We start from the raw sequence: 67,152 nt of genomic DNA, 5'->3' as shown, positions 1-67,152 counted from the left end.
CACACCCATGTACTTGTTTCTCAGCAACTTGTCCTTCTCTGACCTCTGCTTCTCCTCTGTCACAATGCCTAAATTGCTACAAAACATGGAAAGCCAGGACCCATCCATCTCTTATGCAGGTTGTCTGACACAAATGTACTTTTTAATGGTTTTTGGAGACATGGAGAGCTTCCTTCTTGTGGTCATGGCCTATGACCGCTTTGTGGCTATCTGTTACCCCCTTCGGTACAACAGTATAATGAACACCAAGCTCTGTGTAACTCTGGTAGCACTGTCCTGGGTCCTTACCGTGCTATATTCCATGTTACACACCCTACTTCTTGCTAGACTGTCATTCTGTGATGACAGTGTGATCCCCCAATTTTTCTGTGACATATCTGCTGTGCTCAAGTTGGCCTGCTCTGACATTTTTATTAATGAACTAATGATATTTATCTTGGGAGGGCTCGTTATTGTCATCCCATTCTTAATTATTGTTGTTTCCTACGTACAAATTGTCTCCTCCATTCTAAAAGTTTCTTCTGCTCATGTTTTCTACAAGGTCTTTTCCACCTGTGGCTCCCACCTGTCTGTGGTATCACTGTTCTATGGGACAATCATTGGTCTCTACCTATGTCCATCAGCTAATAACTCCAGTGTGAAGGAGACAGTCATGGCCATGATGTACACAGTGGTGACTCCCATGTTGAATCCCTTCATCTACAGCCTGAGGAACAGAGATATGAAAGAGGCCCTGATAAGAGTCCTTTGCAAGAAGAAAATCTCCTTATAGTGGCAATAGTAGGATTTAAATTTATCTTGCTAATATATTTAAATTAATATCACAAAATATATCCCTACAATTGCGCCAACATACAAGAACAAACTATGTAATATTTTCATTTACCAGCAGGAATTTTACAAAGTTGTTCACGAAGATGACTTTAATGACTCAGTAATACCATCCTATGTCTTTCATGTGTGATCCTAAAAAAAATCATTAGGGAAAAGCCATTGTATTATCAGGTTTATTTTCCTTGCATTATTTTTATTGAAAAGAGATTCTTCTGTCATACAATATATCCGGACCACAGTTTTCTCCTGCTCCACTCCTCCCAGCTCTTCCCATCTCCCTACTCCCTCAGACCCACTACCCTCAGTTTCTTCTTTAGAAAAGGACAGGCCTCCAGGAGATGATAACCCAAACACGACCAACAAAAGATACAATAACACAGGTGAAAGTCCTATATGGAAGCTGGACATGGCAACCCAGTAGGAAGAAAGGAGTCTCAAAACTAATCAAAAGAGTCATAAACACACCATACCTGATGTTAGGAATCACACAACAGAAAGATAACAGTCCTAACATATATGCAGAGGACATGGTACATACTTATGCATCTCCCATGCTTGCAGTTTCAGTCTCCATGAGCCCATATTAGCAATAATTAATTTATGTGGTGGTCAATGTTCTCTTTGTGTCCTGCATACCCTCTGACTCATACAGTCTTTCCTGGACCTCCTCCCTTGGACTTCTTAATCTTGAAGGAGAGAGACCTGATGGAGACTTCCAATTTAGATTCTCTCTTTGCATAATTTCTTACTAGGTCTCTTCACTCATTCCCATCTGCTGCAGGAGAAAGTCTCTATGATGACAACTGCACACGGCACAAAACTAGAAGAACAGCAGATTAGTATTACAGATCATTTCATTGATTTTTTTTTTTTTTTGCCAGTTTGGTTCTACCTAAATCCCCAGCCTATCCAATCCCTGGTTCCTGACCATGCAGGGCATGGGCTCACTCTGGTGGGTTGGGTCTGAAGTTAAATCAACCAGGGGATGGCCACTCTAACATATTTTGCACCACCATTGCACCAGAACTTCTTGCAGGCAGGACAGATTGTAGGTATGGGGTTTGTTGCTGGGTTAGTGTCCAGGTTTCTCTTTTGTCGTCTTCAAAAGTTCTTTCACTTTTGTTTTTGTTGTTGTTGTTTTGTTTTGTTTTGTTTTTTTGGCACAATGATTTATTATTACTTTGTACTTTTAAAACATACAGACATGCATAATAAATTTGTTTAATCATAAACTGGTACTTCTTTTTTTTCTTTTTTTTAATTTTATTTTATTCTTTTTTAATTAAAATTTCTGCCTCCTCCTGCCTGCATTCAGTTTAGTTTTCCTGCCAACTTATATTGTGTCCTGTCATAGGCCAAAGTAGTTTATTAAACAATGATAATAAGACATATTCATAGTACAGAGGGGGAAACCCACATCACACATACGTTTATTTATTTTGTTTGTTGTTGTTCTTTAAATTCTGCCTTCCCCTTAGTGTAGGAAGGAGTGATCAGTAACTATAATTGGTCACCACTAGAGATCTCTGAGGTAAATTTGTCCTAGGGAGGAAGTGGATAATTACTGTCTTTAATGAGTTATACAGTATCTGGTCTCCTAAGGGGTGCAGGGCCCTTAAGGCCCAGGGATGGTCACCGAGGAATGTGAGGAGGGATGAGCAGATAGGTGATGAGTAGAGAGGCCTCTAGTTCCTGTGAATGCAAATAAAATAGAGGTGAGCAGGATCCTGAACCTGAAACTGTCACTCGGCCTCAGCAGAGCTGAGTACATTCAGAAAAATCAACTGTTGTCTTGTTGCAAATCCACACGAATTTCGAGCGCCATGCAGGACAGCTTTCCAGGTACAGTAGCTTTCTTCTTTTCACTGTCTTCCAAGAATTTATTACACTGTGAATGTTTCATGGTTATGACAGCTTCTGTATTGATGGCTTCATTACAATTACTCATTATATAATTTTCTCTCAAATTCATAACATTTCAATCCAAGAATAGTACTGGGAGATGGACTTCACTGTTCTAGTGCTGAATGTTTTACTATAGTTTCCACTGTAGGGTCTTAGCAAACTCTAAACAGTGTCATACCCAAGATGATGATCCATTTTATCTGTAAAAGTTCACAAATCTGTGCTTTAATGATTACATCTGTGTTCCTAAGTGCAGTCCATCAAGGAAGATATAATATATAGAGGTGCTCACATAAAAGGATATCTCTATAACGAAAACCAGTTCTTCTACATAGTTCTAAATAACATTCAGGTGAGCCAACTATTAGAAATATATCCTTTGGGTGGCTGGAGAGATGGCTCAGAGGAATAGAGCACTGGCTGCTCTTCCAGAGGTCCTGAGTTCAATTCCCAGCAACCACATGGTGGCTCACAACCATCTGTAATAAGATCTGGTGTCCTCTTCTGTACTGCAGGATACATGAAGGAAGAAACCTATATACATAATAAATAAAAATCTTTAATAAAAAAAAGAAATATATCCTTTGTTATTTCTAGGTGCTGTTTAATTTGAGAATGGTTGGATTAGCATCTAAATAATATATGTACTCCCTTAGCCCATCATTGGTAACAGCTGATGGTGATTCTCTGGATTGTGATCTATGTACACATGCCTCCACAACACAAAGGTACTATCCACTTCTAGGTAAAGCAGAAATAGATTGGTAGCACATACCTGTAATCCTAGTGTTTAAGAAAAATCAGGGGTACTGCATGTTTGAGGCAAGTCTTGTGTGTGTGTGTGTGTGTGTGTGTGTGTGTGTGTGTGTGCGCGCGCACACATGCATGAGATTTAGGATACTGGCTGAATAGATTAACGACTGATAAGGTGACATTTGAAAACTGTCTAGAATATTGGGGACTCTGAGAAGAGTAAAGGTTATAGACTTCTATCTAAGGTAAAAATGAAAAAAAATTTTCTATAGTGTATTTTTCTCTTGTCCTAATAATTTCATCTGACTGAATGAAACTCATGAAGTGTTAGTTTTTTACACAAATTCTGCAAATTTTAATGACATTTATAGAATATATTTTTACCATCTATAATATTTCCAAAATTGGTATTGGGCTCAACACACTTGATTTGTAAAGCAACCATCACAAAGAGGATAGTCAATTGAGGAATAGCTTAGGTGACGTTTTCAAAGTAATTTTATTCCTTCTTTTTTATAATTGATAAATTTTATTCATCTTCTTTGTTTTCTGTACCAAAATTAATGACATTTTGTGGATTAGAGCATAAATATATGACTTGGAGTTATCAGTATTATGGAAGCATAATACAAACAATTAGTCCTAACATTGCACATATACTACATTAAATCTCTGATGCTCATTATAGCATGTAAAATTTAATGCTAACTAATCAATTTTTCCATTGAAATGGGAATTTTCTACCATTGAGGTTGAAGAAATATATATATATATATATATATATATATATATATATATATATATATAAGTTTTTAGCACCAGGCAAAAATTTTCACTAGAAAAGTCATACATCATGACAGGTACTGACCCTAGTTAGAGATTGTGAAAGATTTTAAATGACCAAACAGAATGAAGCCACATAAGACCTCTAGTGCATGTAGATTACAATTGATGTGAAGGTAGCTTAAAGCAGAGATTAAGACAATAAGAGCATTGGATACATATAGAATGGTGTGGTACATAGATAAGTGTCCTACTTAGTATGGGGAGATGGTAAATTTAGCTGTGTATGTGATAACTAATACCCTTTACATATGAATGTGGATGAACAAAATGAAAAGGGAGAAAATGGAAGGAAGAGATAATATACTAGATGAGCAACTCTAAAAAGGGGAAGGGAAAAAATTTAACCCCACCATAGATGAAAAGAGAAATTCAAGTGTCACTGTGATACCCTAGGAGGATATACCACTGGCATATGTGAGACAATTAAACAATGTTTCTGTCCCTGATAAGAACTTTTTATCCATCCTTAGAGCAACAGTGGTAATGAGAAGAATAAATCAGACAAGAGTTGATGGAACTCCTCTATTAAATGTGTAAATGAAGCATGTTGAAGGAGAACAGAAAGGTCAAGAGACATAAGAATATAGACATGAATTGAAATTACTTCTGTGTTCTAGTAAAGACAAGATGTGACTCTAATATATGAATATAATCTCAGAGAAAGAAGTGGATAAAATAGCAGGAGAATGAAGGGAGGACTCTGTATAATGTGTGACAGTCATTCAAGGTAAGAAAAAAAATAAATGGATCAAATTTAGAAATTTCTGAGGCAAACTGGAATTTCTTTTACTATCCAATGAGAGACTGGAGAGGGAGGAAATGGGGAATGTTTTGGAAGACAAGACAGCAAAACCATAAATTTCTCTTGTAGCTTTTGATCTCCTGATGCCTGTCACACATGGAGTGGAAAGATTGTTAGTAAATAGTGAAGATATCTGTACATTACAGAGACATACACATCTGAGTTTGAAATGATAATCTAAGGCACTGGAGTATGAATGTTTAACTTGAAACTTATATAAAATTATGATGACAAAGTTTATCAGATTTTGCAATAACATCAGTATACAAAACAGCATATAGTAAATTACAAATAAACAACTGTTGAGCAGGCAGCAGGAGAGAGAAACATTAGTACATCTGACTCGCAGTACAAAATGCATAAATTTCTATTGGAAAAGATAAGGAATGGAAAGGTTGAGAAAAATTCATTGATGTTTATAATGATTACAGGCATTTGGAGTTTGAGGATAAGTCACTGTAATCATTGTCATATCTGTTTTTGTAGAAATATATCCATAATATGTGTTCCCTGTTTTTTAAATTTAAAAGTGTCCTAATATTTTATCCTTAGGATAGTGGATGATAAGAATGATAATGAAAAACCAAACTGTCATCTCTTCTTTCATCCTCCGGGGCCTGCCCATACCCCCAGAACATCAGCACCTGTTCTATGTCCTGTTCCTGGCCATGTACCTCACCACTGTCCTGGGGAACCTCATCATCATCATCCTCATTCTACTGGACTCCCATCTGCACACACCCATGTACTTATTTCTCAGCAATTTGTCCTTCTCTGACCTCTGCTTTTCCTCTGTCACAATGCCAAACATGCTAAGGAATATGCAGAGCCAAGTTCCATCCATCTCCTATGTAAGTTGTCTGACACAAACGTACTTTTTCATGTTTTTTGCAAACATGGAAAACTTTCTCCTTGTCATCATGGCCTATGACCGCTATGTGGCCATCTGCTTCCCCCTTCATTACACCAGCATCATGAGCCCCAAGCTCTGTGTGTGTCTGGCACTGCTATCCTGGATACTTACCATGCTGCATTCCATGTTGCACACATTACTCCTGGCTAGAGTGTCATTCTGTGAGGACAACATGATTCCCCACTTTTTCTGTGACATATCTGCTCTGCTCAAGTTGGCTTGCTCTGACATTTTTATTAATGAATTAATGATATTTGTCTTGGCAGGGCCTGTTATTGTCATCCCATTCTTACTGATAATTGTGTCCTATGTACAAATTGTCTGTTCTATCCTAAGAATTTCATCTACTCGGGTTATCCACAAGGTCTTCTCCACCTGTGGCTCCCACCTGTCTGTGGTCTCACTGTTCTATGGGACAGTCATTGGCGTATACTTATGTCCATCAACTAATAACTCTACTGTGAAAGAGACTGTGATAGCCTTGATGTACACAGAGGTAACTCCCATGCTGAACCCCTTTATCTACAGCCTGAGGAACAGAGATATGAAAAAGGCCCTGATAAGTGTCCTTTGCAAGAAGAAAATCTTTTCATAATGGCAATACTGTGAGTTTTACTTAATTTCATCCAGAAAATATATTGATACTAATATTGCAATATGTGTCCCTACAATTGAACCCACATCATAGACCATACTCCATAATAATTTCATTTGTAAAACCGAGTTTTGCAAAGTAGTTCAGTTAGGGAAGTGGACCTTTGTTACTCACTGATATCATCCACTGTCTTCCAAGTGTGATTCTAGAAAGCATTGGATAAGAGTCACTGTTATATTAATATTTCATCCCTTATATTCCTTTTTTAATTGAAAACAGATTTTTTTCTCTACACTCTCCCTAATGTTTAGGTGTGGGTCTCTGCATCTATTCATATCAGTTGTTTGATGGAGTCTAACCGACACATTAGGCATCATTTTATTTATATTTTTCTGACCTGTTTGGTTCTCTCATAGGCCTTCAGGCCATTTGGCTTCTGGTGTTCCTTCCTCCTGAATGTCAAAGGTGTGTTTCCTGTCATAACATGGGTCTTAGACTGGACTACTTACTGGTTAGTCACTCCTGTTTATTTACCGTGGCACATCTTGTTGGCAGGAAAAATTATAGGTGAAAAATTTTGCACTTAGGTTAGTGTCGGAATCCTGCTACTATAAGTCTTAGGAGAAGGCTGGTTCAGACTCCATATCCTCTATTACTAGGAATCTTAGCTAGCATCACCCTAATTGATTCCAAGGAGTTCCCATTGCACTGTATTTCTACCATGCCACCGAAGTGTCCCTAGTTCCAATTGTTGCTCCCAGTACTCTCTCCCTCCATACTCCTCCCACCTTTTGCCATCCTTACCTGCACTCAATTCATCCTTAATATCTATTATATTTCCCTTTCCAAGGGATATTCATGAATCTGCTTTTGAAACATCCTTGTCACTTGGCCTCCCTGGATCTGTGGGTTGTAGCATGATTGTTCATTACTTGACATTCTGTGCTGGTTTGAAAGAAAATGAGCCCTAGTGGGAATGGCACTATTAGGGTGTATGGGCTTGTTGGAGTAGGGCCACGTTGGAAGAAGTGTGGCACTGTTGGGTCTCCTGTTTTCAAGCTGTGCCCAATGTTACAGTTCACATCCTGATGCCTGCTCATTAAGATGTAGATATCTCACCTCCTTCTCCAGAAGCATGTCTGCCTGTGAGCTGCCCTGTTCCACCATGAGCTTAATGGACTAAAACCCTGAAAGTGTAAGCTACTCCAATTAAATGTTTTCCTTTGTAATGGTTGCTATGGTCATGGTGTTTCGTCACAGCAATAGAAACACTAAGACACAGTTAATAAATACTTACAAATGAGTACATACCTTGTTTGTCTTTCTGGGTCTTAGTTACCTTGGCCAAGTTTGTTTTTTTCTAGTTTCACCCATTTTTCTGTGGTGATATTTTGTTTGTAATCTAACAAATAAAACATGCCATAAGATCAGAGTGTAAGCTTCCCTCTTCTGTTTCTTCAGCGTGCACACACGTTTTCTCTGGTTCTCTTTCTCCCTCTCCCTCTCCCTCTCCCTCTCCCTCTCCCTCTCCCTCTCCCTCTCCCTCTCCCTCTCCCTCTCTCTCTCTCTCTCTCTCTCCCTCTCTTCCTCTCTCTCTCTCTCTCTCTCTCTCTCTCCCTCTCTTCCTCCCTCTCTTCCTCTCTCTCTCTCTCTCTCTCTCTCTCTCTCTCTCTCTCTCTCTCTCTCCCTCTCTCTCTTCCTCTCTCTCTCTCTCTCTCTCTCTCCCTCCCTCTCTCTCTTCCTCTCTCTCTCTCTCTCTCTCTCTCTCTCTCTCTCTCTCTCTCTCTCCTTTCTCCCCTTTAATAAATGCTTTTATGGCAAAAAAAAAAAAAAGATCAGAGTGTAACCTAAGCTACTAGCTAGCTTTAGAGGCCAGGCAGTGATGGCAAGCACCTTTAGTCCCAGCACTCTGGAGGCAGAGGCAAATGGATCTTTGTGAGTTAAAGGCTACCCTGAGCTTCACTTGATTGATCCAGTCTCAAAAAGAAACAGTGCCAGGTGATTCACACCTTTGATACCAAATACTTAGGAGTCACATGTTTTTAATCCCAGCACTAAGGAGGTGGAGACAGAAAGGGATATGGAAAAGCAGAGTGTTGGAGAAAGAGGACTGCTTGTTTGTCCCAGCCGCCCAAAACCAAAATAATCACACAAAATCCATATTAATTAAATCACAAATTGGCCCATTAGCTCTAGATTCTTATTGTCTAACTCTTTTTTTTTTTTTTTTTTTTTTTTTGGTTTTTCGAGACAGGGTTTCTCTGTGGTTTTGGAGCCTGTCCTGGAACTAGCTCTTGTAGACCAGGCTGGTCTCGAACTCACGGAGATCCGCCTGCCTCTGCCTCCCGAGTGCTGGGATTAAAGGCGTGCGCCACCACCGCCCGGCTTATTGTCTAACTCTTACATATTAATTTAACCCATTTCTATTAATCTGTATATCGCCATGTGGCTGTTTCGGTATGTCTGACTCTGGTGGCTCCTTGGCTTTTCTCTGACTCCACCTCCTTTCTCCGAGCATTCTGTTTAGTTTTCCCTGCCTAACTCTGCTCCCCTAGAGTTCTGCTATAGGCCCAAATCAGTTTCTTTATTAACCAATGATATTCACAGCATACATGCCACATCACCTCCCCTTTTCTGTTTAAATAAAAAAGGGAAGTTTGAACTTTAACATAGTAAAATTACATATGATAAAACAGGTATCAAGCAAGAATTACAATTACAATATTTATATCTACTTTATCTTTTATCATAATTAAGGAAAACTATAAATATAACTATAAATTCTTTAATTCCATCGAAGACTCCAGAAGGATATAATATTACCTAAGTAACAGGAAGTACATTGTTAGCAACTTTCAAAACTCTAGAATTGACAGAGACATCTCACTGTCTGGACAGTCACCCAAAGTTTTTGGGCATACATCTTCAGCCTACAGGTCCATAGTATCTAACAGACTCTTTGACAAAGCAGGAAATTTCAAAGACAGTTCTGCCTATATTGGCAGTTTTTCAGTCACTTTCTTCTGTGTCCTGCAGAATATCTAGCAGACTCTTTCATGAAGCAGAAACCCCAAAGGACCAACTCACCTTCTATAAGCAAGTTCAGCAGTCATTTCTCTGTGGGTCCTGCATGTCCAGTTAAGCAGTCCAGGCAAGAGCAGTTTCTTGCCCAAATGGTTAGCAAATGCCGTAAGGAGCCTCTTTGATACCCATCTTCCTCTTGAAGTAGGTTAGTGCTGCCAGGAGCATATGCATTTCATTGTTATGAAGGTCCTAATTTGTTACAACATTTAAATGCCATATTCTGAAGGTCTCTGAAAGATTTGAAGAATACCTAACTAACTGAAATATATCTCTATATATCTAGAAAATCTAATTAACATGACTACAAGCTTGACTATTATAGATGATTATTTATTAACCTAAATTTCTTACTTATACATTAAATTGTTAAATGAATTACACAAACAAAATACCTTAATCAAGGGCAGAAATATACATATACAGTACAACAAAATTTACCTTAAACTTGTGTCAATAAACCAAGATCTATACCAATGCAAATTATTCATATCTATATCAGCAGAGAGAAGAATATGAGGCAGGAGGAGACAGGAGTGTATTGAATTCAGTTGAGGATTTGTGGAGACTGTATCTTGCGTATTTTGGTCTGAGGATTCAGGAAAGATGAAAGTTCTCTCTAGTGGCTGGCTCCATTACTTCTCTAATCTTTCACCATTCACCCTGATGCCAGACTCTGGGTTATTATTATTAAAACCCATTATAGTCCATGAGACATCTGCCTACAAATTTCATAATAGTATTTTTTACTGCTAAGTAATACTACATTATGTAAATGTCCCTCTTTTTAATTCATTTTTTTGCTGAGGGTTGAATCCTGTGGAAGAAGTGGAGGAGAAATTGTGGAAGCCATAAGGTTCAAAGACACAAGAAAACCCACAGAATCAACAAACCTGGGCCCATAGTGTCTCACTGTAACTAAATCACAACCAGGGAGGCTGCATGGGTGTAACCTAGGCCCTCTACATATATGTTATATTGGTATAACTTTGTGTTTTATGGGACTCCTAATGGAGGGAGTGGGGGCTGTTGCTTCTGATACTTTTGACTACTTCGGAACCCTTATCCTCCTACTGTCTTGCCTCATCCAGTCTTAATTTGAGGGGAGTTTTCTAGTCTTATTGAAACATATTTGGTTGATATCTGTGGAAGACCTACAATTTTACGAAGGGAAAAATAAGAGAGATAGATTGAAATTGGGGAGGGAGAAGAGTCTGGGTGGGGATGAAGGAGGAAAATTTATTGTCAGGATTTAATATATTAAAAATAGATTAATAAAAAATTAAAGAGAAATAAATATAGATTTTCTCCTAAGATACCTTCAAACCACAGTTTCCTTTCTTCCACCACCCTTAGCTCACCCATTCCTCCCCAGATGCACTGCCCTTTCATTTCCTCTTTAGAAAGGTGCAGGTCTCCAAGAGACAGCAACCAGATGTGACAAAAGAAGATACAGTAAGGCAAGGTGAAAGCGCTCATATTGAGGCTGGGCAAGGCAATCCCAATAGAAGGAAAGTCATCCACAAGCAGGGAAAATACTTAGATATAAACCATCTCTCACTGTTTGAAGTCCCAAAAAATATCAAGCCAACAGCCCCTAATATATGTGCAGAGGACCTAGTACCAACCCATGCAGGCGGCCTGTGCTTGCAAATTCAGCCTCTTTGAGCCCTGCTTAGTTGATTTAGTATGTCCTCTTCTTCTAGTATCCACCATCCCCTTTGACCCCTCCAATCTTTCCTCACCCCATCCCAACACAGTATGCCCTAATATCCAAGGAGAGAAAACTGATGGAGACCTGTAGTGGCATTTCAATTGTATTTTAATAAGTAAAGACTCCCTGAGGAGCTGAGAGTAAAACTGTCCCACTGGTCAACCTTACAGAGCAGATTATGGTAGAACACACCTTTAATTTCAGTAGCCATAATGACATGCACCCTTAATCCCAGTAGCCACACTACTTGCCATATAAATCAGGTGGTAAATGCCTTTAATCCCAATGGTGTATGTCTTTAATCCCAGTCCTAGAGAGGAATATAAGCTGGGGAAAATTAGCTCTCCTACAGTATCCTGAGATTCCTGGAAGCAGGATCGCCGTTACAGACTGAGGTTGAGGTGAGAGTCAGTGGCTGGTTGTTTGTTGTTTTTGTGTTTGGGATCTTCAGGTTGAACCCCCTGAGTTTTTATTAACTGCACTTCAGAGACCTCCAATTTAGACTCTCTACAGAATGTCTGGCTTTCAATTTCTACAACTGCTCTAATCTGCTGCCCAGTGAAACTTCTTTAATGACAACTGGACATAGCGTTTATCTATAAGTATAGTGGAGTATCATTAGAAATCATTTAATTGATGTTAGCCATGGTGATTGGTTTTTCTGGGCTATTCAGTCCCTGGTTTCTTGTCATCCAGGTGTGCAGGATATTGGCTTTTTGTTGTGGAGTTGGCCTCAAGTTAAACCAAACTTTGGTTGGCTTGAACTCCCGCAAGTTCTAGACCACCATTGCCAGCACACCTTACAGACAGAACAGATTGTAGGTGAGGGTTTTGTGGTTGGGTTGGTATCCAGGTTTCACTTTCTAAAGCCTGAAGAGTACCTTCCTTTTTCAAAGAGATTGAAATGTAGGGGTGAAGGCTCCAAGCCCCTACTAGCTCAACCTCTCTATGTTTAATTATCTATATGTGTGTTGTCTCCTGCAATTAGGCCCCTGCCATAAGTTATCAGAGAGATAAATCTGTCCTAGCCTCAGCCTGAGTTATTTGGGATTTTCTATGGGGATTCTTAGGTTAACAACTCAAACAAATGTAATAAAATCTCACCACTGTGAACATTGTCTGACTAGAAAAAGTGACCTGTTCAGACTCTGTATTCCCCGTTACTAGGATTCCTCACTAGGGTCATCCTCACAGATTCCAGGAAGTTTCCACTGCACTAGGATTCCACATTGTCTTCTAACTGCATACAATTTCCAACTCTCTATCCCTGCACTGTCTCTCTCTATCCCTCCTCCCACACCTGATCCCCAGTCTACCCCCATAATCTATTGCGTTTTCCCTTCCCAGAGAGATCCTAGCTTTGCTCCTGTAGCGATAATCTCCCCATAATATTTCTGGGTCTGTAGATTGTGACTTGATTATCATTTACTTAACAGCTAATATCCACTTATAAATGAATATATATCCCATTTGATTTCTGGATCTAAGTTACCTCACTCAAGATAAATTTTTCTTGTTGTTACCATTTGCATGCAAATTTGATAATGCCATTTTTCAACAACTGAGTAATACCCCATTGTGTAAATGTACTGCATTTTTTCCTTCTCCATTCCTCAATTGCAGGGCATCTAGGTTATTTCCATTTTCTGGCTATAATGAATAAACCCACAATGAACATAGTTGAGTAATTGTCTTTGATGTAGGATAGAGAGATCTTTGGGTATATTTCTGAGAATGGTATAATTGAGTCTTGAAGTAGATTGACTCCCAATTTTATCTAGATTTTATTATTTTATCCAAATTTCTATATTGAACACAATATAATATTTAAATATGAATGAACAATGTTTCATGATCCTAGGATGCCCCAGAGCTTTCAAATATTTCAAACACAACATTTTTCTAATGTGTCCTTTTACTTTTAACCTCCATTTCACTTTTCTTTATTTCCAATTCTTTCGAAAAAATTTAAGCAGTTTTCTCTATGTAGACCTGGCTGTTCTAGGACACACTTGAGGGTGGGTTCAAACTCACAAGAATTCACATGCCTCCACCTTTCACAATCTGGGATTAAAAGCATGTGCCACCACTGCCCAGCCTTCTTCTTATATCTGTGTTGTCCATTGTGACTTGTCCAAACCATGACAAAAATTTGAGATCCTCTTATATAATGGTATTGTTTGTGCCATTTTTCTTTCCCTGAAATTATTAGCCACCATCCGTTTAAAAGTTGCCTACCCAAAATGATAAAAAAAGAAGCTGAAAATAGATCAATATTCAGTATTTAACGTTCCTTTAATTTTCTTTTCATTTTGCCTGCAAAATTTCTTATGAAGATATTTCATAGTATTTGAAATATATGCTGTTCAACTACATTCATGTCACATGAATGATTTAATGCTTTAATATGCTACAAACTAGATCCCTTACCTTGATCCATTCATTCCCTTATTTGTCCTTGTACATATGATGTAAAATATGTTCCTCCATTTTAGACACCTTTGGCTTCCTCATCTTTCAAGTTCAGTTTCTCCATAGCTCTCTGCTGTGCTGCAATTCTGTCCAGTGCACAACTCCACGTAAGGCTCTATGAGCATTTCTATTTTAACATACACAAACTTGAATGCTAATTTCCATTGCATCTTCTCTTTGTCCTTTTGTTAAATGACTTCATACCCAGTTACCTGAGCACAAAATTGTCTGTGTGCAAAGCTATCTATAAACATACATGATTTATACATCATTTATATTGATCCTTCTCCATTGAATATCCTTCATGCAATATTATTCTCTATGTGGTTGTCAAGGTCATTCCAGTTCTTATCATCAACAAACTGAAATCCCAGTGGTGTAGAATGTTCAATGAAAAAGGATAATATTAACATATAAGTTAAATCCCTTTCTTCTACATGAGAAAAATTAATATTTTAACATGTAGTAGATCATATAATCAGTAATAATAAAAACTAGAACAGACCTAAAATTCACACTAGAGAAAGACAATCTTTTCATCAAATAGAGTCTGGAACATAGGATATCCACATGCAGAAGAGTGAGACAGTATCATTATTTCTTACTGTGTGGGAAATCAATGTGTGCATAAAAACAGCTGTGTTTATCAATAGAATCATTCTGAACACTCAGACAAAAATCTAGGGACTTAAGTTCACAGGAATTCTTACACAGAAACAAAAAATCACACCACTGAAAAGACAGCATCTTTAATAGTCCTCTTAAATATGAGTGAACTACTTAGAAGAGTGGGTGGGGAGATTCTAAGGGCCACAGGGTTACTCCAAGGAAACAATGTTTTTCAGTAACAAGTATGAAACATGTATCAACTCACAAAGACTGTGGCATTATACACAGGTGCTGTCCAAGTTCAAGCCAGATTGTGTGTCAGCCCTGAGAGAAGGAACATACTCCCACCCCCTAACTAAGAAGCTATCTAAAATTGACACCTGATAGCAAAAGAAAAACCAATTTTCTTCAGTGGTATATTAACCATATTTCAGTGTAGGCCCTATGCTCATGAGAAGTAGGGCAACACCAAAAGAAATCAGTATATTTGTAGATTTTTTAGCACATCATGATTTGGTGGGACGTTTTTGTCTTATTGGTCATTTGCGTTATTGTTTTATAGTCCATTTTTATGGTTTTTGTGGTATGTGTGAATTGGTTTGCTTTTTAAAGAAAGAGAGGAGAGGCACAGAGTGAGGTGGGTAGAGAGAGGTAGGGAGGGTTTGGAAGGAGTTGAAGGAGAAGAGAACATGATTAAAATGTGTCGTACAAATTGTTATTTCAATTAAAGAACAAAGAAAAAACATGAATCTCAAATGGCCAAAAGACACTTAAAGAAATTTTCAACATCCTTTGATAGCAGATCAAGGACTTCAACATGAAAAGCTTACATGATATCAGAAAAATAGAAAATGAAATCAAGGACTTCAACATGAAATGCTTACATGATGTCAGAAAAAATAGGAAATATTTCAACATCCTTTGATGGCAGATCAAGGACTTCAACGTGAAGTGCTTACATGATGTCAGAAAGATAGGAAATATACCTCAAGATATAGGCATGAGTGCAAGCATTGTAAATGGGGTGCTGGAAGGTCATTTAACTGACAAATGAAACTTAAACTTCATCTTCATGAAATTAAAATGTTTCTGTACCTCGGTTATCTCACTCAGGATTTTTTTTCTAATTCCATCCATTTGAATGTAAATTTCAAGATGGCATTGTTTTTTACGACTGAGTAGTACTCTAATGTGTAAATGTGCCATATTTTCTTTATGCATTCTTTGGTTAGGGGGCATGTAGGTTGTTTCCAGTTTCTGGCTGTTACTAATAATGGTGCTATGAATATAGTTGAACAAATGCCCTTATAGTATGATTGAGCACCTTTTGGGTATTTGCCCAAGAGTGGTATTGCTAGATTCTGAGGTAGGTTTTTTCCTAGTTTTCTGATAAACTGCCAAACTGATCTCCAGAATGATTATACAAGTTTGCATTCCCACCAAATTTTGAGGTATGTTCATATTTATTTCTGATGCAGCACTTTTCATTCCCAACAATATCAAATAGGGCTTCCCCTTTTTTCATTTCATCACCAGCCTTTTTATTATTCATTTTCTTAATCTTAGCATCCTGCCAGGCTCAAGATGAAATCTCTGAGTCATTTTGATTTTCATTTCTCTGATTACTTAAGATGTCGAACAGTTCTTTTTTTTTTTTATTCTTTTTTAATTAAAATTTCCACCTGCTCCCCGTTCCTCATTTCCCTCCCCTCCTCCCAAATACTGCCCCCTCCCCCCACTTCCCTCCCCCTATCCCCACTCCTCTTCTCTTCCCCCCACCCCATTCCCCCTCCTTCTCGATACTGAAGAGCAGTCCAAATACTCTGCCCTGCGGGAAGATGAAGGTCTTCTATCTATGTCCAGGAAGGTGAGCGTCTAAACAGGTTAAGCTCCCACAAAGCCAGTTCATGTATTAGGATCGAAACCTAAAAAACTGGGAACTTGCGGGTGAGGTAGCATGGGGCAAAGGGGAAATGGGATGAGAAACATGAGAAGGGGAGGATGGGAGGAGCTCGGGGGATTGGGATGGTTGGGATATAGGAAGGGAGGATATGGGAGCAGCGAAGTATATATCCTATCTAAGGGAGCCATCTTAGGGTTGGCAAGAAACTTGACTCTAGAGGGGTTCGCAGGTGTCCAGGGAGATGTCCCCAGCTGGTACCTTGGGCAACTGAGGAGAGGAAACCTGAAATGACCCTATCCTATACTGATGAATATCTTACATATCACCTTAGAACCTTCATCTGGCGGTGGATCGAGGTAGAGACAGAGTCTCAATTTGGAGCAACGGTCTGAGCTCTTAAGGTCCAAATGAGGAGCAGAAGGAGGGAGAACATGAGCAAGGAAATCAGGACCACGAGGGATGCACCCACCCACTGTGACAGTGGAACTGATTTATTAGGAGCCCACCAAGGCCAGCTGGTCTGGGACTGAATAAGCAGGGGTTGAAACTGGACTCTCTGAGCATGGCGGACAATGAAGGCTGATGAGAAGCCAAGGACAATGGCACTAGGTTTCGAACAGTTCTTAAAAGCTGTCTGATGACTTATTTTAAGCAGTTTCTGCTCAGATATACAGACTATTTTGATTAGATTTTTTTTGTTTCATTGTTTTCTTTTAAAGTTGTGTGTATTATAGATAAGATGTTTTCTAATTTGTGGCCTTCCATTTTACTAAGCTGACTATTTTCTTGGTTGTACAAGAAACTCTTTTAATTTCATGAGGCCTCATTTGTCAGCATTAAACCTGAGTTAATGCAGTCCTATTCAGACAATTTTTACATGTACTTATATGCTGTTATAAATAAAAATAAAATCTCCAGATGAACGGATAGGATTGGAAAAATTATAGCAAGGTAAATCATACTTAGAAAATAAACACCATATGTGTTCTCTTATATAGAGCACCTACATTAAAATCTTTAGATTTATATGTTTAACTTGTATTACCTGTAAAATAGCAGAAAGTAGAAAATGAACACAGGGTAGGGAAACAAAACCTTAATAAAGGTGACTAGGAGAACACAAGTGGTATAAAGAAGGAAAGAAAAATAACGGGGGGAGCATTAAGTACAGATGGGGATGGGAGCTATAAGCTACAATTATGGGAGGAGAGAGGGATAACTAACACTAAGGATTATAGAAAATAAGGAAAGCTATTATTTTTAAACTTCCATACATAATTTATATTATATGTATGAGATAGCCATAATAACTTGAATTACCCAACACAAAAGGATAATCCTACATGAGGATATTACCAGAAACCATAAACTATTAGGCATAAATTTCACATGGGATACCTTCATTCTAGTTGTCAGAAAACACAGCTTGCTCCAATACTGAGGGGATTTAGGAGGTGAGTGAACAACCACACAGTGGGACATCCCACTCTCTAGGACCTCACAATGGGACAAATCTCCAGGCCCCTGCCCCAACTCCCTTGGCTTTTCTAGCCAGCCAGTGGGGAGTTTCCTGCATGTAGGCTCCCATAAAACTCAAACCCATCCATCGGCCCCTACAAACTACTAGCCTCACCCTGCCCCATACCCACCTATCCTTCTGTAAGCTCAGTGGAACTCTGAAACACAGCTTGCTCCAATACTGAGGGGACTTAAGAGGTGAGTAAACAGCCATGCAGCAGGACACCCCACTCTCTAGGACCTCCACAGTGGGACAAAACCCCAGACTCCTCCCCCAACTCCCTTGGCTTTTCTAGGGAGTCTCCTGCTGGTAGGCTCCCCCTAAACCCAACCCCATCTACTGGACCTCCAAAGCTACTAGGGACACCACCACCTAAGACATGAGAGCTTGCTGAAATACTGAGGGGATTAAGAGAGCACCAAGAGAGCAAAACAGGAGAGAACATCAAGAGAGCAGGCTTATAGAGACCTCAGAGACTTTCTTGACAGTACAGAGCATACCAAGAAAAATTCCCAGACACTAAGACAGCCACTACAAGGATTGGACACAGACACAAAGACACTGCTGGCCTCATTTGAAAGAAGAGATGGATAGGCACCAATGCAAGAAATCCTCCAATAACCTAAAAAGCATCATGGTAACACCAAAACCCAGTGGTCCCACAACAGGAAGGCTTAATCATCCTAACCCAGATGAAGCAGAAGATAATGACTTTACATGTAACTTTAGGAAAACCTCTATTAAAGGAACCATGGCATTAAGCCATGCTTGACTCTTCTTTTATGTCTAGAATTCCTTTTTTTAAGCTTTGCCAGGTTTTCAGTGGATTTAATTAGCACACGTTGGAATGCCAATTTGTAGTAGGAGGCTGCTTGTTTGTTACTGGTTGCTTATCCCCAAAATAACCACACAGAAACTGTATTAATTAAATTACTGTTTGGCCCATAAGCTCTAGCTTCTTTTTGACTAACCCTCACATATTAATTTAACCCATTTCTATTGATCTGTGTATCACCACAAGGCTGTGGCTTACTGGGTAAAGTTCTGGCATCTGTCTCTGTCGGGGCTACACGGCTTTTCTCTGACTCTGCCTTCTTTATCCCAGCATTTAGTTTAGTTTTCCCAACCGAGCTCTACTCTGCCCTGTCAGGCAAAGCCAGTTTATTTACTAACCAATGGCATTCACAGCATACAGAAGGGAATCCCACATTAAATTCTTAAAATAAAATTGAGACTTTGTCTATTAACAGGAGTAGGCATATCAGAAATTGTCATACCATACACCAATGATGAAATTTACAAATTATAGGCAGCCCATACAATGAAATGTCTCTCTGTACTTAACTTATTCACAGTCAAAAAATTCGAAGAAAACACAATAATATACATAATCCAGACTCTGTGAATTTTCCATTTTACGTGACTTACTTTTCTTTACTCTTTTTAGTCTATGACTATCTGTACTCTGTCTCTTTAAAGACTTTATCCTTTTTTCTAAGCATTAACTTTATTTTATGGCTCTCTATACTCTTTTCCTTCTCTCTCCCAAGCCTACGTACATTTATCCTACACTGTGACCAATTTAGAGGTCGTTTATTTCTGAATCTGTCTATTGTGAATCTGTTAATTCTTTACTGTCCAGGAGCACTTCTTAAAATGCTAAGCACTTCTTAAAAACTTAAGTCAGGAGGGGAGCGGGGGGAGTGGGCAATATATGGGAGGAGGGGGAGGGAAATGGGAAACGGGGAGCAGTTGGAAATTTTAATTAAAAAAGAATAAAAAAAAAAAAAAGAAAAAAAAACTTAAGTCAGAGTCAGTCACCAGCCAGATGCAGAGGAAGTAAAATGAGAACTCCTCACCGATAAAAAGTACCAAACCACATGGCTAAACATAGACAAGAATTATGGGTTAATTTAAGTTGTAAGAACTAGTTAATAATAAGCCTGAAATAATAGGCCAAACAGTTTAATATAAGCCACTGTGTGTTTCTCTGGGACTGAATGGCTCCAGGACCAGGAAGGACAGAAACTTCTGTTTAAGATGCTGTCCTAATTCAATGAGCAGGACACAAAAGAGAATGACTGCCAAATCCTGTCAAGAAAATGCAGGACAGCCCTTCAAAAATCATGCTTCATAGAAAAGTCTGTCAAATATTCTCAGCGTTTAGGCTAAAGATGTATGTACCAATGTTGCATAGGAATTTGGGTGACTATTCAGGCAGCCAGCTGTTTCTGAAATTTCTAATATTTTTTGAAGTTGCTTGCTTGTAGTTCCTGCTTACTTAGTTAATATTGTTTCCTTCTCAGGTCTCTGAAGTAGCTGAAGAGTAGATAGTTATAGTTACAGTTTTTCTTTTCTTTTATGAGACTCAAGAAAAGAAATTCACTAAAAAGAGTAAAGTGTATAAGATTGAGAGATATCAAAAGATAGTTTTGTAATGTAATACAAGTTATGATAGAAAGCAAAATAAGTACAGTACTTTGGACTCACCCAGATAGGATAGATAATGGAGTGTTTTCTCTGAATTGGTCAAATGTAAATGCAATGATATTGTTGATGTACTTATTGCCCTATATATTGAATATAGCTATTGGCTTTATTGTATACAGTTTTCTGATATTAGTTTGAGCCTTGCATTTTATTTTAGACAAAAGGGAAAATATAGTGATTTTTGTCTTAATAAATAACAATTGCCAGAAGACCAGAGTGCAGAGCTAAACCACTAGAGGCCAAGGAGTGTTAGCACACACCTTTAATCCCAGGACTCAAGACCACCCTGGGCTACACGATATAGAATCTGTCTGAAAAGAGAAACATAACTCATTATAATGTTGTTCCAGCACTCAAGAGTCATATGCTTTTAATACTGGCAGGGAGGTGAAGACAGGAATGATATGGCTGGACAGAGAGGAGACAAAAGCACCTTGCAGTCTGTTAGGTGGAGAGTATTGCAGTATGCAGTCACAATGAGGACAGGATCACTCCTTTGTTTGTCTGAGCCTTAGCAGAGGTAAGAATCTCCAGTGGCTTTGCTGATTTATTTTTCTGATCTTCAGCTTGAACCCCAAGAACTGTTTCTGAGTTTTTGTTATTCATGCTATAAGCATTATCCTCATGTGTTAGTTAATTCCAATAAAGTTTTCTATCCCATACATAAAATATACTCATAAATACATATATGTATATAAATTATGTATATGGAAGCTTAAAATAATAGCTTTTCATATTTATCATACATCCTTAGTATTAGCTATCTTTCTCTCTATCCATTTCCCTAATTTATTCTCTCATCCCCTTCTACCCTTAATACCTCCATTATTCCTTTTCTCTCGTTATACTATCTGTGTTCTACTATTACCCTCCATCAACTTCCCTCCAACCAAATGTACATTTTCTACATTTCTGGCTTCTGTATGTCATCATTATTATTATCATGTATGCCCTGGCAATGCTTAAGGATGCATGGGCAGCCCATTTATGGTGGTTCTCCAGTTTTTCCTATCCTGGGCAGCCCTAGATGTTTGTTATTGTTATACCCAAAGTTCCATAGTCTTCTTTTATGCTGTCTATCCAGCATTTTGGACCTTCCTTTTTGCCTTATCCTATGCATTCTGTCAAGCAGTGCTATCTTTGGGTATCTGACATCATTTATTCTCATAATATGACTAAAGTATCTCAGGCACCATTGCCATATCCTGTAATTTACTTCCTTCTGTAGATGGTGATATTTCTTAATATCATTATTGCACAGCTTATATTTTTGTGTGATGCCTAGAATCCTCCTGAGACATGCCATATCAAACACATTCACCTACTGTTCTGAGGAGCTTTTTGTTGTCCAGGTTTTGGAGTTGTAAATAAGGAAGCAGTGATTAACTCTGTTCTTTTGTGTCTAGGATTCCTTTCTGTGTTTTTCAGGTTCTACATGGATGTAGTCAGCCCCACATTGGTACATTAATGTTTAGGCAGAGGCTGTTTGTTCAATTCCTGGCCATCAAGACTTAAAATAACAACATGTAGTAATAAAAGCGGTGGGGCTGCGTTCCCAGAGCCCAGCCACCTGCACTGTTAGCTTTACCTGAAATAATTACACAGAAACTGTATTCTTTTAAACACTGCTTGGCCCATTAGTTTTAACCTCTTATTGGCTAGCTCTTACATATTGATCTAACCCATTTCTAATATTCTGTGTAGCACCACGACCTGGCTTACCAGGAAAGATCTTAACCTGCGTCTGTCTGGAGTGGGAGAATCATGGCGACTGCCTGAATCTGCTTCTTTCTCCCAGCATTCTGTTCTGTCTACTCCGCCTACCTAATTTTTTGTCCTATTAAAGGGGCCAAGGAAGTTTCTTTATTAACCATGACCTTCCTCCATCAACAACACAGAAAATATATTAATTAAAACACTGCTTGGCCTATTAACTCATGCTTTGGTGACATAAGTCACAAAACAATCCCATACCAGTTCAGAATTATTGATTATAAAATGGTTATTTATTTAAGGGGAAAACTTACAGATCACTCTCCAAGACAACAGTCCTCTGTGTGAACAGGAACAGAGTCTAACAGCCAAAAATAGGAGCTGAAAACAAGATAGGGCACACATTTACCACTGCTTTTACATTATAAGAGACCATGCCCAAGTGGGCTTGTATCTTAATGGCTATAGGCTGAAGGAACAAAAAGTGCTCCCACAGCACCTCCCCCTTTTGTTTAAATAAGAGAGTTTCAAACCCAATACAAAACTATATATACTAGAAACAGATATCAAGTATAATTAGGATTACAACCAGCATAAAAAAATATTAAGCAAGGAACATATGCTAAATGTTTTAATAAACATTCTATCCTATGGAGTATAAGTATACATTCTATCCTATGGAGTATAGGAAATAGCTTGGTTAGATGGTAAGAGTACAGTAACTATGACTATCTAATCTTCAACCCCATCAAAGGCCTGAGAAGGGATATAATATAACTAGAGCAGGCAAGAAGTAAAATCAAGTAGCTTCCAAAGTGAGCAATATATGACGGAAGCAATTAGCTACCTGAGCAATCACCCAAAGTCTCATTTTGAAACATTGAAGCAACCAACATTGGTTAAGGTCTAGCATAACTGACAGATCATTTTCAGAGGCAGAAAATTTTTTTAAAATCATTTTACCCTGTCATGGCAAGATTTGACAGTTCTGCTGATCCACTTCTGTATATCATGTAACTTGTCAGTGGTTGAGGCATTGTCAGTTCCTTTCCCAAGAAGGAACCAAGCTCCAAGTGGAGTGTCTTCAGTGCTCAACATTCTCTCGGGAATAGATTGGTTTTGTCAGAAGCAATCATGTCTCATGTCAACAGAACCCTAAGTTATTTAAATGCCATGTTCCCCAGATCCTTGAAGTGGTTGAAGATTACCTATCTAGACAGAATATAATCTCTATGTATCTAAAGAGCCTAATTGATCTGACTGTATGCACAATAAACATGAACAACTATTGACCTATAATAAATATCTGTACAATTCAAACAGTAAAACTTCATGTAAGAATATTAAATAATCTGTAAACAAATGAAGACAATAAACTTAAAATGTAAATAATCTATAAGTATCTTGATCATAGGTAGGAGTTATATTAATGATATATGAAAATATATCCTAAAAGTTGTATCAATATACAAAACGTCCTAAACAGAGGTAAAAACATGCATATATACAATCTGACAGAATAACTTTGCATAGGTGTACAAATAATGTAAACAAAAATAACAACTATAATTTGAAATTGTACAAATATATAAAACTATACCAATGTAAATTATCCATAAATAATAGCTCACAAGTATTCATTCTATTACCAAATATTACTATTCCCACTGTTTATTTGAACAAACATAGTTTTCACCCAAACCCTCTATCTAGTACAAGATAATAATCAATAACCTCTAAACAGTGTTCCCAATGATGGACAACTTTTTTGGCATAAGGGTGTCACCTTCTAGAATTGCTTCACACTGTCATGGGGGCAATGTTCTCTTAATGGGATCCTACAAAAGTAAAATGATGGTTAAGTTTCAAAATTGCTGTTTAGTATAGTTGTAAATAATTTCCGAGCAGTCAATAGGGTTTTTTGCTTTTTGGTTTTGTTGTTGTTGTTTGTGTATTTTTGTTTTTTATTTTTTATTTTTATTTTTTAAAATTTATTTATTTAACATTTCCACCTCCTCCCATCCTTCCTTTTCCCTCCCACTCTTCTCACTCACCCTCCTGCTTGCTCTCCATTCCTAAGAGAAGTCAGGGTGCCCTGCCTTGTGGGAAGTTCAAAGCCCCACCTCCATCTAGGTCTATAAAGGTGTGCATCCAAACAGACTAGGCCCCCAAAAAGCCAGTACATGCAGTAGAATCAAAATCCAGTGTCATTATCATTGGCTTCTCAGTCCACCCTCATTGTTAGCCACATTCAGAGAGTCCCGTTTGATCATATGCTCATTCAGACCCAGTCCAGCTGGCCTTGGTGAGCTCCCATTAGATCTGTCCCACTGTCTCCATGGGTGGACGCACCCCTCGCGGTCCTGAATTCGTTGCTCATGTTCTCCCTACTTCTGCTCTTCATCTGGGCTTTGGGAGCTTAGTCCAGTGCTCCAATGTGAGTCTCTGTCTCTATCTCCATCCCTTGCCAGATGAAGGATCTATGGTGATATGCAAGATATTCATCAGTGTGTCTATGGGAGAAGGCCAGTTTCAGGACCCTCTCCTCTGCTGTCCATGGACCTAGTTGGGCAAATCCCCTTGGACACCTGGGAACCCCTCTAGAGCCAAGACTCTAGCCAACCCTAAAACAGCTCCCTTGGTTAGGATAACTTCTTCCCTGCTCCCATAATTAGAAGTTCTGGCCAGAATGTCAAGAGAAGGTGCACAATTTCAGCAGCTAGTACCCAAAAAAGTGATCTTATAGTAGTGCTGTCTACATCATGATGTCATCTCAACTAGGTGGAGTTGTTGCTGTGGGGCCACATCTTCTTCCTGGAAACTTCTAAGATTACTGCAGTAAAAGTGTCTGAAGGAAAACATATTGCTCATCATAGAAAACTTAAACATCATCCATATAACATACATTCAATGAAGAATACAATATAAACAAAATAGGTAAGGAGAAAGTAAAATTTTTCCTAAAGTCTCCCTTCTGTCCCATACCAGAAGGCTCCCAATATGAGAAGAAACTCTGAATGTTCCTTTTAACAACAAGCTTGGGTTTGGAGAAGTACAGAGCCATTGTCCAACTCCAAAACCAGCTGAATACATTAACACATATGTATGTGTGTACGTGTGTGTATGTGTGTGTATAAATATAAGTGTAACCAGTATCTGAATTCATAAACCATATTCAATTTTGTAGATGCTCCTAAGTGGATAGTTATTTTTCTTTCTGTTAGCATTCAAACATCCAGTGTCTTTTGAATTTTTGATGTGTATTTTCTTGCAAAGATAAGAGCAGAACCATGCCCAAACTCTTATGCGCTTTTCTTACCACCTTTATTATTGTCGCCATTGTGGATGAGCTGTCATTTCTCTTTTCAAAAGGTTTCTCCTTTTCAAAGAAAATTTTTATTAATTTTTAATTTTAATAATTTTTTTCTCCTGTGGAAACAAGAGCAAAACCCCTTCCCCAACATAGTACATCTCCTGGTTTCCATTGTGAGGTCAACACATCCTTTAAACATACTGGTTGTTCCAATTCAGAAATTTTTTCCATTATCCAATGTCTCTCTGTTGCTTTTGTTCCTTTCTCATTACCATTAAGAAACTTTATGATTAAAGAAGATTTATGCAATTGATTTCTGGGGATATTTTCCATCCCTTTCTATTTGTGCAGCATATCCTTTATAGTATGATTTGAGCTTTTAAGAACTATTCAACATCCTTAGAAATCAGAGAAATGAAAATCAAAATGTCTCTGATATTTCATCTTACCCCAGGCAGAATTGCTAAGATTTAGAAAGTGAATGAAACAAATGCTGGTGAAATGTAAGAAAAGGAGAACCCTTATATGATGTTGGTGGGAATGAAAACTGGTGCAACCACTATAGATATTAGTAGAAAACCTATCTAATATCTAAACATATACCCAAAGAATTCTACATCTTACTAGACTGGTGTGTGGCTATCCATGTTTATTGATGTTCTATTCACAATAGCTAGGAAATGGGAACAGTCAAGATCTCTATCAAATGATGGATGAACAAAGTAAAAGTGGTACATATGGAAGAGGTTCAGACCCCGTGTGTGCTGCCATAGTTTCTGTGGGTTCATTCATGCATCAGAGCTATTTTGTCTGAAGAACACTGTTTCCTTGGAGTCATTCATCTCCTGGGCTTTCATAATCTTTTCACCCCCTTTTTCAAATGATGCCTGAGTCTTGAGAATTGTTGAAAATTTTATCTTTCTTCCAGTGTGTATTTTGGGTTCCCGGTAAGAAATAAGGTGTCCATGAGTAAAGACTTGAATGTAGTTCTTCAATTTGATTTTATTGATCAATAGATTTTTATGAAGTATATTGACTTCATGCATGATGAGAAAAAATGTTCTAGTCCTCTCTCTTCTACTGGGATTATCCAACGTTCTAGCACCATTTGTTGAAGAGATTATCTTTTTCTCTAATGTGAACAGAATATTCAGGGGAAAGGGCTACAATGTAAATGTTTTTTGGATCATTATCTACTTTTATGGATAGTTATATACATTTTGGGAAGTAGATTCTTAGGTAATTTGGTAGGAGGTAACATCATAAAACATTTAAGGACAAAGATGAGATGTGATGGAACTTAGCATTCAAAGTTGTGTGTGTTTACTCTGAATGGCTCACAGAGCCTTACATGAAGATATGTACTGGACATACATGTAGAATATCAGCAAGCTATGCAGGAGCTGATCTTGAAGATGAAAAAGTCAATGGATGCTAAAATACAGGAAGATATTTTTATATCATAACTTACAGGGGAAGGTAAGGGAATGAATTGAAGAAGACAAGAGAACTAATTCTTGGTACATTAGAGAATATTACAATTCATGTGATAAGAGAGAAACTATATAGCATATTTTTCAAGTACTATAACATGTCTGCATAAGGAATTTTGCAAGACAAATGAAAGACATTCTTAAAGACTTGCATGTTCTCCTTCTAGCTTCTTTCTGTGGGTGTGGTGGAAATAAGATTAAGGGCTGCTGGCTGATAATTTCAGGAACAAATATTACAAATACCATTGTTATATAAGAGGACCAGAAAAATTAGTTCAGGATCACACCAAACCAGAAAAGACAACAAAGAAATGAAAAAGGAAGAAAATCTTGAAAGATGAAATGATTCAAAAATCAATGTAGGAAGAACAGGAGAAAACATTAGAAGGTTATTGACTGGAATAGAAAAGAAAATCCCTACAATACATAATAAGGAAAACACTAAAATTACATTACAAAGAAAGAATTATAAATGCTTCCATGGGAAAAGGCTAAGTAATATATAAAGGCAGTCCTATTACAACTGAACACAACTTCTCCGTGAAAACTCTATAAGTCAGAAGGGCATGACTGAATGTATTCCAGACTCTGAGAGACCATGGCTAACAGCCTAGACTACTACACCTAGGCAAATTTTCAATCAATATTTATCTACAAATTCAGTCCTTCAGAAGATACTAGAAAGAAAATTCCAACCCAAGGAGGTTAACTACAACCATGAAAACACAGGAAATAAATAATCTCACACCATGAAAACCAAAAAAGGAATACATAGTCACACACATAAACACTACCACTTCCATCACCAACAAGAAAGTAATGGAATTAAAATTATTTGTCATTGATAACTCTTATTATCAATGGATTCAATTGTCTGATAAAATAAACAGTCTAACAGAATGAATGCAAAAAAAGGATCTATTCTTATTCTGCATACAAGAAAGACAGATCAGCATCAAATATAGATAGACATTATATCACAATAAAGGATTGGAGATAGTTTTCATGCAAATGGACCTATGAAGCAAGCTAATATCAGCAGTCTAATATCTATCAAAATAGATTAAACCAAAATCAATGAAAAGAGATAGGGAAGGATACTTCATATTTATCAAAATATGAATCAAATGAGATGACATTTCAATTCTTAGCATCTATGCCCTAAAGGCAAGGGCATCCATGTTTGTAAAGGAAACATTACTAGACCTTGAACCATAGATTGGCCCTCACACATTGATAGTGGGAAACTTCAATACCCTCCTTTAGTACCAATATAGAGGTCATCTAGACAAAAACCAGAGAAAAATTGGAGCTCACAGGCATTAAAACCAAACATACCTAATATATACCTACAGAACATTTCACCCAAACACAAAAGAATATACCTTCTTCTCAGCCCCTCACAGAACTTTCCCCTAAATTGACCACATAATCAGTGACAACGTAAGTGTCAAAAAATACAAAATTGAAATAACCTCAGAATCCAGTCAGACCACCACTAATTAAAGCAACACCCTTCACAATAACCACAAACAATATAAAAAAAATCATGGTCTATCCCTAACCAAGCAAGCTCAAGAATTGTATGACAAAATCTTCAAAGAATGAAATTGAAGAAGATATTTTAAAAAACTGAAAGCTCTACCATGCTCATTGATTGGTAGAATTATTGTAGTAGAAATGTCATCCTACCAAAAGCGATCAAAATTCTACTACAATTATTTACAGAAATTGAAAAGAGCTATAGTACCAGAAATACATGATATCAACATTAAAAGAGACATGTTGATCAATTTAATAGAATCAAAGACCCAGACATAAACCCCACACTTGTGGACACCTGAGTTATGATACAAACACCTGAAATATACAAAAAAAGTAAAAACCATCTTCAACAAATGGTGCTGGTCTAACTGGATGTCAGTATGTAGAAGAACACAAATAAATCCATATTTGTCACCCAGAATAAAATTCAAACCAAGTGGATCAAAGATCTCAACATTAAACTATACACTGCATCTGATAGATGGCAAAATAGGGAATAGCCTTGAATGAATTGGCATGAGAGAATACATAAGTAGAAATAGATTACTGAGCATCAATATAAGATTATTATATATAATTTGTTAATATTTAAAAAGTATACTGCAACCAACATAGAAATTTGCATAAAATCACAAAACCAGCCTAGCCTGTTTGGATGCTCACCTTCCTAGACCTGGATGGAGGGGGGAGGACCTTGGACTGCCCACAGGGCAGGGAACCCTGACTACTCTTTGGACTGGAGAGGGAGGGGGAGGGGAGTGAGGAGTGCAAAGTGAGGGGGAGGGAAAAGGGAGGCAGAGAGGAGGCGGAAATTTTTAATTTAAAAAAATTAATAAAAAAAGAAGAAGAAGATCACAAAACCTTGGAATAAGAGTAATATAAAGTATGGAGATCTTATCTAATGATTTTCAAGAATCACACATTAAAGACAGAAGATGGCATCACTGAGTCACTAAAGTCCCATTTCTTAAATGAAAAATTTGTTTCTAGTATGCTATTAAATGTTTGTCTCATTTAAGAGATATATTTTGTAATATAAATATTAATATATTTACTAGACATATTTAAGTAAATATCAGTGTTGCCACTATAAAGAGATTTTCTTCTTGCAAAGGACACTTATCAGGGCCTCTTTCATGTCTCTGTTCCTTAGGCTGTAGATGAAGGGGTTCAGCATGGGAGTCACCACTGTGTACATCATGGCCATGGCTGTCTCCTTCACAGTGGAGTTATTAGCTGATGGAAATATGTAGAGACCAATAAGTGTCCCATAGAACAGGGAGACCACAGACAGGTGGGAGCCACAAGTGGAGAAGACCTTGTGGATAACCCGAGAAGATGAAACCTTTAGGATGGAGCAGACAATTTTTACATAGGACATAATGATGAGTAAGAATGGAATGACACTAAAAAGCCCTCCCAAGACAAATATCATTAATTCATTAATATAAATGTCAGAGCAGGCCAACTTGAGCAGGGCAGATATATCACAGAAAAATTGATGGATCACATTGTTTTCACAGAATGACAATCTAGCCAGGAGTAGGGTATGCAACATGGAATACAGCACGGTAAGTACCCAGCACAACACTATCAGACACACAGAGAGCGTGGGGCTCATGATGCTGGTGTAATGAAGAGGGAAACAGATGGCCGCATAGCGGTCATAGGCCATAACCACAAGAAGGAAAGTCTCCATGCCTCCAAAAACTATTAAGAAGTACATTTGTGTTAGACAACCTGCATAGGAGATGGATATGTCATTGTTCATGTTCTGCAGCAATTTGGGCATTGTGACAGAGGACAAACAGAGGTCAGAGAAGGACAAGTTGCTGAGAAACAAGTACATGGGTGTGTGGAGATGGGAGTCCAGGTGAATGAGGATGATGATGCTGAGGTTCCCCAGGACGGTGGTGAGGTACATGGCCAGGAGCAGGGCACAGAGCAGGTGGTGGTGCTCTGGGGGGATGGGCAGGCCCAGGAGCAGGAACTGGGAGGTAAAAGTTTTATTGCTCATTGTAATTTTTCCTCTCCAGTCCTAATGAGAAAACATCAGTGTCCCTAAAAATTCAAAATATAAATGAATGTAGATTAATGATATATATTCTACAAAAATAGATTTGACAGTTACAGTTATTGTAATAATAATCTCTAATTCTAAATATCTGTAATCATTGCCATCACAAATGATTTTCTCAACTTTTTATAAGAGATTTCTATTTTTCAGTCTTTCTAAAACAGTTCTATGCATTTCTACAGAGATACAAAATGAGCTAATGCTTCTCTCTCCTACTGTCTGCACATCATGGGTAACTGTAGTTTGTTTATTTGTACTTTGTTCTAGGTTATATTGTATATTGGTGTTCCTGAAGAGTTTGGATGAGCTTTAACATCCTAATTTTACATAAATTCCAAAAGAAGCTCACATACTCTAATGCTTTACATTACTATTTCAAACTCAGACATCTGTGTCTCTGTAACATACAGATTTCTGCTTCATTTTCACTAATCATCTTCCCTCCATTGCACTGTGACAGGCATCAGAAGCTCAAAAGCCCCATGTGAAAGTTATCTTTTCAATGTTTTTTCTTCTAAAGCGTTCCTCATTCTCTTCTGCAGTGTTTCATAGTACAATGAAAGAAATTCAGTTTGAGTCAGAAGTCTGTGACTTTTAATCCACTTATTTTCCTTACCTTGAACTGCTTTCATAAATAATACAGAATCCATCTTCATTCACCTCCTATTTCATCCATCCCTTTCTGTGAGAATATACTCATATATGAGGATCTCATCTTGTCTTTCCTGGAATACAGAAGCAGACTCAGTTTATCTCTATGTTCCCATGTCTCATGACCATTCTCTTCTCCTTTACACCAGAGTACCACTCTCTCTTTTCTGATTTATTCTTCAGATTACCACTGTTGCTCTGAGGATAAGGATAAAGCTCCTGTCAGGGACACAAACCTCATTTCATTATCTGTACACTAATGCTCTTTCATTATCTCATGTGTGCCAAAGCTATACCCTTACTTATATGTTCTTACATTGACACTTGGAATTCTCTCTTTATCAATGCTGCAGTAAAACTCTTTACCTTCCAATTTATGAGTTTCTTCTCCACTTGCCTATTATTTCCTCCTCTTTCTTTCCCTTTCATCTCACTCATCCTCATTCATATGTAAGGCATATTATGCAACACATAAACAACTAAATATACTCTATCTCCCCATATCAAAAAGGTCTTCACCCATGTCCCATTACATCCTATATGTATTCCATGCACTTAATACTTTGATAACTGTTTTAAGCTATCTTCCCATCAATGGTAAACTATATGCAAGAAATGTCACACATGAGTTTATTTCATTTGACCATTTGCATTCATTCCTAATCTCCAACTGGGGTCAGTACCTGACCCATTGCATGAATTTGGGCAGTGATCATTTGTTACATGGTTCTCAAACTGTTACATATTTTTTTAATTCAAAGGTAAAAAAAATCCCAATTATAATAGAAAGATTTGATCCGTTATCCTAAATTTTACACTCTACAATGAATATCATAGATCTAGTGTTGCATTTCTACAAAGTTAGTCATTTTATCACACCTCAGTAATACTGATGACTCCCAATAATATCCATTATGCTTTAATCCAAAAAACGTCATTGATATGATAAAATTTTATGAGCTATAAAAAAAGAAGCAGCACAATTAGTTTGGAAACTTGACTTGAGTTATTCCTCTGATGTCTATACTGTATGTGATGATTAATTTATGCATCATGTCAGTTGAGCATGATGTTTATTTTTGAAAAATACTAGTTGCTATGAAGGCAAACAAAAGTGACATTTAATCTGTAGACTTTGAGTAATGTAACTAACACTTCATAAGGTGATTTTCTTCATGCAATCAGATGAAAGAATTAGAAGAAAAAGACAGTATATTTTAGAAGGGTTTTCATATTTTACCTTAGATACAAGTCTGAATCCTCCACTCTCCTCAGAGACTCAAAAATTATAGACAGTTCTTCAAACGTTGGCCTTATCAGTCTCTAACACTGGGCAGTTTGTCTTGTAACTCACATGCAAGAGATCACATAAACACACACATACCACTCATACACACACATTATTCTGTGATTTCACATTACACTGACTGAACCTTTGATGTCTCAAAACTGACAAAAGAGAAGCATCAAGTTTCTCTAACACTATACCAAAATCTGAATGCTTGTAACGTCACAGACTGACAGTGTTCAACACAGATGAATTTAGAGTTTACATGCTTAGACATTTGTATTAACACTTCAGATGAGGAAAACATGCAGGAAAATATCATGGACCATATATAAAGATGCTCTCTTTATATGTGACCTCAAACATGTAGCACTCCTGCCTCTGCGTCTCAAGCACTGACATTATTGGCCTGTGTCACAATGTACAGTTTCTCCTTCTGTAAATTAACAGTACCTTTGTCTTAGGGAGGCATGTGTGCAAAGATCAGAAGACTGATCTTATCACTGATGTGCCAATGAATTTACATACTGTCGTTGGGTATTCAATCAACCGTTCTCAAATTAAACAGCAAATAAAAATCCAAAGTAATAGCTCAGACCGTTGCTCCAAATTGAGTCTCTGTCTCTATCTCGATCCATCGCCAGATGAAGGTTCTAAGATGATATGTAAGATATTCATAAGTATAGGATAGGATCATTTCAGGTTCCCTCTCCTCAGTTGCCCAAGGTACTAGCTGGGGACATCTCCCTGGACACCTGCGAGCCCCTCTAGAGTCAAGTCTCTTGCCAACCCTAAGATGGCTCCCTTAGTTAGGATATATACTTCGCTGCTCCCGTATCCACCCTTCCTATATCCCAACCATCCCAATCCCCCAAGCTCCTCCAAAAAAAAAATCCAAAGTAATATTTTTCTAACATTTGGTACTACTACATATTTTCTTAGACTCTATAGAAGCATTGCGTTTGGGTGTGTAGCTCTTCTTGTACTTTTACATGAACGTCTTCATGACATTAATGTCTTCCTCGATGGATTGCACTTAGGATCAGTCATAGATGTTACCACTAAAACACAGACTTGTGAACTTGTGCAACAAAAATGATCATAACCTTGGGTAAAACACTGTTCAGAGTTTGCTAATACCCCACAAATCAATATACCATAAACAACCATTCAACATTACAGCAGTAAACTCCATCTAGCAGCACTTGTGTTGAAGAGGTGTAAAATTGAGAGAAAAATATAGAATGAGTAATTATAACAAATCCATCAATAAAAAAGCAGTTATATGATGTCCATGAAACAAATATTTCCCCAATGTGGGGATATCTTGGGAGACAGAAAGAAAGAATGTTATCATACCTCTAAAATTGCCCTGTAACACACTGGAAATTCATTTTGATTCAGAGCAATATACCAACTTATTTTCCTGAATTTAACTAGATATTCCGAGGGTAGTCAAAGTTTCTAGTTCAATATCCTTACCTTTATTTTACTCACAGGCACAGGATCTATTCACCTCTTTATCCATTGCCTATATGTTCCATCCTTACTCAAACCACTCTGTGGACATTTCTAGGCCTTAGGGGCCATATATCTCTTAGGAATCCAGATTTACTATCACTCATTAAAGACACTGTAATTATCCAGGACCTTTCTAGGATGAATTTAATTCTGGAATCTCTAATGGAGAATATTTATAGCCACTTATCACTCCTTCCTCTACTTAAAGGAATATAAAATTTAAATAGCAACAGTAAACAAGATGAATAAACTTATTTCAGTCACAAGAAAATCAAAAAGAGTGGAAAGTTGCATATCCACTCAGGTAATGAGTAGACTTCTGCTTGACTGGAGCCCATTTTGCCAGAGGGGGAAATGAAAAATCTGACTAGAAAACCACCCCAGGTTATAAGAAAAATTATTTTCATTATTAATGATTTAAAGTACAAGAAAAATTTTCACAAAAAACATGGATAGTTTTGTAAGTTTTGGCTATGATCCTAATCTTTAATGACTAAGTCAACTCTGTATCCAACAGTTGTTTTAAGTAGAATAAGATTATACAAAATCACACACACTGGGATGACTTTCAAATACAGCATCTCAATTCAAAATAACTGAGTACCTGCAAAATTATTTAGGACATATACACAACATTATGGAAAATTTTGAAGTTCATCAATAATATTTCTATGTGTGCCAATGAAAAGGATGGGAATTTAATGAGAGATGGCATGTTTAATGCTTCCTCATAAAAGCAAAAAAACAAAAGGACAAAAAATGAACCTCAAAAGCCTACTGAGGCTAAAACACTAAAAAATGTTGAATTTATTTAGTGTTGTTCAACAACTTATGAGGATAAGTCCTATACTGAAGTATAGTTCATATACCTGTGAGATTTCACTATAGAAAAGTATTTTTTTGCCAGAATATATTAATTTGACATGTCTTCTTTCTTTCTTTCACTCTGTGTATATTTGATAATTTCTTTTTTTAAAAAAATTGCCCATTTTTTACTTATTCTTCTCTCATGTATTGTGTTGGGACCACATGTTTGCTCCTCTCCTCTCATCCCAGTCCCTCCTGCCTTCCCTATCTCCAAGATCAACTCCTCCTCCATTTTCCTTCAGAAAGATCAAGCCTCACAAGGATATCAACCAAACATGAGATTACAAGCTACAATAAGACAAGTCACAAACCCTCATATCAAGACTGGATGAGGCAGCCCAGTAGGAGGATAAGGGTCTCAAATGGCAGTAAAAGAGGCAAAGACAGCTGCCACGCCCTCTGTCAGGGGTCACACAAGGACTCCAAGCTACCATCTATAACTTTTATGCAGAGAACCTAGATCAGACCCTTACCATCTCCCTGGTTATTTCAGTTTTTGTAGCCAGTAGGAGCCCTGGTTAGTTAATTCTGCGGGCCATGCTTTTGGGGTGTCCTTGATCCCTCTGGCTTTCACCTACTGTTTGTGTGTCTTTGGATCTTCTCCTATCAGTTGCTGGATAAAACCTCTCTGATGGCCATTACGCTAGGCTCTGATCTACAATTATAGTGGAGTACCATTATAAATCATTTCATTGGCTTTTTGGCTATATCCTGGCTGTCCTGCCTCTGCTTTCTGGCCTCCAGGCAATGCCAGGCTTGGGCTCCCTCTTACATCATGGGTCTCAAGTTGGACCAGCCATTGGTTGGCTAATCCCACAGTCCTATGGCACTATAACCACAGCACATCTTGCAGGCAGGACAGATTGTAAATCAAAGTTTTTGTGACTGTGCTGATCTGATGTAATTTCTTCTACTGGAAGTTTGCCTGGTTACAGAAGATGGGTGATTTAGACTCTGTATGCCCCATTACTAGAAGATTTTGCTAGTCACCCTGGTAGATTTCAGGGAAATTCCATTGCAAAAGCAAAATTCCCCCCCAAAATTCCAGTTGTCTCTCCTAGTATTTTTTTCTACACCCTCTCAACTTGATCCCTCTGTTCCAAGCTCTACTCACTTCTAGTCCAGCCATATATCTCACTTCCAGTCCTCCATACATTTTCATGTTTAGGGGTGGGAACTTGCTTCTTCTCTCAGTGTTGACACACTGTCTGGTTGGAATGTGGGCATGAAGCCACAGTCTTTGTTAGTTCATATGTGAAGCAGAACTGTAATTTCTGGAAGATTTTGTTTCCTTGAAGTCACCCACCACCTGTGGCTCTTACAATTTTTCAATCTCTTCTTCTAAGAAGATTCTTCTGCTTGAAGGGAATGTTAAGTTATTGTCTTTTCATCAGTGTGCATTTTCGTTTCCTAGTAAGAAATTGGACATCTTATGTCTGGGACTGCAGTTCCATCCTATAGATCAATACTCCTATTTTTATGCAATACATGGATTTCATGAACAGTGAGAAATAATGATATAGATTCACTATTCCATACTTTGACATTCAATGTTTCCAGAACTAAGTGTTGAAGAGATTGTTTTTTTTTCTCTAGGGCAAATTTTAGCTCTTGCTTAATTTTAAATATTATTGATTGTATGAATTATTGCATGTTAATGTATTAGATTCTTCTCATGTAGAGAAAAATGATTTAACTTATATCTTAGTATTCTTTATATTGATAATTCTATTGTACTATGACACTGAGATTTCAGTTTATCAATGACAAGAACTGCTGCAACTTTTAGAACCATAGAGAAAATAATATTCTAGGAAGAATATTCAGTGAAAAAAGTACAACATAGAAACTATATGAATCATTGTCTAGTTTTATGGATAGTTAAGCAAATAGAGATGTGTCTGCTCAGGTAATTGGGCAGGAGATGATATCATCAATCAAAACATGAAAGGACAAAGAGATGTGATTGAACTCACCATTAGCTTGTGTGTATTAAGATCGAAATGCTCACAGAACCTTATAAGAAGATGAGCACTGGACAAACATGCAACAAAGCAAAGAGTTCTTGAGGTGATGATTTTCAAATGAAAATGAAAAAGTCATTGAAGTCTAGAATACAGGAACAGATTTTATACCATACTTATAGGAAAAACTTAAGGAATAAATGAATCAAGAAAAGAGAACTAATTCATTGCACCTGTAAACAAAGACTGTGCTTTAGTTTCCCAAGCCATCTAGTCTCATATAATCACACAGAAACTGCATTAGCTGCAACACTGTTTGACCGATGGCTCAGGCTTATTATTAACTAGATCTTACAACTTAAAATAACCTATATTCTTGTCTATATTAGCTACGTGGCTTGGTAACTTTTATTGATGAGGCATTCTCATCTTGCTTCTTCTGTATTTGGAGAGTGATTGACTCTGCCTTTCCTCTCCCCAGAATTCTCTTATTCTGGTTGCCTGTCTCTACTTCCTTCCTAGTTATGGAAGTGAAGCAAAACCCTGGTACATTGCCTGAAAAGGTAAGAAGTTTGCATATTTCCAATCTTTTGAGGCTTCCTTGTTGCTGCTATTTGTTTAGATGTTTTTAAATTGTAAGTTTTTAAATTTTACCTTCCCCTAAGTATAGGAAAGAGAAATAGGTGATAATAATTGGTCTCCACTAGAGATCCATGGGGTAAATTGGTCCTAGAAAGGTACTGGGTAATTTCTAAGTCTTTAATGAGTTATACAATATCTGGATTCCTATGGGATGTAGGTCCCCAAGGCCCTATGATAGCCACAGGGGGATGTGAGTAGGGATGTGGCAAAGGGATGAGTATAGACACCATTAGTTCTTTGCATGCAAATAAAATGAAGGCGAGCAGGATCTTGAATCAGAAAGTTTGGCTCAGCCTCAGCAGACATAGGTACATTCAGGAAAATAAGCCGGTGTCTTGCTCTCATTCCACATGAATTTCCAGTGAGATGCTAGACAGTTTTCCAGGTATGATAGTATTTTTCCTTCTCTGTCTTTTAGGACTTCACCACACTGTACATGTATTTGTTTCATGATAATCATATAACCAAGTTCACATGGATGGGCTCATTACAATTACTCATTATGTAATTTTCTCTCGGTATCACATCATTTCCACATGAGAACAGCACTGTGAGATGGAGTTCACTGCTGTAATGTTCAATGGTTGTTTACTATGCCTTCGCCTGTGGGGTCTTAACGAAGTCTGAACAATGTCCTACCCAAGAGAATGATTAGTTTTATCTGTACAATTTCCCAAATCAGTGTCTTAGTTCTAATATCTGTGATTGCTCCTAAGTGTAGTCCATCAAGAAAGGCATTATATCACAGGTACTCATGTAAAAGCACAAGAAGAGCTACTTTTCAACTCCATGCTTCTGCAGAATACAGCATGATATACAACTGTAACAAATGTTAGAGAAATATCACCTGGGATTTTTTTATTTGCTCTTCCATTTCACTACAGTGTGCTGAATATGGAAAGATGGTATGAAGTCTATTGGCCCGTGAGTGATAATTGTTGATGGTGAGTTCTCTGACTTCTCATCTTTGCACACATGACATCTTACACAAAAGTGCTGTTTATTTAGAGGAAGAGGAGAAACTGGGCATGGTAGCAAATGCCTATAATGCCTGTGCTTGGGAAGCAGAGGCAGGAGTGATGTATGTTAGAAGCCAAGATTGGATACATAATGAAAGCATATTTTGAAATGGTGCATGATTTCTTTTTCCTACATGCTTTCCCCTCTGTAATGCTAATTTTCAATGTCTACATGTGAAACTCTTAAATCAGCTGCAGTGAACATTGTAAATCTGAGAAGATACAAGCAGTCAAACATAGGTGTACATATAAGAGAAAGTTCTGTAGATCTCTTGATGTATTTACTCTGTTGTCAGTTTTTATACACTTGATAGGTTCATTCACCAGTGTTGCACAGAATCAAAACTGACATATGAGGTTGGGGGTACTCATGCATTTGCCTTAGGATACAGACTTACAGTGGGAATACGATAAGGGCAACATTTGAACAAGTCCCTAGAATACTGGCATCCAGGAAAAGAGTGTAGGCTACAGAGTTATATCTTCAGCCAAAAAAATGCAAAATTTTTCTTTTGTGAAGTATCCTTTTTCTCTAATTCCTTCTTAAGATTGCATGAAGCTTATCATGTTATGGAGTGTTAGTCACTTTATTCAATCTCTACATAGTAAATTATATTTACACAATATATGCATAGTTACACTGAAAAGCTCTGTCTTGAAAAAAAGAGAATACCTGCACAGCAAGTAGCTTTTGTCCAAAATTGGTATCAGGCTTCAACCACCTGATACATAAATTAGTCATCACAAACAATATAGATGTCTGAGAAAAAATTTAAGTAACATTTCCAGTTAAACTTTTTATTTCTTTTTTATATTGTTCATAAAACTTCCCACCCTGTCTTCTTCATCAATATCAATGACATTTTGTGAATTAAAGCAGGTGGAGATGATTTGGAGTCATCAGTATTATTAAGGAATTGACTAACCTTAACACTGCAGAAATGTAGCATCAGATCTTCGACACTCATTATGAAGTGTACAATTTAGGGCTAAGTGGTTAAGTCTTTCTGTGTAAATGGGGATTTCTCTACTTTGAAGTTGAAGAAATCAGTATTAATTTGAGCAGCAGGTACCTAATCTTCACTAGTGAAATTCAAGCATCATGACATGTACTAGCCCTAGTTGAAGATTAAAAAATATTATAAATAATCAAACAGAAAGAAGCATATGAGACCTTTCATCCACATAGTTTACAAGTGATGGTGAGCTATCTTACAGCAGTGATGAAAGTATTAGTGTGCAGGATACATATAGTACACTATGGAACAAGGCTGAAGGTCTCACTTATGGAGAGATAGAGTAAATTTAGCTGTGTATGTGCCAAGTAATATCCATTATATATGAGTGAGGATGAAGAAGATGAATCGAGAAACAGAGGGGAGGAAGTGGTAGGGAAGTAGAGGAGAAACTCTAAAATGTGGGAGGTGAAGAGTTTTAACCCTAACACTGATAAAGAGAGAAAAGCAAGTGTCACTGTGAGAATGTATGGGATACCATTGGCCACTGTGAGATAATGAAACAACATTTGTGTCCCTGATAGGAGCTTTAGTCTTGTTCTAAGAAAAATAGTGGTAATATGAAGAATAAATCAGGCAAGAGATGATGGAACTACTCTGTTAGAATGAGCAGTGTAATGCTGGAGGCTGAAAGAGAAGAAAAGACTCAGGAGACATGAGAATGTAGACATGAACAGAGACCGCTTTTGTATTCCAGCAAAGAGAAGATGTGAGCCTCATATATGGATACAATCTCACAGGAAGGGATTGATGAAATGGGAGGAGAATAAAGGGGAGATTGTATAATTCATGACAGCAGTTCAAAATAAGAAAAAAATTAATGGATAGAAATTTACAGATTTTTGACTCAAACATGAATTTCTTTTACTACACTAGGGCACATGGGAGAGGTAGGAGAATGAGAAACACTTTGGGAGACAACAGCATGAAGACATGAAACTCACTTGGGGCTTTTGAGCTTCCTATGCCTTTTATATGCGCAATGGAGGGAAGATGATTAATGAACGGTGGTGCAGAAATAAATATGTTACAGAGGTATGGATGTCTGAGTTTGTAATGGTAATCCAAGGCAAAGGAGTATGTGCAATATTCTTGACATTTATATGATATATGGTAATAAAATTTATCCAAATTCTTCAAAAACATTCATTATTAAAATAATATAAAGCAAAATTACAAATGAACAAATTACAGTTAAGCAGAGAGCAGGAGAGAGAAGCTTTAGTCTATTTTGTATCTCCCTGGAAATGTAATACAACTGTCTAGGAAAGAATGGGAATAGAAACCTGTTTAGATAAGATGAGAAAATTTATTGATGGTTATGATTATGGACATTTGAAAGTTTGAGATTATAATTACTATGTTGATTATCAGATCCTAACTATATGTTCACTTATACTTCAAATTTTAAGGGATACTGATATTTTCTCATTAGGATTATGGAGATGAAAAATGATCATGAACAACCAAACTGTCATCTCCCAGTTCCTCCTCCTGGGCCTGCCCATTCCCCAAGAACACCAGCACCTGTTCTATGCCCTGTTCCTGGCTATGCACCTCACCACCGTCCTGGGAAACCTCATCATCATCATCCTCATTTTACTGGACTCCCATCTCCACACACCCATGTACTTGTTTCTTAGCAACTTGTCCTTCTCTGACCTCTGCTTTTCCTCTGTCACAATGCCCAAATTGCTACAAAACATGCAGAGCCAGGACCCATCCATCACCTATGCAGGTTGTCTGATACAAATGTACTTTTTATTGGTTTTTGGAAACATGGAGAGTTTCCTTCTTGTGGTCATGGCCTATGACCGATATGTGGCCATCTGCTTCCCCCTTCATTACACCAGCAAAATAAGCCCCAAACTCTGTGTGTTTCTGGTGGTGCTGTGCTGGATGCTGGCCACATTCCATGCTCTGCTGCATACCCTACTCATGGCCAGATTGTCATTCTGTGAGGACAATGTGATCCCCCACTTTTTCTGTGACATATCTGCCCTGCTCAAGTTGGCCTGCTCTGACACGCATATTAATGAACTAATGACATTTATCATGGGAGGGCTCGTTATTGTCACTCCATTCTTACTGATCATTGTGTCCTATGTACAGATTGTCTGTTCAATTCTGAAGGTTTCATCTACTCGGGTTATCCACAAGGTCTTCTCCACCTGTGGCTCCCACCTGTCTGTGGTCTCACTGTTCTATGGCACAATTATTGGTCTCTACCTATGTTCATCAGCTAATAACTCTACTGTAAAGGAGACAACCATGGCCATGATGTACACAGTGGTGACTCCTATGCTGAATCCCTTCATTTACAGCCTGAGGAACAGAGATATTAAGGAGGCCCTGATAAGAGTCATTTACAAGAAGAAAATCTCCTTATAGTGGCAATATAAAGATTTTTACTTAAACTTACCTTGCACAAATACATTGGAATGAAAATTACAAAATATATCCATATGTGCAGACATATATACAGTAAAAAAAACTACATAATATTTTCATTTGCTAACAGGAATTTTGCAAAGTAGTTCAGTTAAGAAAGGGGACCTAAGTGACTCAGTAATACCATCCTCTGTTTTTCATGCATGATCCTAGAAAACCATAAGGTAAGCACCATTGTTTCATCTGATTTCTTTTTCTTCAATCATTTTTTATGGATAATAGATTCTTTTCTCATACAATACATTCCAATGACAGTTTCCCATCGTTCTACTCCTCTTAAATCCTCACATCTCCCTATTCTCTCCAATCCAATACCCCTCAGTTTTCTCTTTAGAAAAGAACAGGCCTCCAAAAGATGATAACCAACCATTACCAAAAACAAAGTATACAATAACACAAGGTGATAGTTATCATATTGAGGCTGGACAAGGCAACCCAGTAGGAATAAAGCAGTCTCAAAAACAGATAAAAAGAGCCATAAACACACACACACACACACACACACTACAACATCACCCAGCTAACCGTCTTCACATAGGCATAGGACATGGTACACACTCATACATCCTCCATGCGTGCAATTCCCATCTGCTGCTGGAGAAACTCTCTATGATGGCAACTGGACAAGGTACGCATCTATGAAAACAGCAAATTATCATTAGGCATCATTTCATTGATTTCTTTTTGCCAGTTTGGTTCTACCTAGGTCTGCGGACAATACATTCCCTGATCCCTGGCCATTCAGGGCATGGGTTCCCTCTCGTGGGATGGGCCTGACGTTAAACCAAAAATGGGCTGGCAACTCTGACAAGATCTGAAAGACCATTGCCCCAGAACATCTTGCGGGTAGGAAAGAGTGTAGTTGGAGGGTTTTGTTGCTGAGTTAGTGTACAGGTTTCTCCTTTTGTAGCCAGAAGAGTTCTTTTATGTGCTAAAGGGACTAGAATATAGGGGTGTAGGATGCAAGCCTGCACCAGCTTGACCTCTATATGTTCAAAGAGCTCTAGGGATGTTGTTGCTGGCAATTGGGCCCCTCTGTCACTTTTCAGAGAGTTAACCTCTGTCCTAGCATCAGCTATGGTTGCTTAGGCATCTCCCCAGCCAACAGTTCAATAAAATGTTACCCAGTCCCACCACCAGGAGCCTTGACTGGCTAAAAAATATGGCCACTTCAGACTCCATAACATACATTACTAGAAGATGTCACTAGGGTCATAAACTCCATGTATTTTCCACTGCACTAGGTTTCTACACTGCCCCTAAACTACCACACAATTCCAGCTGTCTCTTCTAGCATTCTCTCCCTTCATCCCCTACAACTCATCCCTCACTTTCCCATACCCACCTGCCGTCAGTCCACTGAAGAATCTATTCTATCTACGCTTACAGAGAAATCCATACTTCCCCACTACAGCCCTCCTATAATCATAACTGCTCTCATTCTGTATATTGTAGCTTGATTATCATTTATTTACCAGTTAATACCCACTTAAAATTGAATGCATACCATATCTGGGTCTGGGTTACCTTACTCTGGATGATTTTTCTTGTTGCAACAATTTGCATGCAAATTTTCTGTCATTTTTAAACAGTTGAGCAATATTCACTTTTGTAAATGTACCACATTTTCTTTATTCATCCTTTAGTTTAGAGACATCTAATTTGTTTCTAGTTCCTGACTATTATGAATAAAGCTATATTAAGCAAAGTAGAACAGCCGGGGGGTGCATGCATTTAATCCCAGCACTTGGGAGGCAGAAGCAGATGAATCTCAGTGAGTTCAAGGCCAACTTGGTCTTCAGAGCTGGTTTCAGGACAAGTAAGACTGTTACACAGAAAAATCCTGTCTGGAAAAACTAAAAGAAAGAAATAAACAAAACGACTTTGTTGAGCAGGTGTTCTTATGTAGGATGGAGCATCCTTTGGGTATAAGCCTGTGGGTGTTATAAAAGGGACTTTAAAATAGTTGATTATAAAAAAATAAATAAATAAAAATAAAAAAGAAATAGTTGATTATAAATTTTTCCAAGGTTTTATTATTTAATTCAAATTACTGTGTTTACTGCAATATAGTATTTAAACATGAGTAAATGATTTATATGATCCTAGACTGCTACTTCATAGCATCCAAATGACTCAAACACAACCTTTTTCTATTATTTTCTACTTTTCTTCCTGTTGTTTGAGGTTTCTAGCCCACCTGGTCCCACAGCCATTAAAGTCCCAAAGAAGCATATAGAGGTATACAGTAACTAAAAACTGATTGGCCTAGTATCTCAAGCTTCTTATTAACTTTTATAACATATTAATCCATAATTCTTGTCTGTATTAGCCATGTAGCTTAGTACCTTTTACGGCAAGGCAGTCTCTTCTTGCTTGCTCTGTGTCTGGCTTCCTCTGTGTCTGGGTAGTGACTGCAGACTGAAACTTCCCTCTTCCCAGAATTCACATTGCCCTGCCTCTACTTCATGCCTGTTTGCCCTGCCTATACTTCCTGCCTGGCTACCAGCCAATCAGCATTTATTTAAAATACAAGTGACAGGGTACAGATCATTGTCCCATAGCATCTCCCTATACTAGTTTTTACATCAGTTCATCTCTTATCCTTCTCTGATGTGGTATTCCCCTCTGTGTGTTGTGAATATGTTTTATTATCATTTGTTAATAAAGAAACTGCTTTGGCCTATGGCAGGACAGAAGAGAGCTAGGTGGGAAAACTAAACTGAATGTAGGAACTAAAAGGCAGAGCCAGGGAGACACCATGCAGCTGCTGAAGAAGAGAGATACCAGAACCTTAGCAATAGGCCACAGCATCATTGGACAAATTAAATCGAAGCCAATATAGAGGGAATAAGAAGGCAGCGTCATCCGATTAATTTGAAATATTTTCACCTTCATTTGAAATTAAATAAAGTGGCACTATTATATTTTTTCTGACAAGGCATTGGAGTAAACAAATGACTAGAAAAAAACCAAACTATCATCTCCCAGTTCCTCCTCCTGGGCCTGCCCATCCCCCAGAGCACCAGCACCTGTTCTATGCCCTGTTCCTGGCCATGTACCTCACCACCGTCCTGGGGAACCTCATCATCATCATCCTCATTCTACTGGACTCCCATCTCCACACACCCATGTACTTATTTCTCAGTTATTTGTCTTTTGCTGATTTCTGCTTCTCCTCTGTCACAATGCCAAAATTGCTGCAGAACATGCAGAGCCAAGTACCTTCCATTCCCTATGCAGGCTGCCTGGCACAGATATACTTCTTTCTATATTTTGGAGACCTTGGGAACTTCCTCCTTGTGGTCATGGCCTATGACTGCTATGTGGCCATCTGCTTTCTGCTTCATTATACCAGCATCATGAGTCCTAAGCTCTGTGTGGGTCTGGTGGTGCTGTCCTGGGTGCTAACCACATTCCATGCGATGCTGCACACCCTTCTATGGCCAGACTGTCATTTTGTGAGGACAACATGATCCCCCCACTATTTCTATGATATGTCTACACTGCTGAAACTGGCTTGTTCTGACACCCATGATAATGAATCGGTGATATTTGTTGTAGGAGGCCCTTTAGTTGTACTCCCTTTCCTTCTCATCATTGTTTCCTATGCAAGAATTGTTTTCTCAGCTGGGCGGTGGTGGCGCACGCCTTTAATCCCAGCACTTGGGAGGCAGAGGCAGGCGGATCTCTGTGAGTTCGAGACCAGCATGGTCTACAAGAGCTAGTTCCAGGACAGGCTCCAAAACCACAGAGAAACCCTGTCTCAAAAAACCAAAAAAAAAAAAAAAAAAAAGAATTGTTTTCTCCATCTTCAAGGTCCCTTCTTCTCATGGTATCCGTAAGGCCTTTTCTACCTGTGGCTCTCACCTGTCTGTAATGTCACTATTCTATGGGACAGTCATTGGTCTCTACTTGTGTCCTTCTGCTAATAACTCTACTGTGAAAGAGACTGTCATGTCTTTGATGTACACAATGGTAACTCCTATGCTGAATCCCTTCATCTATAGCCTCAGGAACAGAGATATGAAGGGAGCCTTAGAAAGAGTACTTTGCAAAAAGCAAATTTCCTCCTTCCTATGATGATAACAATTCAGATTTTTATATAATTTCTTATAAAAATATTCATATTTATACTGGATTTTGTTATAGAATTTTTCATCACTTTGGATGTTTCTGTTTAAAGGTCCTATAACATAACTTTCACTATAAAAATTAGAGGTAGTGGATGCTGGAGAGATGGCTCAGAGGTTAAGAGCATTGCCTGCTCTTCCAAAGGTCCTGAGTTCAATTCCCAGCAACCACATGATGGCTCACAACCATCTGTAAGGGGGTCTGGTGCTCTCTGCTGGCCTGCAGGCATACACACAGACAGAATATTGCATACATAATAAATAAATAAATATTTTTAAAAAATTAGAGGTAGTTTATAAAATAGTTGAATTGGGGAAATAAGTTTGGCAGACTCAAATATTCACTCATTGTCTTGTCCAGGTGGTCTATAAATTTTAGCATAGTTTAAACTCATTCATAATCCCCATGGTTATTTCTCAAAATATCTGCTGTGACTTTGTGTTTATAAACGTGTATGCTATGATCTCAGATCAATATTTAATAGCATTAAAGTATCTCAATTTAGCAACCTTTTCAATCTTTCACATGTTATTTCTTCAGTCTACATTAAATAATTACACCAGTTAATTCCCTAGACTGTATCTCTATTTCATTGTCTATATTGCTTTTCTAACCTGTCTTGACTCCGAACAGGATTTTAAGTCTTCAGTTTATTCTTGTCATTACTGTAATTTCTTTCTGTATCTGATAATAATCAGTAGCCAGGGACTTCTTGATGTATTTTCTCAAAGTCAGGTAAAAATATGTGGTTACAGTTGGGCATTTTATATTGGTTCCTTTTATCTTCTTCATTTTGGGAATTTTTTTTGTTTGTTTTATTGGTTTTGGAGAGTTTTTTGTAATTGCTTGTTTTTTGAGAGAGAACTTAAAATTGGGTGAGTAGAGAGGGAAGAGAATCTGGAGGGGAAAATATGATCAAAATATATTTAACTTTTGAATTTTTAAAAAAAATAAAAATGAAACTAGTAATAAAATTTTAATTAAGGCCATGAAGCCCAAGAAATTGATGTCTTAAATGTAAGACAAGGAACTATGATACCATTATTAAAAGAAAACACCATAGCAAAGTTTCAGGAGATCTGGGTAAACATAGACAGAAAAACAAATGAAATAGCAAAAAGAGGCAAATGGGATTACATCAAACTCAAAAGATTCTGGACAGTGTCCTCATTGTTGTCTAAGTTCTCTGGGATTGTGGCTTGTAGGCTGATTTTCTTTGCTTTATGTTAAAAAAAAAAAACACCTATGAATGAGCACATATGATAATTCTCTTTCTGTGTCTGGGTTACCTCACTCAAAATAATGTTTTCTACCTCTATCCATTTATGAGGACACTGAGAGAGACATAGATCTAATCTACATGTGAAATAGAAAGTAGAAAAAGACGAGATCTCCTGAGTAAATTTTGAGCATGGGAACCTTGGGGGAGGACTGAACGGGGAAGGGAAGAAGCAGGGAGGGGAGCAGAGAAAAATGTAGAGCTCAATAAAAATCAATAAAAAGAGAAGAAAAGGTTCTAGACAGTTAATGGATTTTATTGAATTCTAGGAATTCCCTATGTAGTATGAATAGCAAATCTTATCATATAATATTTTCTGCTATTCTGAGAGTTGCCTCTTTGTTGACTATTCCAAGTTATGTCTAGAAGTTTATGAAATTCTAAAAAATAAAGTAAATGTTTTTAAAAGAAGAAAAAAGAAATAAATTAGAGAAAATAGAGGTGATCTTGAGGCCCTTTCAATTTTTTCATAACAATTACTGACAACGGACATTGGGAGTGGGTAGCCAACATCTTTAGTAGCATATTTATACTTGAGTCCACTAGGCTCTAACAGACAGCTACAAATCCATGGTTACATGAATTGTACTAATTAATCTCAATAGATCACAGAACAAAGTGAATAATCATTAATGTTAAAAAGAGATTTTTGAAGAGGAAGGATATGACAGGGAGCTTAAGGAAGTGGAGAATGGAAGTTGTGTACTTTGTGAAGTTATCAAAAAATATTTTAAAAGTAATTTATGGAAGCCACAGCTGCATACAATGCAATGATCAATGTATTGTGGGAAGCCCCGCCTCAGTGGCTACATTGGCAACATAGCTACTGCATCCTATGCTCAGAGAACATTGCAGAAGGAGTAGGAACATTGTAAGAGTAGAAATGCTGCATAACTGCCTTACTTAGAGATGTCTACTTAAACAAGGCCTGAACAATGGCAATATCAGTACGCTAATATGGAAGAGGGGAAAATTACCACAGGGTCCCACCCTTAGACTGAAAACTACAGGCAGCTATTGAGTGCTGAGAACTAGGTTCTCCCAGGGATGAGCCCTGATTCTTTTTCCAATACAAAGTGGTGAACTCTGAAACCATATACATACAAGCAATAAATATGAGCTCAGCAAGTTGTATTTTTATAGTTTTAGATAGATAGATAGACAGACAGACAGACAGACAGACAGACAGAAAGGAGACAGGTAGGTAGGTAGATAGGTAGGTTGACAGACGATAACTATGTAACAATATTAAAGAAAAAATGCTATCACTTTGACAGGGGGAATATGGGATAGAATAGAGGAATGAAAGGAAAGAGGAAGTGGTGTGATTATATCTTCATTACAAATACAAAAATAAAATGACTTTTAATAATAAAACAATAAAAAATAATAGATATTATCCATTTGTATATTTCATGGATATTCCCAAAGAATACTATTTCCTACCACAGAGATAGCTGCACATCCATGTTCATTGTTGCTCTATTCATAATAGCAAGAAAATGTAAAAATCATAGGTCAGTGCTTCTCAACCTTCCTAATGTTGTAACATTTTAATACAGCTCCTCATTTTATGGTAATCCCAAAATTCATAAATATCTGATTTGTATGCAACTCTGTCAAAGGGTCATGTGGAATTCTAAAGGGGTCATGACACATCTGTTGAGAAACACTGTGCAAGATGTCCGTCAACTAATGAGTAAAGAATTAAAATGTAGTACATTTACATAATGGAATATTAATCAGCTGTTAAGAAAAATTAAATAATGTAAACTCTCTTCCTCAGGATCCCTCCCCACTCCACAAAGAATAGGCTTTAGCCACTTGAACAAGTAAATAAAAAAGCATCTATTCAGGCTTTTTCTCCAAGTTCACCAACCCTTAAGTATAGTAATATATGATTGGTGGTGATAATGAGTCACCACTGAAGGACTTTGGGAAAACATGTCCTACAGAGGTCCTGGGTAATTACTGCCTTTAATGAGTTACTGGACTCCTCTGAGATACAGAGCCTCTTAGGCCCAGGGATAACTGGAAGAGGATATGAGAAAGGTTTAGGTGCAGACTTAGGGGATGACTATGGGACTTGTTACAACCTGTGTCTACAGTGAATAAAGGAGAGCAGCATCTTTTATCAGGGCTTGGGCATCATCCTGTGGACCCTAGGTAAGGATGATTTGCTTCCTTACAGTTCTTCTAGCTTGAAGATATTGGTTGTATGATGCGATGGAGCACAAGTTTCAGGAATGCTAAAATTATTTGCTATCTCTTTACTCTGAAGACTTTGCTGTTGTTGAAGTATTTTTGTCCTGGGGACACCATTCATAATCTCTTTAGTAACGGGGTACTTTACAATTACTCCTTATGCAAAATTCTCAAAGGTCAAATCATTGCAGCACAACTGTTTGTTTGGGTTTTGGAGAAAAGGACTCACTTTGTAGACTAAGTGTGCTTTAAACTCGAGGTGATCGTATGTCCTCAGCCTCTCAATTGCTGTGATTAGTTATAAGCCACTATACCCAGCCTGCTGGTTCTTACACCAATTTTAGTATTCTTTCTGTGGTTCTTAAATCTTCTTTAACATACCTTCACCTACAGAGCTTTAATAAACTATGAACAAGTTGAAATATCCAAGACCATAATTAAACTTATCTGACAGAGCCCAAAAATCTACATGTTTAATAGTAATAGATGCAATTGTTCCTAAGTACAGTCCACTGACAGTACTATAGACATCACCTGTGGGCTCATTTGCTCTGTAACATTCTAAACTTCAGAGGTATAATCAGTGTTTGTGATTAATTTCAGACAGGGAATTTTGAATTTATAAAAAATATGTGAGTAGATCAGGTGTACAGTATCCTGTGATATTGGAGACTAAAAATAACTTCCTCATGCCTCTGTCTGTGAGTGTCATTAAAATTTTTATTGGAAAATAAATGTGATGAATAGTTAATTTTATACGTTATTGTAAATATTAAAAGAAGTATGTTCTTGTTTCAGAATCTCTTGGGCTATTCCTTCCTTGTCTATACTATTAAGTAAAGAATTACTTGCATATTTTAATGTTAGAAACACTTCCATTAAAACTTTCATATGCTGTCCAGATCTAAAATTGTATGCTTCACAGCTGAAGAAGATACAGTCTTAGGTCATGAGCAGCAAAAACTCCAGGTGAGGTCTCTGGTTTCTAATTACAACACATGCTCCTACACAAGACACAGGTCCCAGTCACTCACAGAACAAGCAGAATTTTGGAATCAGTGTGATTTTTCCTAAATGTCTCTTCCCTTTGTAACACTCAAATATGCAAGCATTGAATGCCATGAACATCACCAACAGGATGATGATCCCAGCATCCTGATTTTGACTCCATTAGTCTCTGTTCAGTCTCTGTTTGTCTGTGTCTCTGTCTGTCTGTGTCTCTGTCTCTGTCTCTCTCAGCCTCCATCCTCACTTTCATTTTTGTTTGTGTTTGGCAATGTTTTCTTTCTTTAATTGTTTTATATTAGACATCAAATACAGTACTTTACACATATGCTGGGCTAGAATTGTGCCATTGAATTACATTCCTAGAAATCCCACATCTCTTAAGAATCCTCCTCTGCTTCCTTTGTCAGAATTGAGACAGATTGAGTATTATTAAAGAAGGTTGGCCAGAAAAACTATAACCGAAGAGTATTCTTAGTTGTTTATATCTGGTATGTGCAGGGACAGCTGACAGAACGGAGTCTCTGAAATATCAGAAGTTGAAGTTATAAGTCCAGAACAGTCTGGAGGGAAAATTCTTCAGGAGAGCACACTCTCTTCTGATATCCTTCAGTTTGTTGTAAGAGTCTCATTGCAGTATGAATGTCAATCTTTTTTCAAGTGTGCTGACTAAATATTAACAAGGTTGAAATGAAACTTCAGAAAAACCTTAAAACAGGTGTTTCTCAAAACCTAGTATCAGGAACAAAGCTGATGCATCTAATAAACCAGATATAATCAGATAGATTCTAGATGAAACACCCCAGAAATTTTGAAACAAGTACATCCTTCTTTTATATTTTCATTGATTTATAAAAAATAGTCATAATTTAGTATTTCTGCATCAACTTCTATGACACTCTCAGAGCAGAAGCATGAAAATATTTTCAGTCACCAATATTACAAATATAAATTATACACCCATCCTACCCTCCACATATTTTAGAAACACAAAATTTTCTGTCTGAAATTCATCACAGAATGTCAATTTTTATGCTAAATTGTTATAAAGAGGTTTGTATCCTGAAAATATTTTAGTATGTGTGCTGCCGAAGCAAGCACCTGAAAATATTTTTTTAAAATATTTATTTATTTATTATGTATACAATATTCTGTCTGTATGACTGAAGGCCAGAAGAGAACGCCAGACCTCTTTACAGATGGTTGTGAGCCACCATGTGGTTGCTGGGAATTGAACTCAGGACCTTTGAAAGAGCAGGCAATGCTCTTTTTTTTTTTTTTCTTTTTTTTTTTTGACTTTCTTTTTTTTTTTTATTCTTTTTTAATTAAAATTTCCAACTGCTCCCCGTTTCCCATTTCCCTCCCCTCCTCCCACACATTGCCCCCTCCCCCCACTCCCCTCCCCCATCCCCACTCCTCTTCTCCTCCCCCCAGTCCATTCCCCCTCCCTCTCGATACTGAAGAGCAGTCCAAATTCCCTGCCCTACAGGAAGACCAAGGTCCTCCCACTTCCATCCAGGCCCAGGAAGGTGAGCATCAAAACAGGCTAAGCTCCCACAAAGCCAGTTCATGTATTAGGATCGAAACCTAGTGCCATTGTCCTTGGCTTCTCATCAGCCTTCATTGTCCGCCATGTTCAGAGAGTCCAGTTTCCACTGAGCCATCTCTCCAGCCCCCCTGAAAATATTTTTAAATATTTTAATTAAAATGAAAACTTTATGCCTTTAACATTAAATGAAATAGTCTCAGGCTGAAGCACAGCCAAGATACATTCAGATATATTCAGGAAGCATTGGTTTCAACCAAGCCTTATGCCAGCTATTGGCCCTGCTACATGATGAAGACAGACACAGTGTTTCCTGCGTAGAGTTCGCAATTCTGGAGTGAAATCAGCTATAAACCAGTGACTGGAGGTATCAGATGCAGTAGGGAAAGTATGGGCTGCTTAGGAACATGGCACCAGGCCTCTCCCAGTCTCAGTGGGTGTCCAAGGTTTGATTAAGTAACTATCTCCTAATAGGCATGAAGGATATGCCAGGTAAAGAATCACAGATAACAAAGAGTGACAGTAATGATGAATAGCATATTTTGAAAACTGGAGACAACATACTACAACTTCCAACAAAGCCTTTACTGAAGAACAGGATAAAACTTTAAGACTTTGTGTATGTTAAAGATTATGCCTTTTTCTTATATGATAATCCCCATGAAGCAATCATCAGAAGAAAACATCAGATTACCATCTCAGGGTGCAACTTTATGGATGAAACCTATTGAAGAGGGGTTGATACCACAGTTACTGATACAAAGGAAACATCTGTTTTGATATTCCAGGAGACAGAAGATGTCACATTCTTCTATGAATATGCTCTTTTGGTAAGCTATGGAGGAGCAACAGGTGAACATGGAAGAAGATCTATCAGATGTTCTAGATAAAATAAGGTAAAATAAATGAATTTGGAAAAAAATCTTGCTTGTGATGCAATTTAGAATTCCTCATACTGAGCTATAAAAGCATAAGAGCAGGGGGTGCAGAGAGAGATGAGTGACATTAAAATGTATTTGTGTAGACAGTCCAGCCTTCTGCATGTCAGAGAGACTGGGAATGAGACACAGAGTTGATGAGAAAAACACACAGACTTCTTTTCTGAAGAATAAAAGTTGCATCTTCATTTTAGTATTCTTTCTGTTGCTTGTTCTACTCTATTTTTTCTGTTCTTCTACCCTGATGACTCCCTTCTTCCTCTTTCTTGTTGACTTCCTTCTAACTTCTTTATTTTTTCCCCTACAGTTTATATACCCCAGAAAAACCTTTTGAGCAATATAAAAACTACAATGTGGTTACATTCTATTTATAAGTAAACTGTTACAATGAGCACAAGTCAAAACATCATGTTCCTTATTTCTCTTACATGATTATACATTTATGTATTATAGGTGAAAACCAAATTATCCCCAAGAAACAACGTACATTCATGAAATTGTAAGCAAGCAAGGTTTTCTTCTCAGCCAGTTGTTTTACTTGCAGGCTGAATTTTGCAGTTACAAAGAAGGGAGATATCATTTTATTATTTATCTCAAAATGTAATCTTATTTTAAAAATATAAAAGTATCACAAATCTACATTTCCAATTTAAATCCCCTTGTTCTCCTTATGTTGTCTTATTGCTATTGTTAGAACTTCCAGCACTATATTGAAGAGGTATGGAGAGAGTGGACAGCCTTGTCTTGTTCCTGATTTTAGTGGAATGGCTTTGAGTTTCTCTCCATTTAATTTGATGTTAGCTGTCGGCTTGCTGTATATTGCTTTTATTGTATTTAGGTATGAACCTTGTATCCTAATCTCTCCAAGGCCTTTATCATAAAGGGATGTTGAATTTTGTCAAATGCTTTTTCAGCATCTAATGAAATGATCATATGTTTTTTTCTTTCAGTTTATTTATATGATGGATTACATTGATAGATTTTTGTATAATGAACCAGTCCTGCATCTCTGGAATGAAGCCTACTTGATCATAATGGATAATTTTTTGGATGTGTTCTTGGATTCGGTTTGCCAGTATTTTATTGTGAATTTTTGCTTCAATGCTCATGAGTGAGATTGGCCTGTAATTTTCTTTCTTGGTTGAGTCTTTGTGTGGTTTTGGTATCAGGATAACTGTAGCTTCATAAAAGGAGTTTGGCAATGACTCTTCTGTTTCTATTTTGTGAAATACATTAAGGAGTATAGGTATTAGCTCTTCTTGGAAGTTCTGGTAGAGTTCTGCATTGAAACCATCTGGTCCTGGGCTTTTTTTTTTTTTTTTGGTTGGGAGGTTTTTGATGACAGCTTCTAATTCCTCGCGACTTACAGGTCTATTTAAATTATTCACCTGGTCTTGATTTAATTTTGGTATATGGTACTTATCTAAATAAAATGTCCATTTCTTTAAAAAATCAGTCATCTCTATTTTAAATCCTCAAGGTGCATACCCACTCATCAACAGATTTTTTTAATAAATCTTATTAGGAGGCTGGAGGTAGAAATTGGTACAAGGAATTAATCATCACCTTTATTCACCAACAAATCACAGCAAGAAAGGTGAGCCAGCCACCAATATCCACGGTACCACTGTCTTGCTCCCTGAACTCAACAAGCCTCTCTCTCAACTACTAAAAGTGCCTTCCTAAAGTTTAAATTGTTTTTCAAGATTTTCTACATCAAAACCATTAACAAAAAAACATCTTAACCTAATTTAATTAACAATCTAAGTGTCTAAATTCTTTATAAGGGTGGTGGTTGAATCATTAACCTGTTCAAGGAGAAATGCTTAGAAAAAGGCAGCCACTATTATTGAAAGCACAGGTAACACTGCCTAGTGAGGAGTTTGAAACCCCTGAGAGGTTTCATGCAACTTAAAGGCTATGAGGGACATAGTGAACATGAGGGCAATAAGCGGAGCTATGTTCAAAACAGCATGAGGTCCTCAGAACATTTAGTCCTTGCGGCTCTGCCTCTCCAAAGCTCATTGAATTTGATTTTTGCTGACTGCCAAGTCATGTTCCATGATTTCCAAAATTGTTTGTTGTTCCCCTTGCATGGCCCCCAACATATTTGGAATCTGTTGAACTTCAGATTCCTATAGCACACCCCAGAGAAGATAATTAGCAATGCAGTACAGAATCTCTAGGCAAAAAGAGAACATTTTCATTGGTAATCCAAAGTTTGTCATGGGGTTGTACATAGAATTTTGAGAGGATTTGGCTCAAAAAAAATCTTTCAGGGCCATGGTCATGTGACATATTAATAGAACAGGAACCAGTTACTATTGTTTAATATTCATAAATAATGTTAACAAAAGGAGCAGATAAGATAAAAAAAAAAAAAAAAACGGCCGGGCAGTGGTGGCGCACACCTTTAATCCCAGCACTCGGGAGGCAGAGACAGGCGGATCTCTGTGAGTTCGAGACCAGCCTGGTCTACAAGAGCTAGTTCCAGGACAGGCTCCAAAACCACAGAGAAACCCTGTCTCAAAAAACCAAAAAAAAAAAAAAAAAAAGATAAAAAAAAAAACGAACTGTGTGTCTCAGAATAAAATTCATAAATTATTTAGTAATTAATGAACACATTAACATGGTAGAAAGAACTAAATATTCAATCATCAGTACTATATTTATACAGATAACAAACATAGGACTGTGCATGTAACTATTGTAATGTTTGGGAAATTGATATTATTGAACACATAAAAGATAGTTAACAGGAAGACATGATAATGTTTATTTAGAAATCTAACATGTTTTCTTTTAAAGGTACCTGAGACAACATGACAAAAGGGAACCAAACTGTCATCTCCCAGTTCCTCCTCCTGGGCCTGCCCATCTCCCCAGAATACCAGCACCTGTTCTATGCTCTGTTCCTGGCCATGTACCTCACCACCGTCCTGGGAAACCTCATCATCATCATCCTCATTCTACTGGACTCCCATCTCCACACACCCATGTACTTATTTCTCAGCAACTTGTCCTTCTCTGACCTCTGCTTTTCCTCTGTCACAATGCCCAAATTGCTGCAGAACATGCAGAGCCATGACCCTTCCATCCCCTATGCAGGTTGTCTGACCCAGATATACTTCTTTCTATATTTTGGAGACCTCGGGAACTTCCTTCTTGTGGCCATGGCCTATGACCGCTATGTGGCCATCTGCTTCCCCCTTCATTACACCAGCATCATGAGCCCCAAGCTCTGTGTGAGCCTGGTGGTGCTGTCCTGGGTGCTGACCACATTCCATGCCATGCTGCACACTCTGCTCATGGCTAGATTGTCTTTCTGTGAGGACAATGTGATCCCCCACTATTTCTGTGATATGTCTGCTCTGTTAAAGCTGGCCTGTTCTGACACACATGTTAATGAGGTGGTAATATTTATTGTGGTCAGCATCTTTCTTGTCCTGCCATTTACACTCATTATCATGTCCTATGTACGAATTGTGTCTTCCATCCTCAAGGTTCCTTCTTCTCAAGGTGTCTATAAAGCCTTTTCCACATGTGGATCCCACCTGTCTGTGGTGTCACTGTTCTATGGGACAGTCATTGGTCTCTACTTATGTCCTTCAGCTAATAACTCTACTGTGAAGGACACTGTCATGTCTTTAATGTACACAGTGGTGACCCCCATGCTGAACCCCTTCATTTACAGCCTGAGGAATAGAGACATAAAGGGAGCTCTGGAAAGAATCTTTTGCAAAAACAAAAATCAACTAAGCCTATGATGGTAAAACTTAGAAATTCCACACAATTTCATCCCATAAGCATATTTATATGAACACTGGAATATTTTGTAGAATTTTCCTACCATGGAAACCTACCATATTCATAGCTCATACTAATTGTCCACTACATTAAGAAGTTTAGCTAAATAGGTTAACATGGGGAGTAGGTCTTAGGGACTAGAATCACCTTTCTAATTGTCTTGCCCATATGGTCCTAGAAAAGTACTATGTTGGATTTCTTTCCTTCTGATAATGAAGTTATTCCAGAATTGTACTATTTTTCCAGCTTTCTGTTCTGATATTACTATCCTTTTTAAATAGTACTTGTAATTCAACTCAATATTAGCAATATTCAAAAATATCAACTTTCTATGTTGACTTTGTTCTTTGTTCTTTCTTCTTCACTTAGAAATTTTGGCATTACTTTATTTCTTAATTCCCTGTACCCTTATTTATTTTAATGTTGTGGTGGTTTGAAAAGGAATGCCCCCATAGAACCATTACTGCACACCATTATTACAGGAAGTAGTAATTAATATTCAAGGTATCAAACCACCAGAATTTCTAGTGGAGGAAACTCGTTTACTGCAAAGCCTGTGAGAAATACAGACTCCAGAATATCTTTTGTTTCTGTCTGTAATTTTACATGTGCCAATTTTTATTCTTTCTCTGGTGGCTATGGAGAATTCCCCACAGCCTGTATTCTAATATATGTGTATCTTATGAATACTATTCTGATCTATTGGACATTTTTATCTGTGGATTGTAAAAAAGGTGGCTTCTTCATAGAAGTATTGTCTAATTAATATTAATAATGTTAACCTATACAGAGTTTTGATGAATAAAACTGTTGATGTACAAAAGAGTTCACAATAGCCCAGAATGGAGTATGGCAAAGATTTGTTTATTTGAAGATAAACTCTGAAAAAGAGTAGCAATCCACAGTCTTCTGCATGCGCTGGAAACTAGAAACAAATACAGCATACAAGAGGCCCACACACACTTTTTGATTGCATATACTACGTGAGACCACACCCAAAGTGGGCCAGTATCTTACAGGCTATTGTCTAAAGAAGTTCCCACAGCACGTTCCCCTTTTGTCTAACTAAAAGAGTTCTAAGCCCAATACAAAACTGTATACAATAAGAACAAATATCAAGCATTGTCCAGGAAAATAAAGAGGCAAAAACATACATAAAAATTAAAATTAAAACCAGCATGAACAACATCAAACAAGAAAAATACACTAAATGTTTCCTTTTTCCTTTTTATTTTATTTATTTTATTCAGCTATACATTTTTTCTGCTTCCCTCCTTTACTCTCCCTTCCCCTTCAATGCTCTCCCATGGTCCCCATGCTCCCAATTTACTCAGGAGATCTTGTCTTTTTCTACTTCCCATGTAGATTAAAATTATGTATGTCTCTCTTAGGGTCATAATTGTTGTCCAGGTTCTCTGGGATTGTGATTTGTAGACTGGCTTTCTTTGCTTTATGTTTAAAAATACTTATGACTGAGTACATATGATAATTGTCATTCTGGGTCTGGGTTACCTCCCTAAATATGATATTTTCTAGCTCCATCCATTTGCCTGAAAATTTCAAGATGTCATTATTTTTTCTGCTGTATTCCATTATATAAATGTACCACATTTTCCTTATCCATTCTTTGGTTGAGGGGCATTTAGGTTGTTTCCATGTTCTGGCTATGACAAACAATGCTGTTTTGAACATAGTTGAGCATATGTCCTTGTGGCACGATTGAGCATCCTTTGGATATATACCCCAAAAGTGGTATTACTGGGTCTTGAAGAAGGTAGTTTCCTAATTTTCTGAGAAATAACCACACTGACATCCAAAGGGGTTCTACCAGCTTGCATTACCACCAGCAATGCAAGAGTGTTCCCTTTACCCCACAACCTCTCCAGCATAAGTTGTCATCAGTGTTTTTGATCTTGGCCATTCTTACAGGTGTAAGGTGATGGAATCTCAAAATTGTTTTGATTTGCATTTCTCTGGTGACTAAGGATGTTGAACATTTCCTTAAGTGTCTTTGAGTCATTTTAGATTCCTCTGTTGAGAGTTCTCTGTTTAGTTCTGTACTCCATTTTTTATTGGATTATTTGTTCTTTTGATGACCAATTTCTTGAGTTCTTTGTGTATTTTGGAGATCAGACCTCTGTCTGATATGGGGTTGACCTTTTCCCATTCTGTAGGCTGTCATTTTGTCTTGTTGGCCATGTCCTTTGCTTTACACAAGCTTTTTTAGTTTCAGGAGGTTCCATTTATTAATTATTATTGGTAATATTATTAACTATTTATTAATAATATTTAATTATTTATTGATAATATTAATTAAATATAATAATATATTTAAAAATAATATTATTAATTGTTATTTAATTATTGTGCTGATAGAGCTATATTTAGAAAGTGGTCTCCTGTGCCAATGTATTCAAGTGTACTTCCAAATCTCTTAAAGAAAGCCAAGAAGGCCAAGAAGGTCAAGAAAAAACAATCAAACAGGTGAATGGAACAATTAAAGACTTGAAAACTGAAATAGTAGCAGAAAGGACATTTTCAAACTCTTAAAACTCTTAAAAGCTTCTAAATTATTAATTTTAGTTCCTAATTATTCCTCAAAATACAGACTCCAGAAACATAGGTGTTCAGCTTATCCCTGAACAAGTTATGAATAAGCATCTACCTGTAAATCTTTCTTCTTCTCCCTCTCCCTAAGTATCACATAATCAATAACTAATCATTCACCACTACAGGACTCTGAAAGAATTGGTCCTAGAAAGGTACTGAATAATTACTCTAATAAGTTGTTCAGAATCTGGAGTCCTCTGGGATACAGAGTCTCTTAAGCCCAGAGGTAACTGGAAGAAGAGATAGGAAAAAGGGTGATATAGATGTAGGCATTGAGTAGAGACTATTATTTCCTGTGGACATAGTGAATAAAGAGAAGCATTCTAATTTAACAGGAACTGTGCATCACCCTCAAATATTCTGGATGCGTTGGCAGGTGGGTGAATGGGCTGATGTTTTTCTGTTCTTCCATCACAAGAGTTTCAGTATGCTACAGTGTGTGATGTTCTGTTAGATCTTTAGGAAATAATTTCCTTCTTTGTCTTCCTTCATCTATGGGGGACTTTGCCACACCATAGATATATTTGAGTTAATGGCTACCATTTGTAATATTTATTCATCATGAGGTTCCTCTTATTAATAGTTGTGTTATTATGTTATTTATTAATTATTAATAATTATTCTTCTAAGATAATACCCTAACAACATAATAGCCCTGTGATGATAAAGACATTTTTTAACTTTACTGTGGGGCATTAATAAACCTTAAGTTGCTCTCCCATCAAAGATAATTTAAATTTATCTGATGGGACTCACTAATGTGTGTTTTGGGTGATAATGTAAGTGCTGCCTCCTCCAGCACCCAGGTATCATCACCTGTTGTTTTATTTATAATGTAGAATCTGAGCTACAGAATCACAATCCACATTTTCACAGAATTCTAAGTTATTTGTATTTACTGTGAACCACACTGTCTCCTAGGGGATTTCTATGTGCTGTCCTGATTGAGAATTACCAATTTAATGGCCGAAGAAGATACGAGGCTCTCCGGATCACCGGGGACAGCACCTGCAGGTGAGGTCTCTGGTCTGTGACCTCCATATATTTTCCTATACTATATTTCCCCCTCATTTACAAGGGAAGTAGAATTTTGAGAAACTACTTTTATTTTACCTTGAGTCTTCTGATTTAAATACTAATGACATTGAAAACCATATTCATGACACCATCAGAATTAGTATTTCACCAAAATCAGTACCAGGGACTAGTCTATCCATATGTGTTATTCATGACATGAAGTCTTATACAGTGAAGCATGATTTTTCTCTACATGCTTCTTCTCTCTGTAATGTAACCATGCAATGTTCACACATACACTCAGTGATCTCAGCTTCATTAAATAACGTCTGCAGGGTGAAGACCTCAGAAGTGAGTTCAGTGATAGCACTTAGAAAACAGCTTCCAGCATTCCACAATGTTCTTTCTCTGCTTTGACAACTCCATAACATAGTGGAGTTCTTGGTATTGTCAAGAAGAAAATGTGTGTGTGTGTGTGTGTATGTGTGTGTGTGTGTGTCTTGGTCTGGATAAGTTGTTTTAAGTCCACACAATACTAAGAACTGATAAATGTCTGTCCTGAGGCCGGTCGACAGACAAATCCCTAGCTGAGTAGAGGTTGCACACCTGAGTACAAGGCAACCTGGAGCAGGATTCCTACTCAGGAGAATACACTCATTCTCTTACCTTCAGCTGACTGTGGGACGCTCATCACATTGAAGAAGGTAATTTTCTGTACTTCTAGTCTGCTGTTCTAAATGCTAATGACTTTGAAAACTATATTCTTAGCAAAAATAGAACTTTTATTTGGCCAAAATCAGTGCCAGAGCTTACTCCAGCTCACAAATAACTTAGTCATGACAGGAATTCTTGTAGAAGGAATCATAAGAATTTCATTTTTATGTTTCATTCTGGGGGAATATGTGGAAGTTGGGATGGAGGATGTGAGGGAGTGGGACAGGGATAGGAGAGAAAAGAACTGTTATTGGAATGTAAACTGATATTTAAAATATAATTTAAAAAATTATTAAAAAGAAGTTCATTTTGAGTAATCAGCATTACTGAACAGAGAAGTATATCAGATCTATCCTTGTAATTTTTATAAGTACAAAATAACATTACTAACATTGACAAGTGACAAAAATAGTGCTAAATGATCAAATCTGGTGATTATGAATATGAAAAGTATATTTTGAGACAGGGTCTCACTGTGTTACCCTGGCTAGCCTGGGACTCTATTGAGACTGGGCTAGCCACAGACTCACAAAGGTCTGCCTGCTTCTGCCTCCAGAATACTGGAACTTAAGGAATATACTACCCGCAAGATTTAGTATCGGTGTTGGCTCTTATTTAATGGGGGTCTGTTGCCTTTAACATTTAAGTAACCTGTCTCAGACTGAAACACAACCAACATTTATGAACACAGGTAACACAAGTACTATGCCAAGGTCTGGCCCTGCTGCAAGATAAAGGAGGACATAGACTCTCCTGCAGGTAGTCTTGTGGGAAGCCTACACGAATCAGTGATCAGACATAGGATGCTGGGAGAGCATGGTAACAGGTCTCAATTTGGTATGGAAATTTTTGATTAGAAAATGTCATATAATATCTATGAAAGATAGATGGGGATAACATAGGTGAAGGGGCTAAATATAGGCGAATGATACAGCAAGTGTAAAATTCAGGAAGCAAGAAAATGTAATTTTTAAGACTAGCATTGGAGATGAGCGGCACACACAGGTGTGCCATAGTGCAGGCAACAAAGCATCATTCGTGAACATGGTAAGAGCTTTAGATATGGTTGGGAGTTAGCTTGAATAAGAGAAATTAGAACTGTTAAGTCCTTTAAGGAAGTTGCTGAGGTTCACCACATTAAATTACTCAAAGTCTAATGACTTAAACATTGATAATCTTGTAAACACATTCTTGGCAACATCTAGTTGCCTGGTCTAGGAGTGTGGTGTTGAGGTGATGAATGGATGAAGTAAAAGGATGAAGAGGAGCTACAGGATTTACTAGCTTTTACTAGATTTACTAGTACTAAGAAGAAAAATAAAACCTGACACATTTCTTAGTCAATCTTGGCATTTCAGACATTGGATTTATCAGTTCCCCGGTGTCACCCTTACAGAACTGAGTTCCCAGGGTACCCTTTATAGAACCAAGAGCAAAACACAGGCAAGTTGAGAAAGAGCAAAGTGGTATTATGAATTTCATTTGGATCTACTGTACCACATTTGCCTGTGACATAGCCAAGGAACTATAACTACTAAGAAACAGGGTAGAGTTCTGAAGGTGACACAGAATCGGCTGACTTTCAGATGTCAGTTTGAGCCACTGGCATAGACAAATGCATGCATGCATATGTACATAAATACATATGTGGAATTCTTAAAAAAATAAAGTTTCAGAATCCTGACACACACCCATGTGTAAGAGATATTAGGAGAAGGAGCCATTTACAGCTGCCTAGGATGGATATTCAACAGGTAAGCGGGAAAACTAGTATGTTTTATGTCATAGGAATACGTTTATGCATAGGAAATGATAGAATACTGAAACACACAATGAGGTTTTTTTAAAGATCATGAGTAATTAAATATAAGTTTATAATTATGGTTTGAGATCAATTGTTTTAAAATAAATAATAAACAAAGAGCCTAGAACTCTATTTTTATTGGGTTTCTAAGGATATATGTTATTTCCCTTAAAGGTCCAGGAGAAAGAACATGACAGAAGAGAACAAACTGTCTTCTCCAGTTTCTCCTCCTGGGCCTGTCCATCCCCCAGAGCACCAGCACCTGTTCTATGTCCTGTTCCTGGCCATGTACCTCACTACTGTCCTGGGGAACCTCATCATCATCATCCTCATTCACCTGGACTCCCATCTCCACACACCCATGTACTTGTTTCTCAGCAACTTGTCCTTCTCTGACCTCTGTTTTTCCTCAGTCACAATGCCCAAATTGCTGCAGAACATGCAGAGCCAGGACCCATCCATCCCCTATGCAGGCTGTCTGACACAAATGTACTTTTTAACAGTTTTTGGAAACATGGAGAGTTTCCTCCTAGTGGTCATGGCCTATGACCGCTATGTGGCTGTCTGCTTCCCCCTTCATTACACCAGCGTCATGAGCCCCAAGCTCTGCATGAGCCTGGTGGTGCTGTCCTGGGTGCTGACCATATTCCATGCCATGCTGCACACCCTGCTCATGGCCAGATTGTCATTTTGTGAGAATAATGTGATCCCCCATTTTTTCTGTGACATATCTCCTTTGCTGAAGCTGTCCTGCTCTGACAAACATGTTAATGAGTTGGTGATATTTATCATGGGAGGGCTTGTTATTGTCATTCCATTCCTACTCATTGCTATGTCTTATGCACGAATTGTCTCCTCCATTTTTAAGGTACCTTCTGTTCGAGGTGTTCACAAGGTCTTTTCCACATGTGGTTCCCACCTGTCTGTGGTCTCATTGTTCTATGGGACAATTATTGGTCTCTACTTGTGTCCATCAGCTAATAATTCTACTGTGAAGGAAATTACCATGGCCATGATGTACACAGTGGTGACTCCCATGCTGAATCCCTTTATCTACAGCTTGAGGAACAGAGACATGAAGGGGACCCTGATAAGAGTCCTTTGTAAGAAGAAAATTCCCTTCTGTCTTTGATAGCTGCACTTGATAACTTTGGAAAATTACGCCCAATAAATAAACTGTAATAATTTGGGGGTGCTATTCCAGATTTTCCCTTCCATATGAGATTTTATTAAAAGCATAGACCAGCAATTGCCCATTATGTAAAAGAAGGAATGTCTAAGTGTGAAGTTGATGACAGAAACTATTTTTGTGAACCTGACTGCTCTTCTATTTTGATTTTCTTTGGTGATCCTGAAAAGGCATGTATTAGAGCTATTTCAGTGCCCTCCATTCCTTACATCAAAGTCACTCCAGAACTTTATCAGTTTGCCTGAGCTCTGCTTTAACTATGGTCTCACTTTTAAATTGCCATCCAAAATCCTAGGTCAATGATAACATCCCAGTATCTCAGCCTCCATCTCCTAACATCTCCTATGTTTTTCTCTCTGAACAAACCTTGGCTCTTATTCATTTCTTATTTCTTTTAGCCTCTACTATTATGTTGTGCACATGGATGTTTTGTCTGTGTGCTGTGTATGCAGTGCCAGTGGAGGACAGAAGATGGCATCCAATCCCCTGAGACTGGAGTTAAAGATGGTTGTCCACTGCCCCTTCTCAGTAGTAGGATTTTGTCTGATTTGAACTTGTGTGGGTATTGTGCGTCTTGTCACAGTCTCTGTGAATTCATTTGTGTATCAACACTGCTTTGCCTGGAAGATGTTTTTTCTTTGGAGTTATTCACATCCTCTACTTCTCACCATCCTTCCTCTTCCAAGTAGATTTGTAAGCCTTCCTGACATTTTTAATAACAATATCATGTGTACAGTTCTGCTTTTGCCTAGAATTAACAGTGTCCTAGGTTTGATTTCCCTAGGACCATGGAAATATGCTAGAGGCTGATACAAGTCCTATTTTTTTACACATACTACTCATCTGTTTTATATTTTCTCCTATTGAGGTGCTTGATCCTTTTGGGATGGAGTTTATGCAGATTGAGAGATAATGGTATAGTTTTATTCTTCTACATGTAACTATCCAGTTTGACCAGGGCCTTTGTTGAAGATACTGTCTCTCTCTCCTCCAAAGTATATTATTGACCTCTTCATTAAAAAAGCAGGTGTCTGTAGGAGTATATCCTCAGTTCTATTCCATTAATCAATGTATGTGTTCTTATGCAAGTACCATACTGTTTTTACTACTATAGCTTTGTAGCATAACTTGAAATCTGAGATGGTGATACTTTCAGCCTTCCTTTGTTGTTTGGGATCATCTTAACTTTTATGTTTCTATATGTAATTTAATACTTTTTCAATTTCTGTGGAGAATTAAAAATTTATGGGTGTTGTATTGAGTCTATATATTGCTTTTTGGTGCTGGAGAATTGTCTGTATTCTGTCAATCATGTTTTAAATGAACTCTGATTGGCCAGGCAGAAAGTATAAGTGGGAAAACCAGACAAGAAGTAGAAATGATGCAATGAGAACAGGAGAATTCTGGGAAGGAGGAAGTTGATTCCTCCCACTCCTTCCCAGACCACTGAAGCAGCAGGATGTGATCCGCCCCACTGAAAAAGGTACTGAGCCACCTGGCTAAAATAGATAAAAATAATGGGTTAATATAAGCTACAAGAGCTTTTGATAAGATAGCCATGTTCGTAATACTAATCCCATCATTTCCTGAGCATTGGAGGTCTTTTCTATCTTTTGGTATTGTCAATTTTTTCAGGGTCTTAACATTTTCTTTATACTAGTCTTTCTCTGAAGATCCTATTCCATTGACCTATGTCTCATGACTCATGTTCTCATGACTCACATTCTTTTTCTAAACGTATTAGCATATCAATATTGTCTACTAACCTGTCCTTACTCTAAAAGATTCTTTTTTAAATAGCCACAAAATAACTTCACAGTGTTGGGCAGAGTGTGAGATTTCAGTACAAGCATACAGTGTATAATAATCAAGTCAACATAACTTATGCATCCTTTATCTCAGGTGTTTATCCTATTTGTGTAGGTAATCAAATGTGTCTCTTCTGGACATTTTAATATAAGCAATGAATTGCTGCCAATGATAGTTCTCCAACTGTGCTGTACATCATGTAAAAGGCTTGCTCTTACCCAGCTGTATATCTGTATCTACTTTTCATCTCCTCCCATTCTCTCTTCCCACATCCATCCTGCCATCTAGAAACCACTATGCTAATCTACTTCTATGAGGCCCCATTTTATCTCCTTAATTATAACTCATATTGGGAGATTTTGCTACTCTCCTTAAAGTCAACTTTGCTTTTAAGATAAAGCATCCGCTTGGTATTTATGGATTTTTCTCTTTTGCTAGCACAAAATTTTTATATTAGTATTTTTTTACTTTTAACTTTTACTTTTTATTACTTTTTTATAAAACATATTTTGATCATATTCTTTCTCCTCCCAGGTAGTACCCATCTCAGTATCTACTCAGCTTTATGTTTTTTGTTCTCGCTCTCTCTAAAAAAAGAAAAGAAAGAAAATAAAAACACATAAAACACAAAATGAAATAAAAGTCCAATAAGACAAAATGTGTCAAAATGAAATAAAACGATTTCCAGGCAGAAGTTGGGAACATGGGGGAGGGAAGAGAGAGGGGGAGAGAGAAGGGAGAAGGGGAGGATTGGAGAGAACTTAGAGGAGTGGGATGGTTGAGATGGAGGAAGAGCAGATATGGGAGCAGGGAAGAAGATATCTTAATTAAGGGAGGCATTGTGGGGTTGGCAAGAGGCTTAGAGGGTGTGCATCCAAACAGACTAGGATCCCAAAAAGCCAGTACATGCAGTAGAGACAAATCCCAGTGCCATTATCATTGGCTTCTCAGTCAGCCCCCCATTGTCAGCCACATACAGAGAGTCCAGTTTGATCACGTGCTTGTTCAGTCCCAGTCCAGCCGGCTTTGGTGAGCTCCCAGTAGATCAATCACACTGTCTCCATGGGTGGATGCATCCCTCACGGTCCTGACTTCCTTA

At 37.7% G+C, this 67,152-nt stretch overlaps 6 protein-coding genes and 1 pseudogene across 6 annotated transcripts in view; 6 read left to right on the top strand and 1 right to left on the bottom strand.

The window, feature by feature from the left end:
• The window catches only part of LOC130877253 (olfactory receptor 1468-like), a 939-nt gene extending 167 nt beyond the window's left edge, over positions 1-772 (top strand). Inside the window, exon 1 of the mRNA XM_057774356.1 lies at positions 1-772. This exon is cut by the window's left edge and continues 167 nt beyond it. Within this exon, the coding sequence (XP_057630339.1) occupies positions 1-772 (772 nt within the window).
• A 4,928-nt stretch (positions 773-5,700) lies between these two features.
• LOC130877237 (olfactory receptor 1468-like) lies at positions 5,701-9,071 on the top strand (the record flags this gene model as incomplete). The annotated part of the gene is made up of 2 exons (XM_057774330.1): positions 5,701-6,636; positions 9,063-9,071. Coding segments are annotated over exons 1-2 (945 nt in total), but the record flags the coding sequence as incomplete, so codon positions are not given.
• Positions 9,072-29,587: 20,516 nt separating this feature from the next.
• Positions 29,588-30,517, bottom strand: LOC130877302 (olfactory receptor 1468-like). The gene has a single exon (XM_057774452.1). It carries the CDS (start codon positions 30,515-30,517, stop codon positions 29,588-29,590), a length of 930 nt encoding a protein of 309 aa, XP_057630435.1.
• Positions 30,518-40,997: 10,480 nt separating this feature from the next.
• Positions 40,998-41,936, top strand: LOC130877215 (olfactory receptor 1468-like). The gene has a single exon (XM_057774276.1). The coding sequence runs from the start codon at positions 40,998-41,000 to the stop codon at positions 41,934-41,936; it is 939 nt and encodes a 312-aa protein (XP_057630259.1).
• A 672-nt stretch (positions 41,937-42,608) lies between these two features.
• On the top strand, positions 42,609-46,079 carry LOC130877023 (olfactory receptor-like protein I9; annotated as a pseudogene).
• Positions 46,080-55,925: 9,846 nt separating this feature from the next.
• Positions 55,926-56,870, top strand: LOC130877182 (olfactory receptor 1). Its single transcript, XM_057774195.1, has one exon. It carries the CDS (start codon positions 55,926-55,928, stop codon positions 56,868-56,870), a length of 945 nt encoding a protein of 314 aa, XP_057630178.1.
• Positions 56,871-63,245: 6,375 nt separating this feature from the next.
• LOC130876951 (olfactory receptor 1468-like) lies at positions 63,246-64,187 on the top strand. Its single transcript, XM_057773805.1, has one exon. It carries the CDS (start codon positions 63,246-63,248, stop codon positions 64,185-64,187), a length of 942 nt encoding a protein of 313 aa, XP_057629788.1.
• The last annotated feature ends 2,965 nt before the right edge of the window (positions 64,188-67,152 follow it).

This window comes from Chionomys nivalis, chromosome 7, assembly GCF_950005125.1.
Source record: "Chionomys nivalis chromosome 7, mChiNiv1.1, whole genome shotgun sequence".
In the NCBI taxonomy this organism is placed as follows: domain Eukaryota; kingdom Metazoa; phylum Chordata; class Mammalia; order Rodentia; family Cricetidae; genus Chionomys; species Chionomys nivalis.
The sequence above is the reverse complement of the archived record's forward strand: the minus strand, read 5'-3'. Positions and strand labels throughout refer to the sequence as shown.

Coding starts and splice junctions, on each gene's coding strand:
- LOC130877302 (XM_057774452.1), bottom strand. CDS start 30,517: ATGAGCAATAAAACTTTTACCTCCCAGTTCCTGCTCCTGGGCCTGCCC.
- LOC130877215 (XM_057774276.1), top strand. CDS start 40,998: ATGATCATGAACAACCAAACTGTCATCTCCCAGTTCCTCCTCCTGGGC.
- LOC130877182 (XM_057774195.1), top strand. CDS start 55,926: ATGACAAAAGGGAACCAAACTGTCATCTCCCAGTTCCTCCTCCTGGGC.
- LOC130876951 (XM_057773805.1), top strand. CDS start 63,246: ATGACAGAAGAGAACAAACTGTCTTCTCCAGTTTCTCCTCCTGGGCCT.